Source organism: Amblyomma maculatum, chromosome 1 (genome assembly GCF_055883805.1).
Source record: "Amblyomma maculatum isolate TAMU_Amacu chromosome 1, ASM5588380v1, whole genome shotgun sequence".
Lineage (NCBI taxonomy): Eukaryota > Metazoa > Arthropoda > Arachnida > Ixodida > Ixodidae > Amblyomma > Amblyomma maculatum.
Genome location: NC_139344.1, coordinates 452327511 through 452399599, shown reverse-complemented (window position 1 = coordinate 452399599; position 72089 = coordinate 452327511). Strand labels below are relative to the sequence as shown.

Below are 72089 nucleotides of genomic sequence, written 5' to 3'. Positions count from 1 at the left end.
TGTCGTGTGACTATCATTTTGGCTAACTGCACTGTCAGCATTTTGAACCAGTAATGTACAGATCCTGGCTCTTATGTACAGGTGCCAGGTGAAGTGGGTCCAAGCTCAAAGCCATGAGCATTGCAGCTCACATTTGAATGAACATTGTCAAAAATATACATCTCACAAGATTTTTTTTATAAGACATGTAGTGGGGCTCTTGTAATACTGGAGGAAGCCCTGAAATTTAAGGACGAGAGTTCCCTACATCTATGTGATATCTGGAACTTTGGAGATGCAGAGAAGCCACATTGCATGCCTCAAGAGCATAAGTCCACCAGTTTTTCCAAAAGGCCGTAAATATGACAGACTGATGCTCCTTGCAAACACTGTGAAGCATACTGCTTAGCGATGTAGCTACCCAAATTAAAGAAGCCCGGCAAGACTAGCACTGTACTCCTTCGTGTAGGGCGAAACATAACAATGATTGGGACCTGTTTAGGCTGTGACATTTATTGAAGGGACAGTCGACTGTCGGTAACAGTATGAAAACGTATATATTGTGAGCCTTCTGTGGACCTTCTTTCATTTGTACGTGCCATGATCTTCTTCTTTCATTTGTACATACCATCATCATCGTCCCGCGGCGCCGGCTCCGGCGCGCGCCTGGGTTCGTGATCGGATTAAAAAGCTAGACAAGGCTTCGCTGTCCTTGCCGTCACGACCTCGCCGTCTCGACCTAGCCTTCTTTTACAAGTGGCGGAGGTGAAATTTGATCCCCTTGCTGCCTTGGGCCCTGCCTCTCGCTGGAGCTACGTTCCAGTCGCCGTTTGGCAACTACCACCATCGCTATGTCTACCGACAGTACCCACGAACAAGCCGGACCCTCTACCTCGGCTGCACCACCCCCTCCGACTGTGCCCACACGACAGCGCGACCCGCCGCTGTTCGCTGGTCTTCGCGATGAAGACGTCGATGACTGGCTTGACACCTATGAACGCAGCAGTGCCTACAACCGGTGGGACGATGCTCTGAAATTTCTAAACATCTCTTTCTACCTTATTGAGGTCGCCAGGACTTGGTTCATCAACCGCGAACCCCACACAACTAACTGGACCACGTTCAAGCAGCAGTTCCGACAGTACTTCGCCGACCCGGCAGTTCGGACTGAGATCGCGAAGACCAAGCTCGCTTCACGCCTTCAAGGTCCTGATGAGTCATATGCATCTTACATAGAGGCCACACTTGCACTCTGCCGGCGTATTAGTCCCACCATGGCGGAACATGAACGAGTCCACCACGTCTTGAAAGGAATCAATTCTACGGCGTATAACATCCTAGTTGCTCAGAATCCTTCAACTATTGATTCCATTATTACGACCTGCCAACGCATCGACCAGCTGCAGTCCACCCGATTGCAGCCCGCCAACGCTACTGGCCCGACCTATGCTGATCTCGACCTGCGGGCACTTATTCGAGCCATTATCCGCGAGGAGCTCCAGTCTCTCAAGCCTGTCTTTCGACACGGTTGCGATCACTCTTCCGCAACATCTAACGACGCCGGTCTCCGCAGCATCATCAAAGAAGAGCTGGCAACAATTACCGAACCTATGACATCTGGCCCACCGGCACCCCGCTCAGTACCGACTTACGCGCACGTCGCAGCATTCTCCCCTCCTTTAGTTCCCCCGCCTCGACCGGCACCAACCTACAATCACGTCAATGCAATAGCGACGGCTCAACCTGCACCACCCTATTACGCACCTTGGCGCCCCTCCAGACCAATTTGCTATTACTGTGGCATTAGAGGACATATATCCCGCGTCTGTCGCCGCCGCCTCCAGGACGAGCGCCGTGGTTACGATACCTTTGAAAGTGACATCCCTCCAACATCATATTATCAACGCCGGTTTATTCTAAGCCCACCTCGAAGATCATCCCCACCTCCAGAATCCTCGTCCGAGCCTCGTGGAACCCATGCATCCCGACGTCCGTCCCTATCTCCATACCGCCGCTCAGTTTCCCCTCTCCGACCCGCAACAACTATCCCTGTCCGCCATCCAGAAAACTAAGCATTGCAGTTTCCGGAGGTCAAACTGCACTCTGCGAACTTACCAAAAGTCCTCCAGATCGCCCGTGTAATGTGATTTCTGTTTTCACTGAAGGATTACCGGTCGAAGCATTGATTGATACAGGAGCTGCAATTTCTGTCATTCACGCTGATTTGTGTTACCGTTTGCGAAAAGTGACGACACCATATGTTGGGCCTGAACTCCGTGGAGCCAATAACGTCCCTTTCCGCCCTTTAGCAAAGTGCACCGTACGAATTGTTATTGAAGGCGTCCGCCGTCATGTGCAGTTTGCTGTGCTCTCACCATGTGCGCATCTGATGATTTTAGGATGGGATTATTTGTCAACCGCTTCGGCGTTAATTTCTTGTGGCGACCGTGTTGTCCATATGACAGACAGCGATTTTTCATCTCAAGTTTCTGAACGACATCATCCCCTCGTTGCCGCCGCTGATACTGTTTTGCCTCCTCAGTGCGAAAAACTGCTTACCGTTGTTTCTGACCACATCACTGACGGGGACGTACTCATCGCACCATATTATCGTCATCTTGCACGCGGTATCGCCTTCCCGTCTAGTCTTGTGAGATTCTGCAACGGCTCAGCGACAGCAGCGGCCACTAACACTTCACGTGAATCCCTCGTGCTCCCAAAAGGAACTTCTCTCCCCTGCATGGTGGATGTTCAACCTTTGTCCTTGATGGTGCTCACTGCCCCTCTGCCTCAGCGCCGTGTTTCGCCAGACGTCTCTCTTTCTGTTCTCACAAAGACTATTAATCCTAACCTCACGCCGAATCAACGCCAACAACTGCTGACATTGCTTCCACACCACCAAGCCATTTTTGATGCCACTTCCCCACCACTGGGACGGACTAGTGTTGCGCACCATCGCATCAATACTGAAGGTAACTCTATCGTTCGCCGACGGCCTTATCGGGTTTCCCTCTCTGAACGAAAAGTAATTGAATAAAATGTAAATGACATGCTCCATCCCAATATTATTCGTCCCTCGACAAGCCCATTGTCCTCCCCAGTAGTGTTAGTTAAAATAAAGGACGGCTCGGTGCGCTTTTGTGTTGATTACCGGGCACCCAACAAAATTACCCGCAAAGATGTATACCCAATGCCAAGAATTGATGACGCCCTTGACTCTCTCCAAGGCGCCGAATACTTCTCGACTTTGGACCTCCGCACAGGTTATTGGCAAATACCTATGCACGAGGACGATAAAGAAAAAGCCGCTTTCTCAACTCCCGATGGCCTTTACGAATTTAATGTTATGCCTTTCGGACTTTGTAACGCACCAGCGACATTTGAAAGAATGATCGATACTGTGCTTCGTGGCCTAAAATGGAGAACCTGTTTATGTTACTTGGATGACATTGTCATCTTCTCGTCAACTTTTAACGACCATCTCACGCGCCTGAATGAGGTCCTCACGTGTCTCGCTTCATCGGGCCTTCAGCTCAACACCAAGAAGTGCCACTTTGCACAGAAGGAAATTAAAATATTGGACATCTAGTCAGCCACGACGGCATTCGTCCACACCCTGAAAAAATCATCGCGGTCTTGAACTTTGCTCGTCCACAACGGATTACAGAATTGCGCAGTTTTCTCAGCCTGGCGTCTTATTTCCGGCGTTTTATAAGGCATTTTGCAAGTATTGCTGCTCCACTTCATGAACTACTTAAAACACGCAGCCCTTTCGTGTGGACTGAACAGTGCGAAGCCGCTTTTAATAATCTGAAGCACGCCCTCACATCAGACCCTGTTCTTGGCCACTTCAGTGATAGCGCTCCAACCATCCTGCACACTGATGCCAGTGGTCTCGGTCTTGGAGCTGTACTCCTACAGCGCGATGCAACTTCGCGTGAGAAAGTGATTGCCTTCGCCAGTCGGACTATGACTCCAGCTGAAAAAAACTACACCACTACCGAGCAGGAGTGCCTTGCCGTCTTCTGGGCTGTCCAAAAATTTCGCCCTTACCTATATGGTCGGCATTACACAGTTGTGACCGGTCGCCATGCTCTTTGCTGGTTGTCTTCGCTCAAAAATTTGACAGGCCGACTTGGCCGTTGGATTCTACGCCTGCAAGAATGCAATTTCGACGTCACTTATAAATCGGGTCGCCAACACCAAGACGCCGACGCTCTTTCTCGCTGTCCACTTTCGGAATCGGCTTGCTGTTTTTCTTCTCAATGCATTTCCACCTATGACCACAGCCGACCATCTCTTTCCCCGACGTATATCCCAGCAGTTTCATTTGACGACTCTGAGAACAAACACGATCTCCGCTAACAGCAATTAGCCGATGCCTACTGCCGACCCATCATCGACCGCCTTATTGGCGCTTCGGACCCACCCAATGCTCGGCTTCGCCGACAACGTCGCAATTTTAAGCTCGAAGATGGCATCCTACTCCGCTTCGTATATTGCCCTGATGGAACTCGCTGGATCCCAGTCGTGCAGCGTGTCCTTCGCCCACGTATACTGGCGGCTCTCCACGATGACGCTACTGCAGGTCACCTTGGTGTTGACAAAACCTACGACCGCGTGAAAAAAACGATTCTTTTGGCCTGGCCTATCTTCCTGCGTTGCCAAATACGTCGCATCCTGCCCTCTGTGCCAACGTCGCAAACGGCCGACGTCTTCGCCCGCTGGCCTTCTACAACCTGTTCCCTGTCCCGCCACGCCATTCGACGTAGTCGGCATCGACTTATATGGTCCCCTACCTCTCTCCGATGGGGGTAACCATTGGGTTATAACAGCTGTCGACCACGTACACGCTACGCTGAGACAGCACCTGTACCGACCGGTTCCGCTCAAGAAGTAGCAAAGAAAAATTTCTTTTTGCGATCAATTGTATTGCGTCATGGCGCTCCTCGGGTGCTCCTAAGTGACCGCGGGACGGCCTTCTTATCGGCAGTCGTTGCCGAAGTTCTTCACGCGTCATCCACCCTTCATAAGACAACCTCAAGCTACCATGCCCAGACTAACGGGCTGACTGAGCGATTTCATCGCACCTTATCGGATATGATCTCCATGTACATCACACCGGATCATCGAAATTGGGACACTATTCTACCATTCGTCACTTTCGCCTATAACACAGCAGTACAGCGGACTACCGGTTATTCTCCATTTTTCCTCGTTTATGGCCGTCCTCCCACTACAATTCTCGACGCTTCCTTCTTCTCTACGCTCGACTACTCCACATCAGTACCTACCCAGTTTTTATCTCGTGTGGCCAGATTCCGTCATCTTGCCCGCCTAAACACAGCAGCGTGCCAGGAAGACCGCAAGACCGCAAAAGTCGCTACGATTCTACGCATCGCGTGGTCTCTTATCGTCCCGGTGACGAAGTACTGCTTTATACACCACTGCGCACCCCTGGCCTTAGTGACAAATTCCCCCACCGCTACCTTGGTCCCTACGAGATCATCAGCCAAACTTCTCCAGTTAACTACAAAGTCACGCCTGTTGATACCCCAGCCGATCGACGCCACCGTGGAACTGAAATTGTTCATGTTTCTCGCTTGAAACCGTTTGTGCGCCGCGGTACATCGGTTAATTAGGAGCGGCCAGGCTGGCCGCTTCCGACCCCCCGGGCAGATTGTGTGAGCCTTCTGTGGACCTTCTTTCATTTGTACATGCCATGATCTTCTTCTTTAATTTGTACATACCATCATCATCGTCCCGCGGCGCCGGCTCCGGCGCGCGCCTGGGTTCGTGATCGGATTAAAACGCTAGACAAGGCTTCGCTGTCCTTGCCGTCACGGACCTCGCCGTCTCGACCTAGCCTTCTTTTACAATATTCAGGTTCATACAGGAATGGTAAGAAGACTAGAAGGCCAAAGAATAAAATTATATACTGCAGTTAAATAAAACAAAGAAATGTTAACTCAAGTAGAAGAAACAGTGCAAAACAGTACAAAGTAGATAGCACTTAGATAAAAAGCCAAAGGCAAAAAAACTGCAGTGACAAGGAATGCAACAATGAACAATGCATACTGAATGATTCGATGGTGAACAATAGAAAATGTGCACAAAACAACATAGTAAGAGTGACGTACATGATTTCTATGAGATCTATACTTTACGGCAGAAGTACTGCGGCATATCATTGAAAAAAAAATAATCTAGGCGAGGTTTCATTGCTTTCCACTGGGCATAATCAAAGCGCACCCTCTCAATGATTATCCAGTCCTGAGAAAAAAACGACAAAGTCCCCCCACTCACAGGAGGTCAAAGCCATCTGTCCGGTTAACTGGCAGTAGTACTCATGACCACGTGATAATGTAGGTTCACCATTCTCAAGAAACTGAACATAAAACTCAGAAGCCTTCATTGATTCCACATCTGAATCCTTCAACGAGTATGGACATTTAACTTCAAGGACTCCAAAAGTTCTCTCTTCTGGGTCAAACACCAACCTGTCGGATGATGCCCCCAACCACGGACACGAAGGAGGAACAACAATGCCGCAGTGTTCTACTGTCACATCATGCCCCAGTTTTCTTAGCACTTCCACATAGCACTCGACAGCAATGGCCTCATTTTTTTGCCGTATTGAATAGCTCGCACTCTGGAAAGGTCTTTGGGGTCGAGCAAGTTGCGCAGGCCTTTCTGCGTCCACTCCTTTCTTATCATCACCTTGCCAAAGGCTGAAGCAGTCAGCCTGTGTCGGCGAGCGTCAATCCAAGATTGGCTCCGTGCTTGTTGCCGCGTATTCTTCTCTAGCTCACGGGCGTCTTCAGCCGATATGGATATTTCCTGCAAATAAGTAAAATTTAAAGCTACACTATAAGGCACGAAACTAAAGCGCTGATTGGATTCAATCACGACATGTTGTTATCTATAGAGAGCCAGATACTTCCAGGTTACAACAATTCGGACAAGGAGAGCTATGCTCATTGATTAGTATATGTGAAGAAAAAGAATTCCATAAGCAAATGGGTCACTTGTTTGAATGCCCGTTATTTGAGATGATAGCTGTACAGCCAATGGCATGGTATATAAACCAAGACAAATATTATACAGGTACACTTATTGGCTACGGCTGTAAAACTTAGAGTAACCCTTTGCTTAGCAAGCCCCTAGTTCCCGTCAGCTACCATAATTAATGTATGGGAAGCTGTAGCACTAAATGTAAGGAGATAAGTGCTAAGAAAATAATGCTGTTTAAGCTATAGGATCATGGATACAAAGACCTTGTTAGGCACTAGTGATTTATGCAGCATCTTAGATGGTTTATAGAGTATTAATGTCCTAAAACTGCTCTAGAATGAGGTACGCACAGTGAGGAGCTCCAGATACTTCGACCAACATGGGTTCTTTAATGCGCATTGACAGCACACAGTACACAGGCGCCTTACTTTTTGCATCCATACACAAGTGGCTACCACAACTGAGATGTTGTGTAGCGTGCGCTCACATTAAACAACTATTCTGCACAACTGCTCTGCACCTTGTAGCGTGCAGAGCTCCTTAACATTTTGTAACAGTAATTCAAGATGTAGCAAATAAATGAAGAACTGGTATCACAATTCATTCTGTGCGCCAGCCTCATACCTACTGACACCTTCAAGATGCAATCCTACACTATGTACCACTGCATACAAACCTATCACAGCTGTAAACGGTGTTTTAGGCATTTATGTGTCACATCCTTCAGCAGTGCCATTGTTTTCTTCTTGATATCATCTACAGTCTCGTATTCCGACATACAATCCTGCTTTTTTTCACATATCTGACGACACATTGTCTTAAAAAAGTGCAATGTCTTCTTCAATGACTTAAGTCACGAGTCACGATGCAGTCAAAATGCTCGAGACAACACCCCTTCATTTCGCAAAATAGCAGAACTTCTTAGTTATGGTACTGAGATACTTACATCAAATATAGCCTTTTCTGCACTTGAGCATCGTTCTTCAAAGACATGCTCTTCAACATCGACAAAAAGCTCAATGGTCGGAAAAGTGCATGTCTGATCTGTTCCAGGCAGCAGGTTGCCCAGCAATGTTGCATACCCAGACGGCTGGAGAGACTGGTGGTATGTCGCAGGAGAGCCGGGTGGTGCGAAGCCAGATTTTGTCGGCACTAAAGGTCGCATATTGCTCAGAACGGAAGCAAATGAGGTTTTTCCCAGGGCTCCCAGGGTTTGTCCAAGCTCTTTCACTGAGTTGACAACTTGGCAACTGTCCTCACTTTGGCATTCAGACGTCGAAACTTTCAGTCGCTTGGGCACACTGCATCCACCATCATGCACCCGTCGCCAGTCAATGGTCTGTACACTGGCTGGTATGAGTCCTGTTTGCCGAGGGCGTCTCCACTGCAGGGGTAGCTCAGTGCAGGATAGCGCAGGAGGCGCCTCTTTGTAGCCGCCTTTTTGAAGGAAGGTGAGGAGCTGCAGAAGAGCTAGCACATGGCTGCAGACTCCATTTCCAGCCGGACACTCACAAATGCTGGCAGTTAGTTCATCCGTATCTCTCTTTAGTGTGATTGTCATAGGGTAGGGTGCTCCAGTCTTCTTCTGGCTTCTGTAGCAGATGCCACGGGCAAGAACAACATCGGGGCTGCAGTAGAAAGTGGACGACGCAAGCAATTTACAGATCAAGCATTACATAAACCATTGTGCTGTTATCAAATGCAGTACAGTTCTCTTGGAATATTATCACAAGTGCTCAGCTGGACATCAACCAACCACCAAAAGAGAGCAAGGGTTCTCTAAAACATTACATGCCATCTTTGCAACTAGGTAAAAAAAATAATAACTTGTAGAATGGAATTTAAAAAAAAAAACAGAGAACTGTTGTTTTACCTTCACGGGTGGATTTAACGAACGCGCAGAGTATGTGATGCCGTCAGCAACGCAATACAGGTTGTGGGGCATGGGATATTAAAAGCATAGTGTTTGCCTGTCTAGTTATCGGCCGGCACTCCACCACTCCGCGGCAGGCGAGTAAGCAAAAAACGAAGGACGCGGCATCATTCGAAAAATGTGAGAGCGTTTACGTCGTATCAGCGTACCCAGGTTATCCAAGATAATGAGTTGGCGCCCCCTGAAGAGCCAAGTATCATCCCCGAAGTTTCAATCTTCATTACGGAACAGTTCAAAGGTATCTGAAGCTAACCAGGTCTTCAAGTTTCACACAGCCTTGCTCTATGGGATGTTTTTGCTTTACAGAAACTATGAAAGAACGATGGGACGGCTCGGAAAGCTCGTCCTGCAACTTTTCGCAAAGGACACTATAGCAAAGGCCCAGTTGTACAATCGAGGATCAAGCACTGTTCGTGAGAGCGAAGCCTTGCGTGCTTATTAAGTTCTAAAGTTGACTTCCATACCGCTGTCAGCGGGGAGCTAAACAGCAGCACAACTCTGAAACTGAAGACGAGCAGCAAGCACTACGCATTTGCTCTGGATGGCAAACAATCTATTAGTGAAGGTAATGATTTTGAAGTGCTTACCTCCGCTCTGGCGTGCACGTTGACAAAGAAGAAGGCTCGGCGTACGCCTCAACGGCGAAATTGTATGCCTTCTGCTGCTGCTTGCCGGACGCATCACTGTGCGTGCAAAATGCTGCCAGGGATGCATCGGTTAGCTTCGGAAGCACACTGAGGTCTGGTGACCATTTCAGAACTGACGCTGAAGGCGTATGCTGCATGATGGAAAGCTAAAAGATCTCCCAAGGCGGCACCTGCTGAGCCTTCCACGCACAGCATCCAACGGCAAAAATCCGATCGCGCCCCATATAACATAGCGGTCGCTACCAGTGTTACCAGAACACTTAGCATTTTGAACATCCCCTATTGGCCGGTATACAGCAGCCAGTCTTAATTTACTTATGTCAATTGTTTTCGGAATCAGCACAGTGGGTGACGACCCATATGACGGAGGCCGACCCTCTTTTTTGAAGGCTTCACTAAGATTACAGTCAGGAGAGGGGCTATTTCGTGCTTACATACGTTGTAAAAAATCGCACTGCACCCGTCCGGTCCAGGGGTTTACCGGGTCTTAATGTTTATATTATGTGATCCCCTTTCGATTCATTATGTTAAGCTCTAATCTGTCTTTTGTTTCGTCGTCGAGATGTCGTAGCTCAGCCAGAAACTCATCCTTAAATACAACATGTACCGGGTGCGATGCGATGAGCGCCTGGTAACGCTCAAACCATATCAAGACGGCTCACGCTTGTTACGACCAAGTTTGTTTTGTTTAAACAGCATAGCCTCTTTTTTCGAAGGTTTTTTGAAAACAATCGCCAAGGAACGAAAACAAATAATTGTGCCTATATCATTTAGCCTCTAAGGAGGGTGTTTTAATAACATTTATTATATTTCCGGTCGGCTGGTGAGTACGTATGGAAGCCACGCACGTGTACATGAACCTTGCAAGCTATCTGACAGCTTTGTGGCACTGTGCGTCATACCAAATTCCTCTCCGGCTGCGTACGCAGCTGTAGTGAAATGAAAGCGGTTCAAAAAAAGCGTGGGCAATCGACCTCGGTTGTCTGAGGCACACATTTTATACTGGAAATATCGCATTATTTTTCAGGACTCTCTCTATACAGCCAGCTATCCGTTCCGCTGAGTAGAGGACAATTGCTAGGATATTTTGAAACTCCTGTGAAAAAAGGGGTGCGCTGATTTACTCGCCCGCAACCTGGCAAATTAATGCTGTATTCCTCAACTCTCAGAGAAATGTCAAGCTTTGGATACTTCCCTGCTTGATTCCACTTTCCACTACCATACTCTAAACTAAAAATTATTGTGGGTTTCAGGCCTTAGTAAAAAATTGCTAAGAGCGATGTTTTGAGATAATAGAGCACAATCTGGTATCAACATTACTGCTCCTAAATGGCAAGATCAAAGTATTCCGAATCGTAAATGAAATCAAGCACGTTACGCCAACTGAAACTAAAGGCGTACAAAAGGATTTAGCGTTATGTGGGGGAGATTTTGATAACATATGAGAACATCGCACTAAAAACCTCTTTCAAATTGGAAATTCCGTCGCTTGCCTTACTCTTGAGGAGCGGCGCGAACCTACGACATGGCATTCCAACAAGCTCCCATTACGACACCTTATCAACATAAATACCTGAGCATGAAAAAAAATGTTTCAAGTACTCTGGAGACAGGGCAAAAATTAAGTTCTCTTTTGTGTGCGTCATTCTGCCTGCGCTGCGGTTTTGTGACTCCTGACATGCACTACATGTGTCAGAGCCAGTATGTATCGCTTTGAAGGGCGTATCCACATTGTCCTTGTGAAGTCCATCAAAGCACAGTGAAGCAGTTGGCAGGGAACTCCTTTTGAGATGGCACGCACTGCGTGTTGTCCGCCAGCGTTGGCTGTAGTAATAGTCCTCTCATTGGCGACAGCAGGATTAGGTAACGAAACTGCCCGTCTTTGGCAGGTAAGCTTTTTCGATAAACTTTTCTTCGACTCACACAGTCTAAAATGTCTTCTTGTCTCTGTTCCACTGCAGGCATTACACATTCTTTAGTGTGGTCCACTATCCTGAGCAGCGGTGCGAAAAGAATTCTGAGAACAAGCTGAAAATGTTTCCACCTTTAATTTCTGAATGAGTAATTATTCAAAATCAGCAAACTTTGTAAAAGAATAGAGCAGCACATCGGGCGGACTATTTACTTTTCATTGTAATCTCCGTCATATCGTGGGATGTCATAGCACCGCTAAATAAAAGCATGCATTCCTTTGTTGGACAAGTATATCTCGTTCTGGAGGAGATCAATTAAGGGGAAATGAGGGTGCTCGTTATAATACATGAAGGAAAGAAGCCAACAGTCGGAGAGGCCAAGGAAAGCGTTGGGGATGGTACTTTGTCTTTTTTTTTAATGTTTACTTGGATAATCACAGAAATTAGTCATGTAATCTGTTTAGGGGAATATAATTAAACACAAAGTAGGTGAAAAAACAACGTGCCGATGGTGGGAACCGAACCCACGACCTCCGAATATCGCGTCCGGTGCTCTTCCAACTGAGCTACATCGGCCGCTGTCCCTTCTGCTACTTGCTTGGGTATTTATGTTGTCTGTATACGAACCTTGAGAGTGTTCACCAGCGCCACCGTCAACCATAGCGGTGGACGTGGAACGTCCTTTGTTACCGTCCTTTGATGTAGCTCAGTTGGAAGAGCACCGGACGCGATATTCGGAGGTCGTGGGTTCGGTTCCCACCATCGGCACGTTGTTTTTCATCTACTTTGTGTTTATTTATCTTTCCCCCAAACAGATTACATTACTAATTTCTGTGATTATCCAGGTAAACATTAAAAAAAACGACATGAAGTACCATTCCCAACGCTTTCCTTGGCCTCGCCGACTGTTGGCTTCTTTCCTTCGTTCTTTAGGAGTCACCTCATCGAAGCAGGACTAACACTTTCGTTCTAAAAAGGGGATCAATAAAGCGGATTCATAAATATTTCTGTTACAAAAGACAATTGCAAGGAGGATATTGCACCAAAGTACAGGCAAGCGTTCAGTAGTCCTGATTTGAGGCTAGTTCGGGGTGCCTTTTCCCGCTTCACACCATCCGCATTGCGAAAGCTCTAACTGACAAGGTATGCATTTCCTCGTCCAATCAGAGCCCAGGGTTGTAGAATAAGATGGAGATTACAGAGAAAAGTATTACATATGCGATTGAATTGCGGCTGTGGTATTAGTAATTTTACACGTTTTCAATAAAGAGGTTTTTTTTTAAGTGTGGACCATTACCTTCAATGCAGAAGCATTATTGACCGCAATCTCGCAACATGAGAGAAGTACGATGCTGCACTGACAACTGCATTATTCTAGATTCTTATTATTCGCCGTCCTGGAGCTATGTGCTTTCTTTTTTTTCCCCTGCCTGCCGTTTTTCGTAGGATGTCTATTTTCTTCTTCAATAGGAATACAGAAGGCGCGCTGATCATTCTCCCTTAGTGGTGATGATGCTGTTGTCAACAAATGAGGAAACTTGAACTTCAACTGAATAAATGCTTTATTGGGTTGACGTGCGCCCGCAAAAGAATGAAGCAATCGGCGGCGGTGATAGCACTAATCGTGCTCGGCGGACATCGAACAAAGAATGCCCGTCGCGCACGCCAACGCGCAATTTAAAGGCTGCTAAGAAGCATCTAGATAAAGCCGTAAGTTGTTATTAGCACAACGTAGAACAGTGCAGTAACATACGCGAGTGGTCGGAATCTTCGAAACACATCCCGGCGCATCTTGCGCGACAAATAAACTGATAAAGCTGCACCTCGCGACACTGAGTACGAACAGAGAATATAAAAATAATAAGTGTGCCAGAATCAGTGACAAGGCCACTTTCCAGCGGCTGTCGAAAATAAAGAACAAAAATTTGAATGGTTTGCGGCAATGTACTGTTTATTCATCAGATTCGTCCTGGTCCATTCTCCTACCATTTCTCGCCTCACCTTATTATTATATGTTTCTACTAACAAGCCATTATGATGATCGGCAGAGCTATTTTATTCTGCATATTTGGCACTTTTTACATTGCATTGCAAGGACCAGGCTTCCCTTTTATTTCTTTGGCGTGCGCTCATCGCCTGCCACTACTAACGTCCTGCCTACATGTACGGCCATATATGTAAAAAGCGAAACTCCCTAGCTGACCTTCATGATGTGCAGGTATTGAAAAAACAAAAATGATACGCTGAAGTCACAGATTATAGAAGCCGGGCCCATCAGGATGTATAGGGAGCAATCTGTTGGGCCACCTCTATACCAATTGTGGAAGGGAAGGGACTTGCTATGATGAACGGTCCGCAGATGAAGTGAAGGAAGGAAGGTAATTGCAGGAAGATGAAGTGAAGAGAGAAGGTGCACGCTACTAGAATAATTCAATTTTTTGTGTGGTATAGTGTTGTTGGTATTTCTTCTCTGTCTTTGTCTTGTCCAGTGCTATATTTATGAACTAGCTAAACGAGCCATCTAATTACTATCCACATCCTTGGATTTCGCCGAACGGGCAGTGGAACATTATTCGAGAAGCCGCACGAACAATAAACCTCACCGCCAACAAACCCAGGCTGAGGCAAGAAAGCAGCACCGATGGCCGCTGCCTTTTCCCCTGTCCCGTACCGGCTGGAGCCATGGGCTAAGCGCCTGTTCTAACTCAATGTCCTGAAGAGGTCAACGTTTCTGCCTTTTCCGCCTCCTCTCCACTAAAGAACTTAATTATGTCTCTTTCGCCCTAGAAATCAAAATTGAATAGTGAGCTAGACAGGGCAGGACGTAACAGACTACAGCTAAACCAAGAAATCCTTACCTAAACAAGTTCTAAATACTGCTTTTACATGCATGTCTGTATTTTCCTCTTGTTGTTTTGAGGTTTCTCTAACAGGATTCCACCCTCAAATAAAATACATTGTTTATATCCCATATGGTAGTTTGGACAGGCGCTGCATTAGCAGAGCATCAGTCGTGTTTGGGTGTCGAAGCCCACTGAAACATAAAATCTTTAGTTAATAAATTTGGGTCGTCTGTCACCCTTTCGCCCCGCACATTTCCAGTAATGTAATATAGGTATGTAGTCAAAATAGCAGAAAAAATATGTTTCATCAACGGCAATTTATTGCGGCAGCATAATAATTGTCTATGCTTTCTTTAAAAGCGTATGCATGTCAGATGTTGTTTACAAATTAGCCTTCCTAAATCAGTGAGTATCAAAATGAAAGCCAAGCCCTGATTTTTATCTAGGAGCGTCGTTAAAAATGCTGGCTTCAAGGCATAGAAAACTGAAAACCGCAAAATTGAGGTTCGTATATACTAAATGTACATATTGGCTGAATGCAATCACTTTGCCTCAAAATCACCACTGATTCTATAGCGGAGCGGAACCGGACTTTATTTACATGTGTCGTTAATCACCATTCATTTCAGCCATTGCAACACTGACTCATCCACAGAATACCGGTTACATAATTTGCCGAATTATGCAGCTCATTCGCGGCGATATACGGTACATCGTTTCATGCGATATAAATGGGGCGCAGTTTGTAGACGTGCAAAAAAAATTTCATACAGCCGGCTATGCAGGCTTACTTATTTATTTTTTCTCATGGGTTCCTGGCCTAAGCCGGACGTTACACGATGGTCAAGGCACGTGAAAAAAAGGCAACCAACATTATACATGACTAGGTGATGGGTGAATTTTTTAAACAGGTCAGCGGCCTTTGTCAGTTGCACATATTTAGAGTATAGTGTTGGTAACCGTCGGAATTTGCCATTTCAATTTACGGCCGTCTTCATAAACATCGTTGCTGTATTATAGTGGTATGAATGCACTCAGGGTTAACCGTATTCAGATGATTATGGCAGCTCTGCTTCAGCGGTATAAAAAAGGTTATAAATACACAATTACCTGCTTTCTACAAAGCGAAGTACTGTCGGTAGAGCTAATCAAATTTGAAGGCCTTAAATGCTTGTACGAACGGAGTAGTCAGATAAAATATACCTGGCGGCTTGGTTTTCATCTGACTGAGTGGCGTTAATCAGGATAGGATCTGATACAGAATTTGATTATTCTAGCTTTGGCCAAACGAAGCCTATAAAAGGAAGGGGTATAATACTACTGGGTGCCAAAAGTGAGGACCCTTGACGAAAGAGACGTCTTTCAGGACCTAGGTAGTAAGGTGTCAAGATGAATCCTGGTTAGATCCGGAACAATATGGACTGGAAAAAACTTTTGCGAATCGATGGCGGAAACTGTATGGGTAATATCACTGTAATAAGGGGAGTTAAATTCGGAGCAAAGCGTTACCCCTTTGCGGCGCTTGTGGCTCAGCGCAGCCTAACGTTTTTGATATGGGGCGAATTCTAAAGCATTCACCAGAAATGAGTCAGATTTTAGAAGAAACTTTGACTGGAATATCATTATTGTATGCTAGAAAAGGAATGGGACCTAGTGAAGGGCCTCAGAAAGCTTAGTAGGGTAGGCTCGCACCATTGTCCTCTAACAGAGACCTAAGAGCCTTTTTTTTTGTAACCTTTTTGGGACTCACCAGCTTTAAATGGTTATCATCCCGCAGAAAGCATGCATCATTTTTCGCCACACTCATTCTCGTCTGGCAATATTGCTGCTTATCAGCTGCCCAGAATCTTAGTTAGTCTCAGAAAATGTCATAGTTTAACACTAGGATTGTATAGCCGCCACAATTGTTTAGCCGCTTATTTGCTACAAGTTTGCTCTTGGGTGCATGTTTGAACGTCGGCATTTAGAGAGCGACTCGACATTTGTTAACACGGGATGGGAATATTCCTGCAGAAACATGAGTTTTCCGATGTAGCAGTAAATTTCGAAAAAGTAAAAAAGTTGACATAATTGCGTGTTTTGTTTAAATGTTTGTTTTTGGTGGTGAGCTCTGCATCAAGCAAATGCTACAATTTATTCAAGGATGCAGAAGCATGGGAGACCGTGCTTTGTAGCGAAGACTTGGCAACACAGAACAACAATATATAGGTACATCTGGCAGCCGAAGCGGCAAACCGCTTCGTCTGCTAGCCCCTGCCCCTTAGGGTGACATCGGGCTGCCTGGACGCCTGCGACCGGTGCGGGAACTCCGGTGTTACCCATTCCGGATAATACAAGTTTTCACCATCACCTAAGCTGCAGAGGCGCACGATTTTCAGCCTAATCTGAAAGGTAAGGTGCTGAGAAGTAGATAAAAAGCGCGAAAGAAATAACACGTTAGCACAAAGACAGCATCTGCAACTTGTCCCACTTCGGCACTATTTTCTTCAGTGTGCCGTCTGCCTTGCGCAAAGTTTTCCTATAAGAGAATACAATGGAAAAGGACCTTAAAACGCAGCCCCCGTAGGCTGCCGTCCACGTAACCAGCTACTTGTTGGCCGCAGTATCGGAGCAAAACACCACCTTTGACGGCTAGCGTGTTGCAGAGTTCCGAATTCCATTCCTGAATTAAAGGGGAGGGAATGAAGTTCGAGGGTAAAAGGCACAACAACTGGCCTAATAGCTTGCGCTATATGGCGAAAGCCAAGAAAGGCTCCGCCGGAATGGGGATACAACTTCGAAAACCATGCGGGCGGCAACCGTAGAATGAGCAATTGTGCAGAGGTCGCGGGGAAAAGGGGTCAAGGCAATTTTTTGTCGCCTGTTGTGTGAGAAAATTTTGGGGTACCCTTAGCTCCGCTTTAACGGTACGTCGAGATAGCGGATAGCTATCAGCCCACATATGGAGCCCCGCTTTAACCGAGCCATATGTACAGCCTATGTCAAAAGCATAGAGCCCAAGGGGTTCGCTTCTGAGCCGCGTAGTGGCGCTGATTTAGCATTACTTGATATTCATCCCATTGAATTGCGAAGGACAAATAATCTTTTCACCATCAAGAGATTCCGAACACTGCAAATGTATTGCAATCCGCACGAAGTGGCTCCGAAGCAGACCGCCTGGGCTCTACAATTTTTGACAAAGACTAAGTGCCTGCGTGTCCTAGGCCCACTGTCCACCCTCCGGTCGAAAATATTTTCTTCCCCGGTGACTGTGAGACTTCGCCCCCAGAACGCAAGGCCGCAAAATGTTTTTGAAAAGAGTAACTAATAACGCAGTTACAGCCACCCCAATCACCCGATTCTGTCGTGTTTCCTCCCGTTCCCTCGCAAAGGTTTTTCACTTTCCTGCCCGAGTTCATCTAGCCTCCGCAAGAAAAATTCTCCTTCCTCCTCCGCATTTGACGAGAGGTGGGTCGTGGCACTCCGCGTGCGCAAAAAAAAAAAGAAAAAAAAAGGAGGCGAGGGAGCGCGCGCCGCTGGATTCAGTCCGGCCGTGGCGAGGGAAAAGCGCGCAGCGAGCGATAGACACCCATCCTTCACCCTCAGACAGCGAGACCGACCAATGGACGTCGTTTTCGACTAATACGTCATTGCTGCGGCTCGACGGGCCAGCGCATGGAACGGGGAAGCTGGCTTCCCGAAGGAGAGCATGAGAGAGCTTTGAATTGTATTTTCGTTGCTTTGCGGCGCGCGTGTCACTGTAGAATTGTGCACAATCTCCGGTGCCTGATCGAAACACTGGGCTCCTTTGCTTAAAAGGTCCTTCCCTGGACAGTGGCCCTTTAACGTAAATGCAATAGTTCTGGCAGGCTGATTCTGATGTCACTCTCCGATATGAAAAGAAAGACCCGAGTCGGCACCTCCCGACAAACATTATGCCAAGTAACCGTAGGTGCAATCACTGCGCGGCCGTGTCCACTGCCAGCTACCACCGGCCAGCGGCATAGTCGCGGGTTTGAAGCGAAAGAATCCTTACGCCATGTGTCAGTCAAGGTCACCCCGTCCGGTGGTTTAACCTTCAACGAGTCACAGGACCGAGTAGGAATATAGCTTACCCATGCTACTAACAGTGGTGCACGACCAGTTGACCTATGGCCCTGCCATTTTATCTTGACATTTCACGGCAGATGCAGCAACAAGTTCTCTCTCTTGCAGTTAGCGACGCCCTTGAGTCTCTGCAGTTTAATCGCAACAAAAACGTCTACACGTGTGTTATTCCTAAACCTAACCAAAAAAACACCAAGAGAAACAATGCTATCGCTTCACATAAATGTACTTAGGAGGTTAAATCTAAGCATTTTTTCGATCTCAACGCTGACGCCGACACCACCGACGAAGGATGGTTTAGTGAAGAGGTCATTTAACACTATCCCGTTAATAAATGAGCGAAACTGAGGCCCCCATTCAGCCAAACACCCGACATGGTGCAGTAGTAAGCGATGTGATCACGAAATAGCACGATGCCTGTGCCATGTCAGAGTAGGCAGTACACAAATATTCTAGGCGTGGAGGTGGTATGGTTTTCTACCTGGGTTAACAGCAATGAAAGTCGAACACTAGGCCTTTTGATACCCAGCCAGAAACGCACCCCCAAAGCGTGCCAGCAGCTTCGCACGGCTTCTGCAGAGCAAGGCATCTATCTACGCTCAAGTAATGTTTGGTGCGGACATAACATAATATGCGGTACATTATAAATAAACACAAAAAGCGTTCCTATAGTCAGAACACCGTACCAGGGACCTCCTGAAATAATTTTAATAAGTTTGCAAAGGCAGCAGTGGTAACAACTCCACAAAGTAAAATATAGAATCTTACATCAAATGTAACGCCAAAGCCTAGGATAAACGAACTATGGCGAAATCACAGAATAACCGACATAGAAGTAACAGAACAAGTAGTATCAAGGCGAAAAACAAAGAAGCAATAGCAATAGCAATGTCTAAAGTAATTGTAGGCAGTACACAGATATTAAACCTAAATTTTAAAAATAACCTTTTTACAACGTATTTCTTATATGTAATATACAAATAATAATGAAGACAGGTGAACACGTGCCAAAAACTAAATTTTGAAAGTAACCTTTTTAGAAAGTATGTTTTCTAAGTATTTAGGATATGAGCCCTTAAACAAATGTAGAGAAGGTCTTGATTTGATAACCCGAGCTATATGTTGTTCAATGCCTTGAAGAATCAGAATCCAACTGTTCTGTTGTCATTCACGTAATTTAGCAACGCACAACTTCACACACAACAAACAAAAAAAACAGAAACAATCCGAGGGCTGGAATCACAGTGATAAGGCCGCATGCCGGAGGCTGTCTAAGAATAAATAAAATTAGAATAGTTCGCAGCAATACGGATAAAGTGTATGCTTAAGGCTGGGTCTGTGAGAATATTAGAGTAGGCTTTAACAGCACATTTATAAAAACATGTGTTTATCAAACAATGTACGCGCGTGTACCTCGAGAGATAAGCTCATATTTTGCATTACCGAGTATCGCGATCGTCAGCCATTTTGTTTCACCAACTATGCTTGCACATCTTGGAAACAAAATCCAGCACTAACATACGCAGAGCACAAACTACACTCTCCCTTGCATCTTCCGTATCATTCACTACGCCCCACTCCATTCTAAAAACTAAACACTCCTTTCCACATGTCACCTTCAGCTTAAAACTACATAATCAAATCCATGTTTTAACCCCTACAGAATAACCGAACAGGTTCCCGAACGTTATACGTTTTAAAATCAGAAAAACCCATCCGAGTTTTCTACGACGTCTGCGTGAAAGCAGGCCTATATTTACAAAACAACTTTGCCTATATTTCACTCTTCCTCGAGTTGACCTCAAAAATATTCACATCTAGGGTTACAATACTAGATAGAGAGAAATTTAGGCGTGACTCTACACTATACAAGACCTGTCATTTGCTCTATCAGGAGCAATAGCAAGATCTATGCATACTTTCTGACAACAGTCCAGAGTGGTTCCGGTTGAGCAGCATCACAAAGAGGCCAGTCGGAGAAGTTTTGTGAAGACAAAATACAGCGCAGTTCTCGCGCTTAAAATTGAGCAGTGACAGCTATAAGCAAACTAGACAAGTAAATCGGAAAATTGGAGAAATTGGAAACGGTTCAGATTACGTTTAACAACCTCTACGTGAAAAAACAATGGCGAAAATTTTTTTTCTTATGTATTTAGTTTGATGTATCAATAACATCATTGAATAAATCACTTTAAATGTTTGGTGTTTCCTTCTTTGCCTACTTCAAATGCATGTCATTATGTCCCCTCTGTTTGTTAGTATTGAGAGCGAAGTATTGTTTTATTCCATTGTCTGTATGCTCTATGTATGCATCCATTGCTTGGGCCTGAGCGCTGCCACGCGATATTTTAGAGTAAATAAAATAAAACGTAGCAGAGGTTTATCATAATTAAAGTCTGGTATTCGGGAAAGGTTCACAACATTGTTACGCTTGGTAGAACCCTTTATTCCGAAATGGACAAGGTGGGTTTGCACTACGTGCTCAATATCCGAACCGCAGCTGATGTTATGGCTGCTTCCATCACGCGATGGTGCGATGTGACATCAGACACGTGGCCAGTCACATGTCTCTGCCCCATTGATCGCTCTCGCACACCCTATTCGAAAACTTACTAAAGAGCAGAGGTCAAAGGTCAAAATATGGTCAAATTGAGGTTGTGACCTCGTGGTGTGACCCCAAAGTGGTTCACAAAGTTCGGCTGAAACACTTCGCTGTAGTGAGGCATAACCATGCATGACCTCTGCCTCGGTAAAGGTGAAACTGTAAGTCACAAGGAGCATGTCTCCTTGCGTAGTAAAGGTTCGATTCAATAATGTAGATATGCGGCGGGACTTTACAAGAGTTCGCTTGAAGAAGCTGCGGTTGTCAGCACACTACCATTGAGCCAGCGAAAAGTACGACAGCACCAGGAGGGAGAGATTCCAAAAACAAAAAAGGCATGGATTGTGCGGGAACACCTTGAGGCAATTGGCCCTCTGCTTGAATTCGACCCTTGGCACAGAGAGCGCCTCTGACCCCGCCTTTTGTGCCTCGTACGTTTCTACGCAGGAAGCTGCAAGAGGGTCGCGCAATCCACCGGCAGCCATAACTGACCACCAGGAGTATAAGCTGGAGGCGCTCGGGCTATAGCAGAGAATGTGAGGCTAGAAGCCTGTGGATGTGCACATACTCGACAGGAAATGAATTCTCAAACTGATAAGAACGCGATGATCATGGATAAGGTTGAAAGGGATGATATCTTAAACCTAGCGCGTAAATACTTTGCGAAGCATGATGAACTATATGAAAAGATGTGGCACCTGAATATGCGCCTTGTACAATTGTAATCATGGCTTCCCTTATTTAAATAACTCGAAATAGGTCAATGGTGCCTACAGTGTCCTACGTTACTCATCAACATTTTGCTCTTGAAGAATGGCCATCGGGCATCGACTGCGCTCAATAAATAGCAAACCTGCACGTTTTGAAACAAACTCTTCAGCTACTTGGCTCATAAGTATGTTTACATTTATTTCTCAAATGTTAATGGGTGACATACGAGAAAACATGGCGCTGAACAACCCATTCGCTTTGTTTATTCCTCAGAATTTACAGATATTGTATTTTCGCTACACGTTCTGCAGACAAATGCAAGTCTTGCAGATTAAAGGGCGTCATAGTAAGCGAGAATTTTTGCGCTTACTTTTTGTTCGGACAAAGTGCAGCGCAAGTAGCCCTAATTGGACATGTAGCATGAAGTTGAGTAGGCGTCTTCGAGGGTGTACTTGTTCGGTACATGGTTGTAAAAAGGCCTTGTTGTGACTTTTGCGACCTGGTATACTTGTACAATGTTCGTTAGTGCGCTTGTGGAAGTTTAGGGAATGCAGAGCCTTGCATCAAATTTGTCATTACATCGTTCCTGTGTAGTGCGTGCTTTTTTAATAGAGCCCACGCATAGCGTCGTGACAATCATCAAAGTGAGAGGTCTTTTCTGTCTAACGAATACATTTTTGTAAACAAATACATATGCCGGACCATACTGGTAAACAAAAAAAAACAGGGTGTCGTGGTATTATTTCCCAGATGTTAGCAAGCCTCCCACATACAGCCGGAGTGTACACTTCCATAGAGGACCCGACGCTGCCATGCGTGACTGCGCTCAGGACGAACATGGATCTGCAGAAAAAAACGGCAACCTACCTCGTACACTTGAAAGGATTTAACGGAACCGAAGAGTAAGATACGAAAAGAACATTCTGCAATTGCCCTCCAACATCACAACGTTAGCTGCTGTTAAGTGTACACTGTGCTCTGAATTAGAGAATCTAAGCATGAGTAACAGTCTACTTGTTTTATCACTGTCGCACAGCAACGTAGTGAAGGCATCAGTCACTTGATGACCCCATAACAACATGGTCAGTACCGTTTTCATGACCAACCAGAATAACAGTCATTGAAGTGAATGGCCGCCGGGATAATTCCAACTCGAAAATGCGATTTTAATATAGGACTAATTGAGGACTACCAAGGTACAAATTAGGTAAATACTTCATTTCATTATCGTGTCCTCCGAATAATATTTGTTTATCCTATTTACTTCACTTACAGTTTCAAAGATAAGCATCACTACTATGCGTACTCCGCTAGATCACAGCTACAATATTTAGTGCAGTTTCGCTGTATTCACTCGAAGGGAATAAAAGGAACGAACTTCTACATGGCCATCTTCTGTGCAGGCAATTCCTCCCATACGATTACACAATGGCTACACCTGATGTTCCTAATAAGGCTACCCTTGTGGTGGACAAAGGTAAGCCAAACTGGCGCAATGTCTTCGTTGGGCGCTTTCAATGCGTGGCATTGGGGGAAGTTTCCTACTTTGGAAAACGTGCACCTTTTTGATTCCGTCAATTTACTGAAATTCTTTATTCTTAATTGTTTTCACACCCATATTGAGGTTAATAGTTTCGTTGTTGTAGATATTGTAGGTCTTGTTATTCCACGAAGCAATAATAATAATCAATGAATCCAGTAGAGAATATTTGGAAATGACCGAAATAAATAACTGACATAAGTGTAGTTAAAGCACTCGCCGTTCATGACCTACAAGCATCAAGCAATGGCCGTACGCGTTTCAATTTCTCGGTATAAATTGCACTGTGTGTTCACACGCGCACATTTAACACTATGAAACTATGATGGGGAGAAAGTGATGATTCAAAATTGTATCAAAGTCAACATTGTTATCCTATTACATTAAGAAACTACGTAGATTTTTTTTCTGATGTGATCTTTGTTATACGTGAAAAAAGTCCATACTATATTAAAAGGTTCCCAAAAACTCAAAGGAAAGTATGTTGCGAGAAGCAGCTTACTGGCACAATAAGCTCCCACGACGTTATTGTGGTTTCTTTTTCTTGCCGTCATACAATCATCATCAGGAACGGTAAGTTCGAGTTCTCTTTTTTGAGCTCCGGAGCTGTAGCGAAACATTGCTTGTTTCAGGTGGCAGCCGATTGCTTATCAAAGCAGGTTTTCCTTTTATTATTCATTCATTCATTTGTTAATACTGTCGGCCTATGCAGGCTATTACAGGAGTGGAAATAAACAAAATTATTAGTGTTGCAGCTCGTTTTTTTAAAAAGGAAAAATTATTTTTCGCCATGTTTTCGAATGTTCGGAATGACAACAGAACTGAGACACTATATTGCCCTTAGCCGCTTTTTCCTTCAAAACGTCAATTTACGAACCTCGAAAAACATTTTCCTCGAGGTGATCGGGTCTCTGTGGATGCTGCCCACTTTCAATGCTCGTCCTCGTGAAAAGGTTTCCCTGTCTTTATGCTTTTGGTTATTTGCTATCTTGTGAGGTGCTAAACTGTCTTTTCCACCACTTCGCCATATTGCCTGACATATATATTTGAGCAGTTAATTGAACAGATGACTTCCCTGTAGATTTTCAGTTTCATTCCACAGTTTTTTATAATTTTGTTATTTATTTACAATAAAAATAACCCATTGGTATGACGTTGATGTTTTTTCTGCCTCTAATAAGCTCAATAAAATTTGTTCAGTGGTAGAAAATAAGTCCCGCAATCCTAATCAATCTGTAGTGTCTTGTGCTGTTAAACACGATAGACGATTTGTGCCGTGCTCCAAAGGGGTAGTTTATATAATTCCCTTGTCCTGCGGTCAGATATACATTCGGCAAACGGGACGATGTATTAACACACGTCTCAGAGAACATATCAACTCATTAGAATCTAATCGCTCCACTAATCTAGTTGATCATTGCCGTGAGTGTCAATCCTGTTTTCTGTCTTTGCATTTTACTGACATTTTGTACAAACACCCCGACCAGTTGACCAGGGAAATCATCGAGGCGTATAATATGGCTAAGAAAGATTGTGTATCAGCAAACCTTCCTTGCTCCTGCGTGCCTGCGGCGTTGCATATCTGGACATCACATGGACACGTGCGATCTGGGTTTGGTGTTTTATTGTTTCTGTACCTTTATAAATGTGTTTTCTGAGATTAAACTTTAGTTGAGAGTCAGCGCTTGTTCCTGTTGTTTCTTCCGGTCGTCTCCGTTTGTTCACGCTGTTTTTTGTTTTAAATAGGTCTTTGCGTTGCTCGGTTCAGAAATTTCGGAGATCGGGGAAGGTTTGTTAAATTGGAGCTAAATATTTATCGAAGTATCTACGTCGTCATGAGTCGTTTGAAGTGGCAAACACGAAATACAATCAGTTTTATGGCGGCTTTTATGCACCAGAGTAAAATTAAACTCTTGTAGGCGTAAAGCCCATAGAGCAAGCCGCCCACACCGGTCACGAAGGCTCACCAGCAAGCAAAGGGAATAGTGGTCACCCACGATGGCGAAAACATTCCCGTACAGGTAGGAACGAAAGCGCTGTACAGCGAAAACAACGGCGAGACATTCTTGCTCCGTAACCGTGTAATTTCTTTCGCATTTACTCAACAAGCGGCTGGCATATGCAATCACGTGCTGATCGCGTCCATGGCGTTGTATAAGTACAGCGCCGATAGCGATATCGCTTGCGTCAGCGTGTACCTAAATCGGAGCTGATGGGAAAAAGCGGCGGAGGATGGGGCCGAGGTGAAAAGAAATATCATATGACGAAAAGCTGACCCACATTCCCTGGTCCAATTGAATGGTGCATTTTTATGCAGTACACTCGTAAGTGGGTAAGCGATGTCTGCAAACCTCGGCATAAAGCATCAAATGTTCGAGCACAGCCCCAAAAAGCTATGCAACTCTTTTAATGATTTGGGCACGGTAAAACTTTTGACAGCTTGGGATCTGGTCGAACACCTTCTTTATGTGACTTAAGTGATCGAGGACAATTGTTTCACAATCACTAAAACGACATTTCTTTGCATTCAGTACAAGACCAGCTCGTTCCATGCAATGAAGTACGATATCCAGACGGCTGTTGTGCTCACTAAATGTTTTGCCAAAAATTACAACGTTGTCCAAATACCATAAACAAATATGCCACTTTAGTCCACAGAGGATTGTATCCATGAAGCACTCGAATGTGGCAGGCGCATTACCTAATCCAAAAGGCATAACGTTAAATTTATAAGGTCCTTCTGGCGTTACGAATGCCGTTTTTTCTTTTTCTGCAATTTGAATGGGAATTTGCCAGTAGCCGGGTCTCACGTCGTTGGAAGAAAAGTATGAAGCTGAGTGTAGGGAGTCAGTTGCGTTATGTATACGTGGAAGCGGGTAGACATCTTCCTTCGTGATTGTATTTAAGCGGCAGTAGTCAACACAATACCTAAACGTACCATCTTTCATTCTAACAAGGATAACTAGAGCTGCCCAAAGACTACAGGACTCTCGAATACCGCGCTTTAGCATGTCAGTTGTTGACTCGATAGGGCTTCGGATGTATTGGACGTGCAGACCAGTTGTTCTTGTCATAAATACGACTGGTAAGCAGTGGCGTTGAGTCGTCCTTGGCAAAGTCGAGCACTTTCACGTGTTTCAAAGCAGTTCCACTAGAATGCAGCTCTGGGTTATAGAAAGAGACGTATTAATCATAGCCGTAACTTAGGTCTCCATACCTGGTTGCACATGCTGCTCAGTGACAGAGCTGTTTAACGCCGCGACAGAACCTGATACGCCTTCTTCGAAACGGCCGAGTTTTAGACCCCGAGGCAACACAATTGGCTCTTCAAAGGGGTTCACTGTCCACAGCTCAGTGCGACCTCTAGTCACGGGAACGACGCAACGAGGCACAAGGATATATTTGATAGAGCAGGTGAGTCTCGTAGGCTCTATTATAGCTTCACAAGATTCGCACTGATTGCGAATAGAGAAAACCCGCACGAATGCTGCATATAACGCCGGCACAATTGTGACGTCTTCCACAGCAAATGCTCCAAAATCGGGTATCGAGTCATCCACAAGAGCCGAAAGTAGTCAAGGATTCAAAGCAATCTCTCCCGTACCACTGTCTAAAGTTGCACCACGCTCTTGCAGAAAATCAATCCCAAGAATCCCATCATGCGTTGATCTACGCAGCACTGCAAATTCTACTCTAAAGTTGAGGCCAACAATGACAACATCCGAAGCCCACCCACTAAGAGGAACTAAAGGTTCACCACCGACACCACGTAATAACACTACACGGTCACCACTGAGCATTACTTTCCTACCTAAACGATTGTTAAAACTCAAACTCATAAATGATTCTGTAGTACCAGTGTCCACAAGAGCTTGTGTTATCACACCATCAACAAACCTTTTCAATTTGATTTTTAACATCAACACGGGAAGAGGTAGACTCGCTGGCGACATCACCTCCATCGGCCGCGCATCCTAGTTTCCCTGAGGCGGAGAGGTAGAACGACGTCGAGGGGAAGGTGACCTGCGCTGTTGCTGGGGTGGCGGCGTCACACTACGACCAGATGCAGCAGATGAAATATGTCGAATGGTATGAGTCCCAAGTGGACATAGTCAGGGATCGCTGCTTTTCAGTGTGCAGCCGTCCATGAATGTTCGCGGGCAATCGGTAGTTTTGGACAGTTGAAAAACAGCGGTGCAGTATCTAGCGATATGCCTCGCAATGCCACACCTATAGCACACAGGTTGAGGGCACCAGCAACCAGCATAAGAATCCTTACTACCATGTCGCGATGTTGGTTGTAGTCAGGCTCTCGCTGCTGACGAACTATGTTTCCAGAGTAGGCGGGCCTCCGTACCGTCGGCTGGTGGTCATAACGTTCAGTAGAGTAGCACCGATCGCCCATATCGAAGCGCCGCTAGGTTGAACCCCCGGAGTGGACAGGGTGGCAACACTTGTCTGCGGTGCACAACTCTGCCGCACAGATTCTTCACCACAGATGGTGTCAATGGATCTTGACAATTTCTCGCGTACAATTACTCGTATCATATTAGCCATTGAAACTGAAGGACCGGCTTCAACACTTGCTACGCAGGTGATATTGGCCAGCCTTCCGAGTTAATGTGTAATTCGTCGCAACTTGAGAGCCTCATATGTTCTGCAATGCTTTATAACTTCAGCGGAGGTGCTCAGGCTATTCTTGCTAATAAGAAACCTATTGTTGTAGAAGACCTTGCACAGGGCGATACGTCGTCAACAGTCAATAGAACGTTCTGCGATCAGTCGTGAGACGTGTCAGCACACGTACGAGCGTCGAAGCGAGCTTCTTTGTCGTTTTCCCGCCTGCCCGTCACGCGCGTTGAACATGCTTGTCGTCGTTCTCTTCAGCAATAGGCGCTAAACATATCAGAGCCCAAAACCTGTTTTACAACTTCCCCCGGGCGAAAAGACGCCATCCTGGCGGCTCATGGCGATGTGACGATGGCCGGATCATAGTAAGGTTTCAGGCGGTTACTGTGTACTATTTCACGATTTCGGCGACGTTGGTCAGTGGATGGTGTAAGGGGTTCGATGAGGTAGTTGACGGGGGATGTTTGCTTGACAATACGGTAGGGGCCCTGATACTTGCTCAGAAGTTTGGATGAAAGGCCGGGACTGGAGGAAGGCACCCATAGCCAGACCAAAGAGTCTGTACGGTAAGTAGGAAGAAGTGCAGATTGATCTCAGGTGGTTTTCTGCTGTTGCTGGGCGTGAGAAGTGAAGGACCGGGCAAGCTGGCGGCATTCTTCGGCATAAGTTGCAGCTTGTGAAACAGTCGTGAATTCGGAAGAATCCGGTCGGTAAGGGAGAATGGTGTCCATAGTACAAGAGGGCTCACGACCGTACAGGAGGAAGTATGGTGAGAAACCGGTGGTTGCTTGTGTGGCAGAGTTATAAGCGAATGTGACGAATGGAAGAACGCGGTCCCAGTTGGAGTGGTCGGAAGCGACATACATTGCTAGCATGTCGCCCATGGTGCGGTTAAAACGCTCAACCATTCCATTTGTTTGCGGATGGTACGCGGAGGTGGCGCGGTGAACGATTTTGCATTCTCTTAGAACAGCTTCGACAACTTCAGAAAGGAAAGCGGGACCTCTGTCACTCAGCAATTCTTTGGGAGCCCCGTGGAGAAGAATTATGTGATGGAGGATGAAGGAGGCAATGTCTTGGGCTGTAGCAGATGTCAAAGGCGCCGTTTCGGCATAGCGTGTGAGATGATCGATTGCAACGATGATCCAGCGATTGCCTGTTGATGTGCTAGGAAGCGGGCCGTATAGGTCTATTCCAACACGCTCAAAGGGCGGAGCTGGGCAGGTCAGCGGCTTCATAGGAGCGGTGGGTTGCCGAGGTGGGTGTTTTCGGCGCTGACACTCTTGGCAGGACTGGACGAACCGACGAACATAACGGTACATCCCACGCCAGTAGTACCGCTGTCGCAGGCGAGTGAAGGTTTTCAATAAGCCGGCGTGGGCACATTGGGGATCGTCGTGGTAATGGGAGCAAATCTAGGAGCATAGATGGGTCGGAATTACAAGCAGCCACATTCTACCGTCTGGAAGGTAATTCCTACGGTAGAGGAGCTCGTCTCTGATGGCGAAATGGTGAGACTGGCGACGGAGAGTGCGGCAAGGAGGTCGTGAAGCGCGGCCAGATACAAAATCAAGGAGTGAGGCGATCCATGCGTCTTTGCGTTGCTCGAAGTCATATCGGTGGGCATGTCGGTGGGATGTAGAACGGATATAGCAGGAGTGGCTTCAGACGGCAAGGGAGAACGTGAGAGAGCATCAGCATCAGCATGTTTACGGCCACAGCGATAGATGACGTTAATGTCGTATTCTTAGAGCCTCAGAGCCCAACGGGTCAGTCGACCAGAAGGATCTTTCAAAGAAGACAGCCAGCAAAGGGAGTGATGATAGGTGACGACATCAAAAGAACGGCCATACAAGTAGGGGCGAGATTTTGCTATTGCCCAAAGAATAGCGAGACACTCTTTCTCGGTGACGGAATAGTTTCCTTCAGCTTTTGTTAGGGTCCGACTTGCGTAAGCGACAACGTACTCATCAAAGCCAGACTTCCGCTGAGCGAGTACTGCGCCGAGGCCACGCCGCTGGCATCAGTGTGGATTTCTGTGGGAGAAGAAGGGTCGAAATGACGCAGGATTGGCGGAGTCGTCAGAAGGTGGCGGAGTGTCGCGAAGGCATCATCACAGTGCGGAGACCAGGCTGAGAGATCGTGGCTGGACAGAAGCTTGGTGAGAGGGTTGATGATTGTGGCGAAGTTGCGAACGAAGCAGCGGAAGTACGAGCAGAGGCCGACGAAGCTGCGGAGTTCTTTTACATTAGTTGGCTTGGAAAATCCTGCCACAGCGCGTAATTTTGCCGGATCGAGAAGAACGCCATCCTTGGAGATGACATGTCCGAGTATGGTTAGCTGCCGTGCTCCGAAACGGCACTTCATTAAATTTAATTGGAGGCCAGCGTCGGTCAGGCATCGCAGAACTGTCTCAAGGCGCTGGAGGTGAGATGGAAAATCTGGGAAAAAGATGACAACGTCGTCAAGGTAACAAAGGCAAGTGTGCCATTTGAGCCCTCTGAGTAGGTTGTCCATCATGCGTTCGAATGTGGCAGGGGCATTGCACTGTCCGAATGGCATAACATTAAACTCATAGAGCCCATCGGGTGTGACGAAAGCGGTTTTTGGGCGATCGGCCTCTGCCATCGGCACCTGCCAGTAGCCGGAACGCAGGTCTATTGAAGAAAAGAACTCAGCTCCCTGCAGGCAGTCAAGGGCGTCGTCGATACGAGGTAGAGGATAAACGTCCTTGCGCGTGATCTTGTTCAGTCGGCGGTAATCTATACAGAATCGGATGGAACCGTCTTTTGTCTTGACCAGGACGACCGGAGACGCCCAAGGGCTGTGCGACGGTTGGATTACGTTGCGCTGGAGCATGTCGGTCACCTGTTCGTCAATAATGCGGCGCTCGGTGGCTGAAATACGGTACGGACGCTGGCGCAAAGGGGAATTGGTGCCGGTATCAATACGGTGAGTAACGGTTTTTGTGCGCCCCAACGAATGTTGCTGGGAGTCGAACGAAGCCGCGAAACGTTGTAGGATGGCGACAAGCTGGGCTCGTTGTAAGGGCGTCAGGCCAGCGTCGATGGACTGGTGGAAAACTTCGAGAGATGGAGTGGCGACAGGAATAGGTGTTATGGCGCTGATGTGAAGGCTGGCGATGGTATCGCCAAAGGGACAGGTGAGCGTGGAATCGAGCAAAGCAACACTACCCAGTGACTGGCCACGAAGTAAAGTGGTAGGGCAGGGGCACGGGTTACAAACAAAAATAGCACTTGAGTTGCGAAACATTGTCAGCACAGCATGGGGCAGCAATACGGATTTTTGGTCAGCGCATCGTAACGAAGGTGTGTAGATAACAGTGGCGTCGGAAAGAGCAGCACAATAAAGAGGCACAAGCAATGAGGAGAAAGGCGGAAAGAAGAAGAAGACGTGTCGCTGAGCACCGTGGCTACATCGTGTCCAGTAAGATTTCGAACTACGTCTGCAGTCCGCGCCCACACAGCGGCCATCAAACTCTTGAGGAAGAGCATAAAGGCCAAACAACCCGTGCGTGGCAAGAAGATCGTCAAGGACACAGCCCTCCAGGTAGGAGCTGCAGAATGCCGACGCGGCCTTGCTGCTAGGCCTACTGGGGCTCCGCGGAGCCGCAGCTCTGATAATATGGCAAGAATGGGGACGCCAATGGACCCTCCGGTAGTCGCTGTGACTTCTGCAAGCACAACGGCAGGCTGCGGTAACGAGCCTTTACCTGGAGCTAGCACTTGGCCACAGGGCAATGTAGACATTACTTCGAATACGAGGACAACGCTCGGGCCGCTACCCGAGCTAAACGATACACATCAGGCTATGGATGTGCAACAGGAAGTCGTCACTAACGCTTCTCAATGGACACTCCGGCTGGTCAAACTACCTGGGCCACCAGTCAACACACCACCGGCAAAGAAGGTAAGGGCCGCCCCTTATAAGCTAGCATCTGCTTATCCAACACCAGCCTTGCAGAAATCCTTCAGAGTGCATATCAGACCTGCAGTGCAGTTTGATATCACTAAGATACCCACCAGAACAATGCAGAGAGTAATAGACGCAGCGCTTGGTACCTCAGGTTACCAGGGGTTTGTAAGCCACAGGGCATCTAATACTGTCACAGTACATTTAGCCACCATTGAGGATGCACGCAAAATGACCACAGTAACACAGATTCCAATCACGACAGAGGAGTATCTTCCTGTCCAGACGTATTTTGCGTCAGGTCCAAATACTCAGCGATGTGTCCCCTATGACCTAGACCTACAAGATTCCCCGGAGACGGTGGCCAGAGACCTAATATCAGGAACACATACTGTGTTAGCCGCACGTCGTATAGGGAACAGAGGCACTTTTCTCATCACATTACAGGGACCAGATACTCTTCCGGACAGATTTTACTACAACGGCCGCATAGTGCGACCCAAAACGTACAAACCTAGACCGGTTCACTGTTACAGGTGCTACAGAGAAGGCCATATGCAGAAATTTTGTCCATATCGAGTTAGCCCCGAATACATAACTGAATCTGGAGAAGCGAAATTCAAATGCGGCCTATGCAAATCTGATGATCACGATATCACTTCACCTTAGTGTCCGACAAAAAAGCGAAAGCTCGAGTTAGCAAGGGCTGGACGACATAAACACTATGCACCGTTAATGGTTAAAAACAGATTTGCAACTCTGGCCGAAGAGCTGTTTGATGACCCGTTAGAAGAAGAAGAGTCTGTTGAGGTGGTTGCACAGAACAGTGCATCTTTTGCTTCTACGCTAAAACATGGACGACGCACAAAACGGAGCACAGTGGCATTCACTGCTGATGATTTTCCGGACCTTAAAGACTGCACAAGCCAGCAGGATGCAATAGAAAAAGAAATTGCGATGCTTTCAGCACAAATTGCACAGCTGCGACAAAAGAAAGCACATATAGCCCAACGACGAAAGGAGAGCTCAGAAAAACAAAGAAACGCTTGCAGGCAGTACGACAGCAAGGTTAGTGGATGCTCCGAATTGTAAACCTACCGATAACATACCTATTTGGAAGGCGGTACTGGACACACTTACGCAACTGACACACCTCATTCAGAGCAGCTTACATCATGGATAGAAGTAGCCGAAACAAGTGGCAACAGATTACACAATGGAACTGCAGAGGGCTCTGTAATAAAGTTGGGGAAATAAATACAAAATTATTGTACGGCAAGCTACATTCATGGGCGTTCTTGATACAGGTGAACAATAGGTTATATTCAATAACAGTATAAATAGGGTACCAGTGTCCTTCTATCCCTGATAAACGAGCAAGAGCAGAGGCCGAAACACCAGGAAAAGCTGCCGTTTATATTAGGGCCAACATTCCCCAAACGCCACTTGACTTGAGCAAGTGGTGCAACACTCAGCAGGAAGTAGTTGCTGTACTCACGCGCCCGAACAAAACGCCCCTTATATTAGTGTCCGTGTACGCTCGGCCAAGAAACACAGTACTTAATCTTGGATGGGTTAAGCATATTCGCTATTCATACCCTGGAATTGCGATACTAATCGGTGGAGATTTTAACGCACCGCACACCGTATGGGGATATGATTATGATTCTAAAAGGGGCGATCAAGTTCATACTGCCTTCACAGAAATAGAATTTACACTGCTAAATCATCCAGGAGTCGCAACACTACTTGCAACACAAACACGCTCACCAGACTTGACGTGGTGGAAGGGCCCTGGTGCACCACAATGGCAGGCGGAATTAGATGCGTGGGGTAGTGACCATGTCCCCATTAGTATTGGTCTTAATTTGGGACATATGAAGAAAATTCGAAAGAAAGCGTCTGTTACACATTGGGATGGTGTACGGCAGGATACTCGAACGCATTCAGTTAGCCCGAATACTCTCGTTACCACCCTTCAAACGGTACTCAAGGATCACACCATTACAACTACAGTGATCGAAGATCAGCCAACTCCCGACCTGCACCTACTAAAACTTTGGGCACGCCGAAAGCGGGCCGAGATACAGGCTGGTCGCCATCCTGAAGACGTGCAAAGAAGAATTGAGGTAAACAGAGTGACGGCACAGGCACACCGATATGAAAAACAGCTGGCTCATAGGAGATGGGATGAGTGGTGCAGTCGGTTGGGCTCAGGAACGACTAACAAGGCCCTCTGGAGGACTTTCCATGGCATGGAAAAGAGGCGGCAAGTTAAAGATCATGCAGAAAGTATTAGACTCGCATTACAGCTTACACCAGAGGAGTTTGCAGATCAGGCTGCTGCCCTTTTCTTCCCGAACCGCGCACATTACCCGACGTATTCACCGACAGTGGATGAGGTTGATAAAACAGGAATAACATTACCATTTACCAAATTGGAGTTATTGGCTGCTATAGAAGAAGCGAATGGTAAAACTGCGCCTGGACATGACGATATTCCTTATGAAGTATTCAAGAATTTAGAAGGAGCCGCAGTTGACGGCTTGTTGGATGTGGTAAATGAGATATGGCAAGGAGGAGACATTCCACTCGGCTGGAAACACTCGGTGGTGGTAACAATACCAAAGGCTGGGAAACCTCCCACAAGTCTAGAATCTTTGCGGCCTATCTCGCTAACACCCACAATTTGCAAAATCTATGAAAAGATGATAGCCACCCGCCTGTCATGGTGGCTGGAAAGTAATACAAAATACCATGCTCGACAAATTGGGTTCCGAACAAACCTTGGGACAGAAAATGGACAAGATGTGCTCGCTGAAGAGGTCATACACGTGTCGCCTTATAGCCACCTAGTGCGCACTGTAGTGGTTACCGACATGGCGAAGCCATACGACAACGTGTTACATGCCAAGATTCTTAGCAACATGGAATGTATGGGCATTCCCTTGCAGGTCATAAAAGCAGTACAAATCTGCTTAAGGACAGGACGTTTTCTATCCGGATAAACGGAAAACAAATTGGCAATTACACCTCGAACACAGGCGTGCTACAAGGGTCAGTGTTAGCACCTTTATTATTTAATATCGCACTGATCCCATTGGCGTGTAAATTAGCTAAAATACCAGAAGTGGGGTTCATGATATACGCAGATGATGTCACGATTTGGTCTCTTCATAAACAAATTGAGAGACAGAATCGGCATCTGCAAGAGGCTTTAAATACCATAGTTGAGTACGTGCAAAGTGCAGGCCTGGAATTATCACCTCAAAAGTCCAGTTACATTCATGTTGCCAACAACAATGGAAGGAAACAATTGGCAACGCAAAGAGTCTCCCTAAAGGTTGGAAATCAGGCATTGGAAGAGGTGGACGAGTTGAGAGTTCTTGGCCTAGAAATTCACAAATCCGGCAAAGGAACACAATGGCTTCATAAGGTGAAAAAAGTAGCTGCGACTTCCTTAAACTTGATAAAACGCATTTCGTCTAGGGGAGGAGGAGCTCGAGCGGACAATGCAAGACGTCGTGTACAATCAGTGTTACAGCCGAGGATACTATACCAGGCCCAATTCCAAAGACTCACGAGGCGGCAATGGGCGAAATTGAAAACAATAAATAGAAACGCAATGCGCACTATGACGGCCTTACCGAAACTTACCCCTATCCCTATTCTCCAAGAGTTTGCACAGATAAATACGTTGACAGAATTAATTGAACAACGAGAGGCAACAAGGGATATGAAGCGAAAGTACGTTACGCCCATAGCATCCTTGTACAACGAAGTGGCAGTTCGAACACCACCAATGGCTGACCCCCCTCCGTGGGAATTCACTACTATCACGACAAACAAGACCACTCGGCTTCGTCGCAAAGAAAAGCTCGCATCTCGACCTCTGGTTGATGCACTTCCAGGTAAATTAATTGCATAACGGACGCATCAATTATAGAAAATGGCGGTAGAACAGCAGCTACTAGTCCAACACACAGCGAACTAAAGGTACATAAAGAATATCTTTTAGAATACCCGGACCCGCTTGTGATGGAACTCTATGCAATCCGCGATGCTATGGAGGCCATAAATAAACTAGATTCGATAACAGAAGCCCACATCTATACAGACTCCTCAGCCGCCATAAAACAACTGAAGAAAGTGACGAAGACGCTATGTGTTACCCAGGAAATCCACGCACTCAATAAAAAAACAAAGATAAGCATCCAGATACATTGAACACAAGACAATGCTGAGAACGCTGAGCAGAGAAAAGTTGACCACCTCACACACGAAGTTTCACACACTAATGCGCCCCCCACCAGGCTCCCTTTCGATGCCCGCTCCGCTGTTTCCATTTTAGCATCCTCTTTAAGGAAAAGTACACGTGCCCTCATTCCCCCGTGTAAATTCCCACTCCCTCGTAACTTAACGAGATTGGAGGAGGTTTCCCTTAGAAAGATAAGAGCTGGGGCGGCCCTTACCCCGTCGGTAAAATGCCGATGGGAATCGCAAGCTGATATCGGACCAACCACATGCCCAAAGTGTTCCACACCAGCTGCAGAAGTGGATGTTCGCCACCTGCTATGGACTTGTGCAGGGACAAGGGAATCAAGGACACAGATTCTGCGCGAAGTGGGTCTAACCACAACAAGGGAAGACGACTTTTCAAAATGTCTCACCGACAACGCTAAGAGCGGGAGCCTGCTCCGGTTCCTCACGGAAAACCATTTACATGAGTTTATATAATATGCCTTATGGCGAGTTTGCGTACAAAAAAAAAGAAAAAAAAAGAAAGGCGGAACGTCGGTGTCCTCTGCGACGTGCACGGTAGCTGCAGCAGCGGCGGGTGTGTCGAAAAAAGTGTCATGGAGGGGTGATGACTCAAGTTGAGCACGGGCGCAGTCTATTATGGCGTTATGATTGGAGAGGAAGTCCCAACCAAGGATAACGTCGTGTGATGAGCGGGCGAGGACGAGGAATTCTATTGTGTATTGAACGTCGTCGATAACAAGGCGGGTGGTGCAGGCGGCTAATGGTCGAATATCCTGAGCGCTGGCTGTGCGAAGAGAAATTGCAGGAAGCGGCGTCATCACCTTTTTGAGTTTGCGACAGATGGCGTAATTAAGAACAGAAACGGCTGCGCCAGTGTCTACAAGTGCTTCGACAGGAACTCCTTCGATGAATATGGTAATAATGTTGGTTGGTACGTGAACAGGTCTTGAGTTGGTCCCTGATGGCGCAGTTCTTGCCTCCGCAACTGCGGCCGTTAGTTTTCCGTGTTAACGGCTGGTTGGCGGCGGAGCATCGGAGCACGGGAACGACGGCCAGGAGAAGGCGAGCGATGGGAGCGGCGATCGTAACTTGAAGAGGACTGCGGAGGAGGCTCAGGGAACACAGGCGAGGGGGACGGAGGAAGGTTGTACATCGGCTCACGTGTATAGTCGTAGGGACGAGGGCCGGTGACTCGACAGGCATAGCAGATGGGTCGGTTGTCTTGTGTGAGCCAGGGGTTGGAACAGCGTGGCTGTGGTCGACGGCGGAGAACTGGACGATAAGGTAGGACTGTAGGTTGCTCATTTTGCTGGCGTCCCTGAGGCTCGTATAGGAGGGGAGGCCGGCTGTACACAGGAGCGACAGGGGGTGGTGGCAGCACCAAAACATCAGCGTACGTGAGAGGAGCCGCCACCAACGGCTGCTGAGGAGGTGAAGGCAGAACCTCAGCGACCTGCTCTTGTATGACATGCTGAAGAGTGGGAGTGAGCGGCGGCGCAGGCGCAGGTGCTGGCGGGCAAGTGAAGGTGGACAAGGAAAGCTGGCGTGCGACCTCCTCGCGAACAAATTGTTGAATGTGCTGAATTAGCGACTGCTGGTCCTGGGCACCGTCCCCGGAGAGAGCCAAGCTGGAAAGAGTGGCCTGCTGAAGGCCAGCACGTCGTGTGGAAAGCCGCCTCTTGCGCAGCTCATCGAATCTTTGGCAGAAGTTTATAACGTCGGACACAGTTTGGAGGTTTTTGGCGACGAGCATCTGGAAGGCGTCATCGTCAATGCCTTCCATATTGTCTCCGATCTTCTTGGCGTCGCTTATGGTAGGGTTTACGCGCTTACAGAGGTCTACGACATCTTCGATGAAAGTGGTGAAGTTTTCGCCGGTTTGTTGTGCCCGACTTGCAAGCGTTGCTCGGCGCGAAGCTTACGTATAGCGGGACGGCCAAAAACTTCGGTCAGGCTGGTCTTGAGAGCCGTCCAGGTAGAAATGTCACTCTCATGGTTGCGAAACCATAGATTGGCAACGTCGCTCAAATATAAAATGACGTTTGTGAGCTTCACGGTGTCGTCCCACTTGTTGTACGCACTTACGCGTTCATACGACGCCAACCAGTCTTCTACATCCGTGTCATCGGTGCCGCTGAAGATGGCTGGGTCGCGCTGACGCGCTGCACCGGGACAGATGACAGGCGATGGGGTTGGCGGTTGGCTGGCGGTCTCAGGCATCGCGGAAGTGGTAGGCAAAGCTCGGCTGCGAAGCTCCAGGTTGAGGGGATTGCTGGCACCTCCACCACTTGTTGTAAAAGACCTTGCACAGGGCGATACGTCGTGAAAAGTCAATAGAACGTTCTGAGATCAGTCGTGAGACGTGTCAGCACACGTACGAGCGCCGAAGCGAGCTTCGTTGTCGTTTTCCTTCCTGCCCGTCACGCGCGTTGAACATGCTTGTCGCTTAACATATCAGACCCCAATACCTGTTTTACACTATACACATCTTCCGCTACTCCTTTCAGGAGGTGGCCGTCGTTGTCTTCTTCAAGCATAGTTGGACTGACCAGCTTGCATAGCTTTAGGATGGCTTCGGTATATGCAGCACAAGTTTCTCCTTACACTTGCGCCCAGTGAAGCAGTATGTTCAGTGCGCTTCTTCTTTGCAGATTCATCCCAAAATATTTCTTGATCCCGCCCTTAAAAATAACCCATGTGCTTAATGAGTCCTCCTGATTATCGAACCAGTCGAAGGCACTGGCGGCAAGGAAGAACAATATACGTTAGACAGCTTAGTAGCGGCGTTCCAGCGATTGTGTTTACTCACTATTTCTAGTGTATCAGCCATTGATCAACGTTCTCGTCAGGTTTTCCAGATAATGTCCGCGGTTCTCGATAATGGAGCCAGTGTTCGCCGTGGATGATTCTGGCTGCTCAGTACTACCGTCTTCAGTCATATCCGATGGCATTAGTGATAAGCCAGCGAGTCTACGGCTTCTTCGGTGGATGGAACGCTCTCTGGTCGCTACCTAAGCACCTCTCAACAATAAGTTATGTGCTTTATATGCACTGGGGTGGGGGGGGGGGGGGTATTTAGAAGGATCGGTCTAAACGGGATTGCGGCGAAGCGTACAAATGTCCCTCTGCTCTTGCTCTTCTTTTTTCTTCACGGATCTACCCAACCGTTCTTCATCTGCAATCGGCGTTCTGAGAAGGCGCGTGGCAATATAATTTCTGAGAGTTCAGACGCCATAAAGTCTTCTTTTTTGGACCCTCATTTGCTTAGAAGCACTGCAGCCTAGAACAAAACTGCTGCAAGCGCCATTCACTCAACTGTGCAGCACGGGACATATCATATATATCCCTTTCCTAATTTTCTTAGCAATAACTTGGGCATCCTACCGTGCTGCTTTTATCAAAGAGGCATGCGTTGTTGAAGCCTTCATTCAAAAACTAAATCATGCTTATTCATATTTGCAAATGCGGAAAGCGAAAAGATACTTTAAAGAATACGACCAACTTTCAGTCTTCGTCCTTCTCTTTCCAGATTACGACAATTCCCTAACCATCACAGTAGCATACACGGACTACCAGACCTGCTTTGTGGGTGTAATACCCTTTGGAAATGAAGCAAATCGTAAGAACCACCACAGAGACATACTGATCTGATTTTTATAATTCGGCAGGCATTTTAATAATAGTAGCATGCCAAAAAACGCTGGCCTTAGACACACCAATTGATGCGTTCTTGATAGAATGAAAACCGCACTATTATAACACTCCTAATTCCGCGTTCACGGAAGGCAGTCCTTGAGCCCATATTTTGTCTAAAGATATTTGAGTTTTTGGAATGGCCAATTTGCATACCACATATGAATATAGCTGTGATACGAGTAACGCCTAGGGTAGAGGTACCTATTTTTGAGAGATTGTTGCGCCACAAATTATTGCGTGTTGGTTAGGTTCTCGATGCGCACCAGGATAGCAAGATAGCCACAATTGAAGGGTGCCTGGAACTGCCTTATTTTAAGTGACCTACTGGGCCCTACATTCACGTTTGCTTCACTTATCCGTATACAACCATTACTTCGTGTGTCCGAGACTGCACAAATCACATACCCACTATTGGGAGTGCTTCTCTGGTTTTACATACGACCAGTATAACGTGAACACATTGTAGTACTAGGTCAATATCTAATGCTGCCAGCTGGAACGAGAAATAATATTGGAGGTGTCTCTGAGGATTGTCCTTCGAACCCGTTGTCAGTCCGAGGAATCAGACAACACGCGCGAGCTAAGGGTCGCTCTGAGGCGTCGCAGTTTGCAGAATAGATCTGAAAAACTGCCCTGTTCTTGGTTTTGTTTCAGAGTGCATGCTGTGGGTGGAAATAGAATACGTTGAATGATATCCTGAGAGCTGCAACGAAGCTTTCACAAACTTCTGTGGCACTGCGATTCCTATTTATAGCAAGGAAATGTGCCATTTTTAACCTGCAGAAAATGTACAGGGGAAAACCGTAATCCCGCAAGAATGGGCTGTCATGCAATTTCTGTTGTTCTTTCAATGTAATATCCGTAACACAAGATCAATAAAAAATGTCGACACTTCAGCTCTTGCGGAAATTAATAAGCGTAGTCTAGCTTCGTGTGCGTATTGTAAAACCTAGAACTCTAGAAAAATTGATTTTTGTCCGCGGCACTTGTGTCTCGTTAGCTCCGCTGGTTCTCTCGAAGCTGTTCACACTTATATTAGAGTGTATTGTTCCAGACAATCATTCATGCGCCGGTAATTACAGGCATAATTATGTTTTGTCTTAAATTTACTGTAATGCTTTAATTGCATTTATTAAGATTTTGTTAAGTTTGGGAAGACTACTTGATACTTAATGGCTGACAAAATCAATCACATTTTACGTCCTCTATCACGCAGAGGCGAAAGAACGAAGTAAAAGCAAATTCGAGGCATATGAGGTTTACTAGCAGCCTAACGTCATGGACAAATTCGGGGTCTTTGCAGCTTCAAAGCGGGCCAATACAGAACAGCATTCTTGCGAAAGCTAATGCCATGAGCAGGTTCTGTATTTCATCTCGTAGAATGAGCTTCTCAGAAGTTTAATTCTTCCTTGAGAATTAGTCATAGGGCATAAATTCATATTCGCAGTAGGACGACATACAGCAAAATGCAGCACTTGCAGTTGCTATATTGTAACAACGCACGACAATAAGCAAGGCTGCTTTCCCCTTGCGCTATTATAATGCACCAAGGAATGCACATGACGATAGAAGGAAACCTTTGAGCAGACATTCACCACAAAATGCCTTGATAGCGTCAAAGTAAAGGTTATATTCTGACCTGTACAACAAAAAACGGAAAACTTAAGCTGTGAAACTCGTATTCGGTTACTTTCTAAATACGCACACGGTATTTAGCCCACAATCACAAGATACCACTTCGCATAAGAGGCCCAAAGAGTATATAACACTTGTAGGTTTTCTTATTCCGTACAAGCTTATCTTTCTGAACGACCGTACATAAAAACGTTCCTTTCCGTAAACAGCATATCGGCCGTTTGGGATGCTTTCCTACATCGCGAAATACTACTGATTCTTAAAAGACATCTCACCTAGATTTGTGCCAACAATGGCGTGCTTAGTATAGTTTTCTACAGATTGACGTACAAGAGGCCCCAAAAGGCATTTTCCTAATGGTATTTTATTTATTTATTTACAATATACTGCAGGCCCTTTGGTGGGCCCAAGCAGGAGTGGCAACAATAATATTATTACATTATATATAAAGAAAACATTATACACAGCTAGAACACAATAATCATGGCAGCCAGGGGTAGAAAACTTGAACATTTTGTACAATAACCAAATGAAAAATGTCTGTGAAATCGGGAGTAGAAGGGAAAAAAATTTCTTTTTGTTATTTAAAACACACACAAATATTTAAAGCAGCAACACAATACCAGGTTAGTCAAGGTAGTCAAGACTCAATTAGGTCAATCGAGTCGATGCTATTTAGTAGGTGAGGTGGCAGTCGCACCAGTAATGGGTATCATTTCAGTCTTCTCAGAAACGTGGTTTTAGCTAGCTTTATTAGCACCTAACGTATCGGCGATTGAAAATGACGCTCCTCCTCTCCCGCCTCGACTTAGAGCACGCCGGTGAACAAGACGTAAGGACGAAAACAAGACTGGATGACGCCTCACCACGCGCCGTCCATCCCGCGTCACTTTGGAGAGACCAATGAGTCAGCGCACCCAGCCAGCCCCAATGACGTGATCGGGGAAACGCATGCAGAGAACTGTCACCCTAATCATTTTCAAGCGGCTGACAGGAGCACGTTTTACAAAAGTTTTGAAAATGATGGTCTGGACCCAAGAGCTTTACATTTTACTGTAATAGTAACAGACCGCATCTACTCAATTCTTGCATTAAAAAGTTACTATACATATAATGCCGTTTTATGGACCCTTTAGGCGTCGCCCTATTACACTCGCGACATTATTCTCAAAACTAGTCTCGAGGGTTACCTGCAAGTGCAGTAATTCTAAGAAAACTCTTATTGAGAAAGAAACGAGGCAAGTTAAATCCAAACTGATTTGAAGTCAATGTTCCATGAGCATTGAATCGCATTGCAGAAACCTTGAATCTCGTCTTCAAACTGTGGTGTATGACAAGTAGCAGATTAAGACTCTGCACAAAAGCACTCCTCTGAAGCATTTTGCGGAAGAGCGAATGTTTCTTGGTGGTTGGTGATGATCAAGTGATGTGTATTCCTTCCCCGTGGTTCCACTCAGTCCATCCGCTGTCGCAACCTCACCCCTCCTGCTAATGATACGAGCTGATTACAAATTATTTCGTTTCTGCTGATAGTCGAGTGTGACTCAGCGATGGCTGGCATTACTTTATTACTAACACCGATATGGCTTTGAACACAGTATATTTTAGGAATGTAACGTTATTGTTAGCCACTGAAGAGGCTTCAAGGAGTAGTAGAGGCGGGTTCTATGCCTGGAAGAAACACCGGTAAATTCTGCCCTGTTGTATTGTCACTTTGCAAAGAGGATGAGTGGCGTATTATGTGCTCTGACCTCGGAATTTCAAGAGTACAGAAAAAAAAGGGGTTTGTTTTGTACTCTAGAGCAGAGCCAGATTTTTCTTGCTCATTGGTTGAGCATTCTTATCCAGCTTGAAAACTCCTACGACTAGAAAGAAGACTTCAATTTGTCGTGTGATAATAAGGGAGTGCAATGTTAATAACTGACATCAAGAAGGAAAGAAGCCAACAGTCGTTGAGACCAAGAAAAGCATTGGGGACAGTACTTTATGTCTTTTTTTTAATTTTTACTTCGGTAATGACATAAATTAGTAACGTAATCTGTTTAGGGAAAAGATAAACACAAACTAGATGGAAAAACAACGTGCCGATGGTGGGAACAGAACCCACGATCTCCGAATATCGCGTTCGGTGCTCTTTCAACTGAGTTACATCGGCTGCTGTCGCCCTGCTACTTTCTTGGGTATTGATGTTGACTGTATGCGAACCGTGAGAGTGTTCACCAGCGCCACCCTCAACCATAGCGCGGACGTGGAACGTCCTGTGTTACCACCAGCATCACGTAGAACGTGATCAAGAGCGAAGACGAAAGCTGTGCTAGAACCCTCTTACGCTACCTACGGCTTCAAGACTGCCAGAACCGAGACCCCGTAAGCTACAAGCAGATAAATGAAGAGGAAATGAGGGGGCTTGTTATAATAAATAAAGGAACAAAGCGAACAGTCGTCGAGGCCAAGGAAAGCATTGGGAACTGTACTTTATGTCGTTTTTTTTATTTTTACTTCGGTAATGACATAAATTAGTAACGTAATCTGTTTACGGGAAAGTTGAACACAAAGTAGAAGGAAAAACAAAGTGCCGATGGTGGGAGCCGAACCCACGACCTGCGAATATCGCGTTCGGATATTCGGAGGTCGTGGGTTCGGTTCCCACCATTGGCACCATCGGTTTCGCTTCGCTGCATGTCGCTGCGGCCGCGTCTGCGGTAGCACATGACGGTGTCAAATCGTAACACCGGCCTGGAAATGCCGACTGTTTGTTTTACTAGTAGTGTTTCTGCCACTGAGACCAAAGGTTCATTCGGATATTCGGCTTCGTGCAATCGCTTGACTGGTCTGTGGAAACTGCAGTTCGCTTTGTGCTCACAAGACTTGAATGCAGGTTTACGCTGCTTTTTACAATGTTTCCGTTTGCCAGTTTCAAATGCGATGCAATACGCAGAAGCAGAGGTGTGTATTATCGAAGGGCATAGCCCAGCATGTGCGTTCTCCTTCTAATGTTAGAAGGATATCAGGGAAGCAAATTTCCTTGTTTTTGGCATTGTCACCTTGAGTGAGTGGAGATCAATATTTAAAATAGCTATCGCATATGAGCATGCTCCCTGAAAGCCGTTCTCGGTAGTTTTAACAATTGTCAAAAAGTCATGCATGTATCTGAAAATTATTTTTACCTTTGAGAACATTAGCCGCATCTAGAACTTCCTGTCAACTTGCGAAAGGTGCAGACGTCTTAGTACAGGTGCCAAACACTATCCAATTTAGGGTTTTCTTCTAGGGTTTTCTGAAGGTAGGGTTTTCTTTGCGTTTGATGAACGTAAAGCTTTTCCCGTCGAAACAAGTGAATCACGACAGGAGCTACCGTGCCTGGTCCCGGTTTACTCCCCCAGAACAAGCGGACCGCGGCGTTGCGAAGGAATTGAAGTCCTGGCCACTTGTAACCAGTCAGTACCACAGGTTTCTGAACCTGAAATTGCTAGCTACGTAGTGGTGCATTTCTTAGGCGTGTTGGAAGCTGACAAGGAGGGCCGCTTTGCCATTCTTCCAAAGGATAGATGCTAAGCAAAATGCGTATCAAGCCAGTTCAAAGCTATAACACGTGATTGTCTAGACTAAAAACACTATTCAAAAAGCTGTTCAAGCAGTGCCATCTCGCTGGTGTTTTTATGTGTATAAAATGTAGGCAAAACCAGTTAGAGGCATGTTTTAGCGCAAAAATGCACAAGCCTGACGTTCCGGCTACGATAATGACCTGAACTCTTGACTCTCAAGGATCCGTTCCTTGTAAATAAATAGGAACATGCATTAAAGTTCTTACGATCACACCTTGACAGGCTTTCTCAATTGACATAACGACCTTGAGTGCTCAATACCCCATTCAAGCTTGATAAAGTCGGTGGAAGATAAAATTGACGATTTGGAGCAATTAGGTTCCAGAACGTTATAGGTGTGACGGTGCAAAGTTTTTTAGTTATTTTGTTTTTTACCTACGCTGCACATTCATTAACTGGCCAAGAAAGTCTCCTTCACAAGGAGGGTGTATGAATTGGCTCATATTTGGCTCCTCTACAAAGTAATCTGTATACCTTTCACAAGTTGACAGGAAGCTCAAAGAGCGGCTAAGTGCTAAAATGTAAAATTATCTTGAGATGCATGGACGAATATTTGATCATTGTTAACACAACCGATAGCGGCGGTCGGGGAGAGTGCTCAGATCCAATAGCCGTTTTCAAGGAATGTCACCATCCACTGTAGGTGACAAAACAAAACGTCAAAAGCAAAGAAATTCGCGTCCTTGAAATCACCATAATAATACAAGAACGCACATGATAATGCCCCTCAGGAAGTAAACCTCTTCTTCTGTATTGCAATCGAAACTCAAATCGAACAATCGTAAAGAGGTATGCCTCTTCATGGATCACTGCCTTGTCGTGGCGGAGGGGCTTGCGAAACTCTATGAAGTCGTGAGCTCTGCTGTGTAGGGCCACCCAAGATAGACAGGTCACGGCAGAGAGTTCTGACAAAATGTGATTCACTGGAGAAGGTAATGGCAACCCACTCCAGTATTTCTTGCCAAGAAAACCCTATGTCCAGTCACAATACCATTAATGATATGGCGCCGGAAGATGAGCCCCCCAGGTTGGAAGGCGTCCCACATGTTACTGGGGATGAACAAAGGGCGATTCCTAGTAGCTCCAGGACGAATGAAGCGGCTGGGCTAAAGCCAAAAGGACGCTAAGTTGTGGATGTGTCGGGAAGCGACCGGAATGTCCGATGTTGCAAGGAGATATATCACATAGCAACATGGAATGTAAGATCTATGACTCAAGGTAAACTGGATGTCGTCAAGCGAGAAATGGACAGATTGAGCATTGATCTCTTGGGTATCAGCGAGCTCAAGTGGACCGGAATGGGAGAATTTAACTCCGGCGACCATTATGTCTTTTTTTGTGGGCACGAATCCAAGAGAAGGAATGGGGTCGCACTCATAGCAAACAGAAGAATGGGCAAAGCAGTGCTAGGGTACAACCCCCAAAACGACCGAATGATTTCACTTCGGATCCAAGGTCAGCCTTTCAACATAACAGCTATCCAAGTCTATGCACCGACCACTGCTGCTGAAGAAGCTGACGTTGAGAGATTTTATGCGGACCTACAATGCCTTTTAGACCGCACCCCATCATCAGACGTCGTTTTTCTCATAGTAGACTGGAATGCTAAGATCGGGAGTGAAGAAATATCCGGAATTATAGGCAAGTTCGGTCTTGGCGAGCCAAATGAAGCTGGGCGGAGGCTAGTAGAGTTTTGTCAAGAAAACAACCTGACCATAGCGAATACTCATTTTCAACAGCCCAAGAGGCGCCTGTACACATGGACTTCACCGGACGGTCTGTACAGGAATCAGATCGATTATATTCTTTGCCGGCAGAGATGGAGAAGCGCTATACAAGCAGTAAAAACAAGGCCTGGGGCCGATTGTGGCACTGATCATCAGCTTCTTGTTGCCAAAATTAAGCTTCGATTGAGGAAAACGCAGAAAACTAGAAGGACTTTCAGGTATGATCTGGATCAAATTCCATTAGAATATGCTGTGGAAGTGAGGAATCGATTTCAAGAATTAGATCTGGACGACAGAGAACCCGAAGAGATGTGGACTGATGTTCGTGATATAATACAAGAAGTTTCTACTAAGGTAGTTCCAAAGCAAAAGAAATGCAAGAAAGCAAACTGGTTATCTGAAGAGGCTTTGCAAATAGCTGAGGAAAGGAGGATGGCAAAAGTTATGGGGGAAAGAGAAAGATACAAGGTTCTCAATGCGGATTTTCATAAAATAGCAAGGAGAGATAAGAATGCCTTCCTGAACATACAGTGCCAAGCAGTTGAGGACAACAGCCAATTAGAGACACTGGAGCTCTGTATAAGACAATCAAAGATATCAAAGGAAGCTTCTGTGCTAAGCTGGGCGTGATAAAGGACAAACAAGGCAAGGACCTCACTGAAGCCTCAGAGATAAAGAAGAGGTGGCAGGAATACACAGAAGAACTGTACAAGAAGGACCCGAATGTGCAAACCCAACATAAGACGGTTGTGATTACTGATCTTGAGCCGGGCATCCTGAAGAGTGAAGTTGAATGGGCCTTAGCCAGCCTTGCTAAGAACCAAGCTAGCGGAATTGATGGCATTCCAGCTGAGTTGCTTCAAAACCTCAACCATGACGCTGTTAACATTCTGCATACATTATGTCAGAAGATTTGGACAACCCTGCAGTGGCCACAGGATTGGAGGAGGCCAGTTTATATCCCCATTCCAAAGAAAGGCAGTGCCAAAGATTGTTCTAACTACCGCACGATCGCGCTTATTTCGCATGCTAGCAAGGTGATGTTGAAAATCCTCCAAGGTAGGCTGCAGCAGTATGTGGATCGGGAGCTTCCGGACGTGCAAGCTGGGTTTCGCAAGGGCAGAGGAACTAGAGACCAAATTGCTAACCTTCGCTGGATCATGGAAAAAGCAAGAGAGTTCCAGAAACCCATCTACTTCTGCTTTATTGATTATGCGAAAGCGTTTGACTGCGTAGGTCACAGCAGATTGTGGCAAGCTCTCCAAGAGATGGGAGTTCCAATTCACCTCATCTGTCTCCTCAGGAACCTGTATGAAGGGCAAGAGGCCACAGTCAGAACTGGGCATGGTCTTACTGATTGGTTTCCGATCGAGAAAGGAGTGAGGCAAGGCTGCATACTGTCGCCCTGCCTATTTAACCTATATGCAGAGTGCATCATGAGGAAGGCCGGTCTGGACGAGTCTTCAGCTGGAGTGAAGATTGCTGGAAAACGTATCAACAACCTTAGATATCCGGATGATACCACTTTAATGGCAGAAAGTGAAGTGGAACTCAAGAGACTTCTGATCCGCGTACAAGAAGAGAGTGAGAAGTTTGGGCTTAAACTGAACATTAAAAAGACAAAGATCATGGCGTCTTGCCCTATCAAGTCCTGGAGCATCAATGGACAAGAAGTGGAAGCTGTGACAGATTTTCTGTTCTTGGGCTCCAAGATTACCTCGGAAGGAGACTGCAGCCATGAAATTAGGAGACGCCTGCTTCTGGGAAAGAGAGCAATGGTTAGCCTTGACCGCCTAGTAAAGAGCAGAGACATTAGTCTGCCAACCAAGATTCGTATAACTCGTGCTATGGTCTTTCTAGTTGTGATGTATGGATGCGAGAGTTGGACTGTGAAAAAGGCTGACCGCCGAAGAATTGACGCGTTTGAATTGTGGTGCTGGCGAAGACTCTTGAGAGTTCCTTGGACGGCCAGAAGATCAAATCAGTCGATATTGTCGACCATAAACCCTGACTGCTCATTGGAGGGTCAAATTTTAAAGTTAAAGCTCAGCTACTTTGGTCATCTGATGAGAAGAGAGGAGTCGCTGGAGAAAGATTTGATGTTGGGAAAGGTTGAGGGTCGTCAGAGAAGGGGTAGGCAGCGAACGCGTTGGTTAGATGGCATCCTCGAGGCACTGCAGATGAAGTTATGTGATGTTAGGAAGATAGTGAGAGACCGGAAAGCGTGGCGTGACATGGTCCATAGGGTCACGAAGAGTCGGACACGACTGGACGACTAAACTGAAACTGAAAGAGGTATGTGTTACAAGCATTGCCCATGTCAAGGGTTGGCGTTTAAAAGTTTCACAGATTGCTAGCGATTTTCGTCTGGGGTTCAGTTTGGAAGAGAACAAGCCGTACACATTTGTTTCGCTCGGTAAAAATTGAAGGACTTGGTTTGGCCCATTTGTTTTTACGACAAATAGTATCCAGGTTTATGTTCTCGTGTAACCAAACCAACCTTTTACTGCATACGGTTTTTCAGATTAGACTGAGCCCTACCCGAATTTTTGGGGTCCATAGCAAACTCAAACGCAGAAGACAGTGCTTTTTTTTTGGGGGGGGGGACGTTGTGGTTTCCTTTAATATTTTAGAAGTGAGATTCTCATTGGAATACCTAGGCGCTGTAACCCAAACTCAACTGTATAAAGACCTGCTTGACGTAATGATGTCAGTGCCGTTGTATCGATCATTACACTTTGGAGGGGAAGGTAAGGATGTCTTAAAAGGGTTAATAAGATGCCAGTACGGTCGTAAGCAAAAAACTTTTTTTTTCCTCTTACACAGCGGTACTTTACCTGCTAAACCGTAGGTGAGGGAAATATGTGTCTTTGTCCCGTGGTCGGTGAACTGCTTGATTTATCATAAGCCGGAAACCATAGACCATATTTTTCTTGATTGCTGGGATGCAGTCTTTCCGTGGGATATCCTGCATAAGACTTTAAAAAAGCACTTGCCAATTGCGCCATATGGTATACGGTTCCTGCCGATTCGTAATCAAGGGGGTGTGCCATACGACGTATTCATGTTGCTTAGCCTCCACAGTGTACGAAAATTTAGAATGGCTGCGAGACATGCGGACGTGGATTCTCGCTCTGCGAGGGAGTTTTTCATTGAAATTGTCAACCACCTGACCGCCATCTATAATACCCAAAGTGAGAAACCTGAATGAATGTCATTTTTGAGCGAGCTGGCTAACCTAAAGCGTTTTTGAAACTTTGTGAAGTCCTACTTTTGCTGGAACTCTTCGGGGTATTGTACTTTGAATATCATTGTTAACAGGAAATAGGAAAAAAAAGGGGGCGGTGCAAAGCGGTAAAGTGCTCGGCTGGGGATCCAATGGATGGAGGTTCGATTTCCGGATGGAGAGTAATTTTTTTTTCTACTGAGGAGGACTCGCATACCTCTTAAGCGTTGCTAGGCAACGCCGGCAGAGCTTGGCGAGGCGGCTGCGCAGCTGGCCTCGGTTTCGCGCATGCGCAGAATATGGCTTTTGCAGCATACGGCCCACGCGAAGCTTGGCTCCGACCCTCCTAGTGAAGCTTTTCGCTTCAAAACCTGTATAGTGTGCGGAGGACGTTAGGTATGTCCTATCATTGACTTGTAGCAGCCTCTACGTAGGGCAGACCGGGAAGGTCCTAAACGACAGACGCCTGAGAAAACGAGAACTGAGAACAACAAAGGTTATATTGCCGAGCACGGTTTAAAATGCGAGCCATATGAATGTCATCCCTTTTTCAAGGACTGCCAACTTATTAGAAAAAATAAAAACAGCTGAAACGCGAGATTGGAGAAGTCTGAAAAATAAAAGAACAGAAAGAAGAACGTGTAAGCGATCCTTATCCCTCTCGTCGAAGGTGATAGAGGTCTTATGAATCTGGAAACAGATGCTAAGTTTTACGATATGTAGTACGTGCACCACGAAAGCCTGCTGGTTTCATGTTTTGTCTATGCCCCTAAAGAGTATTGTCACGGTGTTGGCGACTGGAGCTAGATTAACAGAGCCGGTACAGGTAGAATCACACGGTCCAAGGCTTAGATACGTCCTGCGAGTCCGGAGCCGATTCACTTCAACGTCGTCTTTCACTCTGAGCGCCCCCAGGCATTCCTCCCTCCTTAAGCGTAACGCACACAGTTACACGTGCACACAAGCGTACAAAAGCAACCTCCCCCCCTCAACAAAAAAAAGTTTGTAGATGTAGTTTGTCAGTCACCGTGCAAAGTACGGCTTCAGTCGCAAGACATGAACTGTCTCTGGACGAGGTAGCCGACGGCCTGTGTGCTCTGATCCATCCGGAAGCACCTCGTAATTGACGTTACTGATGCGTCGCACGATTTTATACGGTCCGAAGTAGCGGCAAATTAGCTTGTCTGAAAGGCCGCGGCGTCGAACAGGAGTCCACACCCATACCTGGTCCCCGGTGTTGTAGGAAGCTTGTCTGTGGCGGAGGTTGTACCGGCGTGAATCCCTGTCCTGTTGCTGGGTGATGTGGACGCGTGCTAGTTGGCGTGCTTGCTCAGCATCTTGGGCAAACTGCTCGGCGTCAGAATAAAGTTCGGTATCTGTTTGGTAAGGGAGCATTGCGTCCAGCATCGTCCGAACCTCCCTGCCGTAAACGAGGCGAAACGGCGTGAAACGTGTAGTCTCTTGGACTGCCGTATTGTATGCGAACGTCACATATGGTACGATCGCATCCCAAGTCTTGTGCTGGGCGTCGACGTACATCGCCAGCATATCCGCGATGGTCTTATTAAGCCTTTCCGTCAGCCCATTGGTCTGCGGATGGTAAGCAGTAGCTTTTCGATGCGCCGTACCACTGAGATGAAAGACTTCGGCCATCATTTTTGAAGTAAAGGCAGCCCCTCTATCAGTAATAATACAGGTAGGAGCACCGTGCCGTAGTATGATCTGGTGTACAAAGAAATGGGCCACTTCAGACGCTGTACCACTAGGTAACGCTTTGGTCTCGGCATAGCGAGTCAGATAGTCTGTGGCGATGATTATCCAACGGTTGCCACCAGAAGAACGAGGGAAAGGACCGAGAAGGTCCATGCCGACTTGATCAAATGGTGCTCGTGGTGGTATTATGGGCATGAGGAGGCCCGCAGGCTTTGATTGCGGAACCTTCCGACGCTGACATTGCCGACAGCTCTTGACATAGCGCTTAACAACAGTGGCAAGGTTGGGCCAGTAGAATGTCTGTCGTATCCTAGCAAGTGTGCGAGAATAGCCCAAGTGGCCAGATGTTGGTTCATCGTGGCACGCGGAAAGGATTTCCTCTCTCAGAGCTGTGGGTACCACGAGGAGGTAGGTTCTTGACTCGGATCTAGAGTTCTGCTTATAAAGCACACCACCTCTCAGGCAGAAAGTTGAGAGGCTCCGAGAAAAGCACTTAGGTATGCTGGCTGGCTGACCTTCTAAATAATCAATCAGTGCTCGTAAATCTGGATCTGCACGCTGCTGATGTGACATACCCCTGTGAAAACCCTGTTGTGCATTGAATAAAAATGAATTGAAAGTTGGCATGTGATATTTTGCTTTTGTCTTCAAAGCGCTTTATTTCCATTATCGTCTCTGCTGTTTTGGCTCACTTTGGTTGTGAATTACACAAAATATAATAAATGTAAGGAGTGAAAAATTATCTTACTAAATATATACATGTTTTGTGAGGGTATTCAGTTGCTTATGTCTTTTCTGTGTAGTCGATGGTCTTTAATAAAATTTACAGAATTTGACCTAATAAACGTAATTTTTTCCTGATTATCGGGCCTTTGTCTCATGTTTGTGGCAGAGTGGCAATAATTCCACGTAATATCTCAGCATACTGGTCTACAAAATTTTTAAAGCTTATGATTATTTAACGTTTCAATACAGACATACGCTCGTGTTGATTTAAAAAAAACGACTGAAAAAATTTCTGAAGTTAAAGAAAAAGTCATTTTCGATACTTCATAAAATTTGTAGAACTATTCTCCTCTTCTTAAGTTTTCAAAATCATTAAAGAGATATTTCAGAATATTGATACAGTACCAGTTACGGCCCCTGGAATAAGAGCCTTATGCAAGGATTGGCAGCTGCCGAGATCCGACTTTGCACCAGCTAAGTTTATGAAACGCAAGCAAGATTGGACTTGAAGTTAAAAAAAAAAGCCCAGCAGTACCGTAAACACCTCGGTGGCAATAAGGACATTCATATAGAAACGATTTCGTCCCCTGAGCGGCTCTGAGCGCGTAGGAGCTCGCCAACCCCAAATTCCCGTTTTAAATGAGGGCGCAGTGAGAGCTCTTTTTCGCGTGCATGGCAGATAAAGTTCGAAACAGGGGCACCTCTCGGGTAGCTGTTGAACACACGTGCACTAGGTCTTCGCTATTCTATCCCCCTTTCGTTCGCACCACAATCCGATGCCGATAACATGGCGGTGAAGGAGGCGAGATCAAAGCGTTATCAGTAAGCTATGAGCGCCCGCTTCACCTGCGCGGGCGACAGCCGCTGATGCGTGAGAAGCTGTGCTGCGCCAGATGCCATCGGTTGAAAGCATAAACGTGGCTCTGCAGTGGTAAAGCGTGGTATCGAGCAAAAACAACAAAAAAAGCTCAACTATCGGTAACCGGACGCGCTAGCCCTCCTCAGTTATTACGGCCCCCAGACGGCTTTCATGAACTGGATCTTATGCCGCGCGCTCGACCCGCTGTTCACACTTCATGCCGGCACGCATAGCCGCGACTTTATCGGCAGACCTACTGGTGTGTGCAGGAATGAATGCGATGGGCGCTGTCGAATCATTCGGATAAACGATTGCAGCCCAGAAATATTGTTTTAATGATCAGTTCTCCATGGCTTTCACAGTCTTTCCATTTCACAAAATACTATTTGAGATGCGGTGCTTGATCATTGCAATTTATGTTATTTTTGTGTAATCCGCGTTTTGGTGAAGGTAGAATGCGAAAAACGTCTCTGTGCTGGCGAATCCAGTGCATCGAGAACACCAAGCATACAAAACTGATTTGAGCGACATCGTAGTTAACTACGGTGTCGCTCAAACAATTTCAACGTCGAGGAAGTAGGTACCTATAGATGCAATAATATGCCAAAATCTAAAAATCCCAAGAGATTCATAAACCTTGTAGAATCGTCAGACGTGCTTGGTGTATTATCTGGCTGTTGTTACTACTGCACAGAAATTATGCAATATGTTATATGTTTTTAATGTTTTTGAAAGCTGAAGTAGAGGACAATAGATGGACAAAGCTCAAGATATATAATTTTTTTTTTTAATTCTGTTCAAAAGGTTTTATCATTAGCTATTTCCTTGAAATTAGCACGATCGAATCTCTATATTGCAATGATGTAAATATAAGCTTTAGCAGTTTCATAATCAGGTATGCTGGGAACATAGTGCGGAATTATTGCCCCTCTGACTATACCGTTTTATTGAGATAAAGGCCTGCAAATTAGGTAAAACTGTTTTTCTTTGCCCGAATTTGCGAAATTTTATGATAATATCTACAATATCCAGAAAAGACAAAATCGACCTAATACAAATAAAAACATACATGTATTTAGTCAGACAATTTTCAGCTACCTCTATATTATCGCTTGCGCATTCATAACAAAATTTGGCCAAACCAGAAGAGAAGATATGCGCGGCCTTCCACCTCTGCAATATTAGTTGGCTATGTGCCGAAAACAATCTTCTCAGGAAACCGAAAAGCAGATCTCTTCTTTCCGGCTATCAAGCCGTCGTATATAGTATTTTGAAGTGAATATAAGCGGTCGACCGACCACCCTTTGTTTGATCTGCCATGGCATCACCCTCTAGTCAAGTAAACGTTTTTTTACAGTATTTACTACGTCAGGCACATCAGCATTCTTGTGTTACGCTGGAATTTTCATTTAGTATAGTACGCCAGAGCCGCCATGACAACACAGCCACTATTCAAAGTTGCACCCGGGCCATGGATGAGCAAACTCACTCTGCTTGTCAGCGTGGCTGTGTTAGGAAAACAATTTACTTCTAAATCAACCCTGCGAGGGATGTACAAATTGTACGATATACTCGTTCCGCTTCTCAAGCCGCAAGGGGCCTATTCGTAACAATCATCTCCAAGTCGAGCGCAGCTTGATTACAGAACTCCAAACTGCGAACAAAGAGTTGCGCTTCTATCACATTAGCAAGAACGCGAGGACACGTAGACTGCCCGCACCTTGTGCAATAGCGCGCAGCCACTTTCACCACCATAGATATTTTGTGCTCTCCGCTTTCGACAAATAGATTTCGTATTTATTGTTTATTCACACTGAGCACGGCTGGAGCCAATATATTTAGGTTTCACATACGGGAACTTCGCCGTTTCATTTAGCGGATGGTTTTTCAAAAGAAAACGCATTACAATAATGAAAGGGGATAGCTTTTCAGAAAAACACGTCCTATATTTTAGTAAGGTATGAATACCGTAAGAAGCCAACATTTGAAAGGCGCCTGGCAAAGTCAGCAGTTATACGCTCCCTCTGCCACTTGTACGGAACGCTCAGTTATCGTAGCAACAGTGGACGAAAGGCGCGTTCAAATCTGGCGAGCACCGAGGGATAAACATGTGGCATGACCCTGGAACGAAAACGAGTTGTTGAACTGCAGTCGTTCGCTGCTACTTTCATGTGGCTATTTTTACTCTAACGAATGTTTGCGCGTGAGATAGTCAGTGCGCCTTTCGCTGACGTGCGTGCTTGCGAGCGAGCAAAAACGGACTGGCTTTGTTGGAGTGCAGCCTCTGCCTGCAATGACACGGACAGATGCATGTGGACCAGCCTTGGCTTCGCTGCTAGTCGCCTTCCTAGTGGGAGGTGTCGCAGGAAGCCAACCATATTCATTCTGGCAGGTGAGGGCCTTTTTAGACAGTATGCACAAGTTTAGGCGCCAAAGGAATCGTTTTGTTTTTTTGGTAATTGTTGAAAGTCGTCTCGTGGTTCTTAAAAGCACAAGAACTAGTATAAAAGGCACAGATAGGCTGCCCTCATTATTCTGACTATCACTATAAAGTAAATGAAAACGTTTTTTTTTTTTACGGTGTTTGCTTCTGTGAGAGATAAGAATACTATAATTACGCCAGACTGAATCAATATATTTTATTTATGATCAATGCTGCGATCTTAAATTGTAGCAGATATGAACACAGGTCTCTTAAAATGAAGGACAATTGTTCAGAAGCATTCATAGACACAGGCTCACCAATTAGTATAATATAATAAGGTGATAGCAAAAAACTTATGTGCTCTTGAAATAACTTCTATGAACTCTTCATCACAAACTGTACGAAACATTTAGGCAATGGGGACTGTATGGCAGCGGTGCTCCTTTTAAAAAATGTCCGGCGCACCTGTAATTGAAAACTGTGCAGATGGAAAAATCGAGAGGACACAGCGGGTCCCGTCTAAGACTATGCGGACGGCCGATAAGGCCTCGCTTCTTCTCTCCACTGATTGAAAAACGGCCCAACTGATGCGCTCTAGCATTGGAAATCACAGTGAAACCAAAGGGTGGCTTTGATTGAGCGAACGTATGAAGAAAGAAAATCATTTGGCGGAGTTGACAGAAGTACAGCATAGGCACATGGTACAAGATAGGTTAATGAACGCCCATCATTTGTAGGCATTTATATTCGGTAGCTTGTTATTGCTACGTAACAACAACAAAAATAACGGTTCTTTTATTGTGTCTTTATGTACTGCTGAACCTCGCTGTAATTAAAACTGAATTTCTTTCGTGAAAATCAGTCACAAACCATGGTCAGATTGGACTACAAATTTGAAAATCCTCATTTGTTTCAAAATAAGCAAGTCAGCTAGCTTCTTTTCCTAACAGAAGCTCGTCCTGTCAGCATCTTTTCTGTGTACTGTCTTCTATGCAGTTTTATGTCTTCAGTATAATATCTTGCCAACTAGCCCTGCATCACGCACTCCTCGTAGTCAGCTGATTCAGTTTTTGTTTTTGGAAGTGAGCTCCAGCGTGCTACTCTCACTCTAGTTGGAGATAGAAAAGCAAGTCATTTGCTGGGGGCACCAATTAATCTGCCGACCGCATTAAATGCGATCATCCGTTTTAGTGCTGCTGATGTGGTTACAAGATAAGGGTGGCGTGCCGCTCTAGCTCAGACGAGAATGGAGCCTAAACATATGGCTTGTCCAAAAGAAGCCACCAAACAGTGATCCCCACCAAGCATTGGCTGTCTTCACGCTTTTGTCAATGGTAAAGTGCACTACAAATATAATCAGAATCTATTTCCGGTTCACTGAAGTGCAGTGGTGGCTCAGAGGAGATAGTATCGATTACCGCGAAAGATATTAGTGAAACAAAATAGCTAGCCCATATGAGAGTGCATAGATGAGTGCCGATGTGCTCACTGCACCGTCAAATAAAATTTTAGAGCCAGCTCCGCTTTTCTAAAATTTAGTTTCAGCGGGAACTCACTCCAAAATTGATTTGTTCTGGCGAAAACTTCGTTGTATTGCTTCCAATGGAGAGTTGAGCTTATGCAGTCTTCAAATACATCCTATGAATTCAACACAAACTTTGTACGCACCTTTTAGCCGACGGTGACGGTAAGGCCGCGGTGTGCCTTTACGAAAATTTCCGGCGCCCCTTTAATTGAAGAAGGCGTAGATGGAGAAACCGAGAGGATATAGTTGGCCCCGTCTACGCCTCTGATAATGCTTTGTTTCTTCTTTCCGCTGGTTGACAACGGTCCACGCGATTTGCTCTAGTAATGGACGTTGCAGTGACATCAAGGCATGGTAACATAATTGATCAAGAATAGGTCCGTAGTGAACTCCAAAATCGAACGAAACATGATCAGAGTAGTTTGTATATCGTGTGGCAAATGAGCGCTTAATATAGAGGCATTATCAGTTCCACAGCCGTTAGGACTTATATCGGAAAGCTAACCTGTATAGTTTTCCGAGCATTTTCGAGTATAAATTCGAACTTGCATTTCATGCCGTCATAGGAAACCGGCATTTGTTAAGTGAGCCTTCCGAAACCGTTTATTTAGCTTTTATATCGACCAATCGACGTGACTTCCGAAACGCATATTCTGCTCTATTCTGCGTTTGGAGGCATCAGAGTCATCTGGTGTTCACAGACAAGGACTCTGCTGGTATCCATCACCAGCAAAATGCGCTGCCAAATAGCGCAGCCAAGGATTGCTGAAAAGCGGTTTTGTAGAATTGCAGAAATTTATTTTACTTTCCTGCCTATAGCGGAGGCGGTGCAGTGGTAAGACGCCCGCCTACACGGCCGGAGTTACTGGGTTCAATCCCGACCACTGGCGGCTGCGTTTCTGTGGAGGCAAAACGAAGAGGCGTCCGTGTGGTGTGTGGTGTTGTTGCGACTAGCGGAAGAGGGAAAAAAAGTCCACGGGCCTGCTACTGGCTCTGCAGCTACGAGGGACAGGGAGAAAGGGTGGCTGCTCCTGGCCCTATGGGGCTGGGACTGGTAGGTCATCGCCGCTTATTTGCGGCGGGGGCTTGCCTGCCACCGAAATTGTATCTGTTGTAGGCCGTCATTGCCCTCGCCACCGCTTCTATTTTGGACGACGGCTGTTGCTACGTGCGTCTTTCTCTCCTTTTTCTGTCTTCTATAGTTTTCTTTCTGTCTGCATGAGGCAGCAGAGGAGATAAAAGATTCCATTATAAATTTCCTGAATGGTATATGCCGATATGTAAATACTGCAGTATCCCAGAAGACCTCCTTTCATATGGTCTGGACGTCTCGACGACAACACACACCAACACCCCCACAACATACTTAATAGGCTCGTCTACGCAGCTCTACCCTGGACGACCAACGAGTGCTCATCGGTCTCGCTCTAGAGGCTACTAGATTCCAAGGACTCCTGGCCGACTCCTAGATCTGGACCTTCGGCCCCTTGACTGCTTTTTTTTTTTAAATAAATGTTTGCCAAAATGGCTCAGCAGCAGAGCCAGTAATAGGCCCGTACATTTTCTTTTTCTTCTTCCTCTAGTCGCAGCAACAACAGAGCTGAAATTAGAAAGAAAAAAAGAAAGAGGGAGAGACAGGGAAAGACGCGCGTCGCAACGGACGTCATCCGCCACCGAAGCGATGGTGAGTTCAATAACGGCGTACGATAGATACAATCACTGGTAATAGGCTATCCCCACCGCAAGTGGCTGTGATCTACCGGTATGAATCCCGTAGGGCCAAGCGCAACCAGCCTACTTCAACCCCCGATGTCAGCGCACGTTAAATTAGCTATTCAGACCTACTAAACCTATATAAGGGGCTGAGGTTCCACTACCCCCCGCCACACAAACAACTAACCAAGGAAGAAGCCACGGGATGGAGGAGACTACAAACGGGCTCCTTCCCAAACCTACACATACTAAACAAGATTTTTCCAACACAATATAGCGCCAGCTGCCCATGGTGCGGATCAAAGCCAACACTATATCACATCACGTGGGAATGCGAGAGAAATCATGCATTTCACAAACAGAAAACACCATGTGCGGAGCAATGGGAGAGCCGGCTCACCAGCTGCGAGCTAGAGGCCCAGAGAGCACTCATAGCACACGCAAGCGAGGTGGCCCGACTCAGTGGAGCCTTGGACTAGGGGCCCAACCACGGCCAGGGAGGTGACGGACTTCCAGAAGAAGCCTCGACCTCCACCGCTAACAAACTTCCAAAAGACAAGTGAAGTTTTCAATCAATCAATCCCCAGGTGGTCTAAATTACTCTGCAGGCCTCCATCCCGGCTCCTCTTTCTCTCTATCTACTTTCACTCCCTCCTTCCTTCATTCTCTTACTGCGCGGCTCAGGTGTCCGCGGAACGAGTGTGACAGATACCCCGCCTTTCCTTTCTGGTGAGCCAATCATTATTATTATTATTCCTACTTTATTTCACATAACTCATCTGGCCTATTGTCGTCAAAGCGGTCGTCAGCATGAGGCAATAGATGCACGAGAGGAAAGATTTTGATGCTGAATAAAACCGCAAAACAGAAAAAGCACATAAAATTGGCTGTGATTTGACCAGTGGCCATCCCCAGTAGCCTTGCGGAAGCGAACGCGGTGGGGGCGGCACTTCTTAGTAACCGAGCCGCGGAGGAGTCGGCGGTAGCCCCAACACGATTCATCATCATCATCATCATCATCAAAACGTTTTATTTCTGCCGAAATGAGACTGCTTTTTGGCCCCGGCACGCAGGCCTAAGGGGGCCCTACTCAGGAGCCTCGCAAACTAAGGTCTGGTGAAGACACAATGTTGGTTCACGTCGTCAGCCGCGAGGCGGATGGCTTGTTGCTGTTGAGCGCGGTTCTTGCTCCGCAGCAAGGTCTCCCAGGCTTCTCTATCTATATTTTGCTCGGCGACCGGGCTGCCAGCAGATTCCCAAATTATGTGGTCTGGGGCGCCCCTCTCCCTGCATGTTATGCAACACTGATCTTTCTCCTCTTTAGAAATTGTCACGTATACCGAGAAGGGGCTTTATATGATTTCCCCCTTGCAATCTTCTCCACGCAATTGCCTCCTCGTTTCGGAGGGAACAGTCGGGCAGCGGATATACCGTCCTGCTCAGCTTATAACGTTCCGTAATCTCTTTGTATGAAATCAAGCTATCTTTCATGTCTATGCGAGAGGGCTGCTCTACGGGCGCCCGGTGATAGAGAGCTCGGGCAAGCTCCCAAGCCTCATTCTAAGGCACCCTGATCTAGCTTCAAACAGAAGGGCACTGTCTCCTGAGTTATCAAAGAAAGCTTCCTTCCTGATCTGCCTTTTCCACTTTCAGTATAAATCCACCCTCTGTTTCTTTTCCGTCGAAGTTATCCAATTTTTACCTTCTGTGTTTTTCACCGGTTGCTTAATGCTCTTCATTTCTTCGTTCTTGTGAACAGCATACTTACTGGTGAGTTTCCTAGTTCTTTTCCTCCATTGTGAGTCAACGCTTTTTAGGTATAGGTATTTAAATACTTTGGCTGCCAATCTGTTACTGTCCAATTTCCTCAGGCGTTCCTCATATAATATTTTACTTTGAGCTACCCGTACTTCGAAAGATGCCCAGCCCATATCTACCTGTACAGCCTCATTTGTGGTTTTGCTATGGGAACCTAGTGCTAATCGTCCGACAGCTCTCAGATTTATTTCTAATGCCGACTGTACCTCTGATTTTAGGCAGAAAACCGCATTTCTGAAAGTAAGCCCGGGCATCATAATTCCTTTCTAAATACACCTCAAAACCTCTTACCTGTTGTATCCTCCCAATTCACTATGCTTTATCATTACGGCATTTCTTCGCCCTTTGGCCTTAAGTGATTGTTCATGATTTCCAATGTAGGCCAATCCTTCGTTAGCCTATACCCCGAGATATTTATATTCTACTACACTGGGTATTTCATGCCCTTGTATTTTAAGACCCTGTTCGGTTGAGCCGTTGAAAATCATCAGACCCGACTTAACTGAGCTAAAACTGAAGCCTAGATCGTCCCCTTTGTCTCCGCACACTTAACTATACTCCGCGACAACATTTTTTGCCACCGCTAGCGAAGCTACGGGGGAGGAGCATCTGTAAATGTGTCCCTCCGCCATGTAGTTCGGAGGGTCGGCCTCCACGGAGCCTCTCACTGCAGTTTCAGTTTCGTTTCCGCGGCCAGAGAGAAGCGCTTTCCGCAGCTTACTTGTTGGAGTCCGATATCTTTTTTTAATAGGTTCACGCGCGCTTTTTAGCCACCATTAATGACGAGGAGCCAGACGAGAACGCACAGACATTGCTGTTTTCTTTTATACGTGCAATCAACAGTGCGCAGCAACTTTCAGTAAGGCATTATAACTCTTGGCTCGCACATTTTTCACTGACGAAGTAAAATAGATAGCTTACCTATTTTTTGGCACTAGAAGCCAACACTAACGTGCGGTAATGCGCGATATATTGTTACGTTTCCGTGAGAAATAAAAAGTAAATTGCGAAGAAGGGACAGCGCCTAAAATTATCTTTGCTAATGCTCGTAGAAACTGTATATCTGTTGTATGTTTGTCTAAGTAAGCATTCAATAAATGCTTGCACCAGCAGATCCCACCACATATTTTTATATAGCACAGAAAGCTACAGCAGGTAGGTTTTCTGCGTAAACACAGAACTGTAGTCGAATAAATTAACAAAAATATATGGATGCTCCACAGCACTGTCATCACACAACGTGACAATAGTTTTCAGCGGAAATAATAAGAAATTCCTCTGAATCAGCAATCTTGATGCACCATTCCAATTCTTCCACGCCACTCATTTCGCTGCTTTCGCTGGATGAGCTAGATTCCGAGTCCAGAGAAATTATAATGGCATCGAGCTGCGTGTCAATTACTCCATCACGTTCCCATGCTTGTTCTTTAAGGCGTACAACATGGGCACAGTCCCGTGACCAATTATCTCTAGTAACGCGGGAGACCCCTTCGATCACGAGTTTTTCTACTGCGGACAGACTGAACGTAGTGTTGTTGGCAGCGACGTAGCCTTTCACTTGACTCCACACCAGCTCTACTGGATTAAATTCACAACGATAAGGAGGCAGCCGGACTACGTCGTGGCCAGCACTCTTTGCCAGAGCATCAATGCGGTACCCAGAATATCGATGTTTGTGTTGGTTTACAACCTGCAACAGTTCCGCCTTTAGCTGGTCGCCCGAAAACGGAATGTTTTTTTTGTCAACAAGATTCAATGTCGCTTTTTGGAGTACGCGAAGTTGGTACTTTTTCCAGTTGCACACTATGGTACGGAGCGTTATCCATCACTATTACACTGTTTTGATCAATGTTCGGCGCTAATTGTTCCATGAACCACTTTTCGAATCTAACACCGCCCATTTCGGTGTGGTAATCGGCATTTCCTTTTGTAGCGCGAAAGATCAGGCACGCGTTTTCGACGAATCCATTCTCACTGCCGGCGTGAACCACGATCAATCTGCCGCCTTTGCCGCTTGGCGCACGAAGTCCAGTTGTTAGGCCTTGGCGAAAGGCATCTTCCCTTGACGCCACTGTGGTGTCTGTCCAAACTTTAACGTGGCCTGCATTAACCCAGGACTGATCAAGGTAGTAAACAGTCCTGCAAAAGGAAGTGAATTTATGTGGCACGCGGTTTTCTGCTTCCATTGCTAGTTGAAAGCTAAATACTACTACTACTACTACTACTACTACTACTACTACTACTACTACTACTACTACTACTACTACTACTACTACTACTACTAATAATAATAATAATAATAATAATAATAATAATAATAATAATAATAATAATAATAATAGACAACGAGCCCAAAGTGAGTTTGACGCAATCTTCGATTTAGGACGGACAGAGGTTTAAAAAAAAAGCATACATACTCATACATGCAGCCCCGAAGCGGCCCCGTCGCTATAAGTGATCGCACGGTACGTGAGACGATGCACCTGGACGGTTTTCATCGCGATCACATGACACGAGGAAGCCGGCAGCGCAAGGCACTCAACTTACGTATGACCGTATCACATCGTCTATTACGCGCCTGCCTCTCCAGGTTCATCCGAACCGCTTCCGACACTGCACTGCGCTTTTCCATTGTAATTGTCTTATAGCTCTGCAATTACAAAACAATACATGTTTCATCCTTGCCTTCTCACATAATGCATGCAGTTACATGTCCAAAAATACCTAACAAAAAGCGTACTTGCCTCTGCTTCTTTCTCTTTTGCGGATCGTCCGGAGGTACTTTCGTCGCCACACGACGATGTCGTCTCTTTCCAGATGGGAAGAGTTCCGCTTGCGCTTCCGGAACGCAAACCCGATATCGTTTAGTATCCTCTGCAACGTACGGACACTTATATTCGGCATATCCATATCCTTATCATTTACTACGTCCTCCCGTAGCTTTGCGGCAGTCGGCACTTCGTTGCGCATATAATACTGATGCACTTTACGCCTCAGAGCAGCGAGAGTGAAAGTTTCGTACCTTTCAAGCCGCGTCTTCCCGGTTTTTTTTTTTATTTTTAAACAAGCCCAGGTGACGACTTCAGCCTTCTTCGCTTTGGAGATTTAAGAGTGCCAGAGAGGGCCTCCGCTTTAATATCGGAGACGGCACGCTCACTCACACCGGTGAGCTCGCTGACTTTGCGGCGCACGGATGATGTAGAAAGCTAAGGCTGACTGCTCCTTACACCAGCGTACACGTTGCACACCATCTCTTTTGCCTGCTTGGACAACCATCGGTTTTTCAGTCTCACTTGCATCTTCTTTGGCGAAAGAAGAGGTATAGTTTCGGAAGAACCCGACGCGGCGCAAAGAGCAGACGCCATCCTCTTTCAGCGCGCTAGGTGTTTTGAAGACCCGCGACGGAACTCAAGCGAACCCAGAAAACCCGGAAAAGAAAACAAAACGCTTCGCAGTCACCTTCCAACGCTAGCGAATCGTAGTTATGTTAGAAGTGTGCCTAAAATGCATGTTTTATGATTTCTATTTTCTTCAAGGCAAAACACTAATTTTAACTTGCGAACTATATTCACCCGCGCAGGGAGACAATGCGTTTCGGCCCCGCAGCGTTCCCAGCGGTGCCATGAAAAGTGGACGCGGAGTTTAGAGTTTGCAATTCTTCCAGACTCTCAGCTAGCACCACAATATCGTCTGCATACATCAAACCGGGGAGGCGCTGCTCTACCGCCTTTCCACCTAATCTATATGACAGGTTAAAACCTAGGTTACTGTCTTGTATCCTCCGTTCAAGGTTTATCGTATAAAGCATGAACAGCGGCTGTGATCGAGGACAACCTTGTCTTAATCCTTTGCATACCTTGACAGCTTCCGTACTTCTTGTCCCTTCCCATGTAATTTCTACTTTGTCATAGCGGTATATTTCCTGTAGGAACTCTGTTATCTCATGACCGATACCTTCTTCTTTTAATATCTTCCGCAGGAGTTCCCTGCTTACGTTGTCGTACGCCCCGTTTATGTCCAGGAAGGCCAAATACAAAGGTCTATTTTCCACTCTAGATATTTCGATGCATTGGGTAAGAACGAACAGGCTATCATCTAGGCGCCTATCATTTCTAAAGCCGTTCTGAAGTTCTCCGAGTATCTTGTTACTTTCTACCCATGCTTGCACCTTTAATTTCACCTCCTGAATGGCCAACCTGTACATAACAGATGTTATGGTAATCGATCTGCAGGATGTTATGTTCATCCTTTCTCCTTTCCCTTTATAAATCAAATTCATTTTACTCTGCCGCCAGTTGTCTGGAATTTGCTTATTCGATGTGACTGTTTCCAAAGCTTTTAACAACGTTTCCTTACTTCTTGGACCGAGTTCATTATTCAGCTTGATCGGAACTTCATCTATTCCTGTAGGTGTGTCTTTAGGAATATTTTTTCTGCCTTTTTCTAGTTTAGATTGGTCAGTTCTAAGCTGCTTCTTATTCTGCTGTGTTGCGTTGTTTCCTGATTTGCGGAGATTACCCTATCGTCGCTCTTAAATGACTCGGCTATTACTGATGTAATGTAAATCACCGCGTTGTCTCCCTTTAAACAATTTCCCTCGTTATCTTGAATCCGGTCCTGCTTTCTTTGATTCTTTTTACCTAGCCAGCTTATATGGTTCCAGAACTTTCTTGGCTCCCCTCTAGAGGCATCGTGTAAGTCAGCCATCCAGCGATCGGTGGACTGCTTTATTTTACTTTGGACGAGGGCACACTACGCCGTCTAAAGTGTAGCTGAGTAACTGAAGCTTAGATTTTATTGCTGTGTAATTTTTTCCCCCTAGGTAGCTATTTTTGCACGCGCTCCGAGCACGCGGCAGCGTCGGAGTCGCATGCGAGAATGGCTGCATCCGCATCGACGAGGCGCGCTTCAATACATCGCAAATCTGATGGTTCCGCACTGTCTGCGACCGCTTTTATCAACGACACAAGCAGCAGTGGCTCAGAAGATGCTGCCTTAGCTTCACAATTCAGTTCCGACCCCAATAGAAGAAGTGGAGGTTTCTGAACGCTTGAAGCTAGAGCTCTTCCATTTTTCTGGATTTTTTATCGCTGTGAGCTATTTGTGATCTCGTCATCCTTCGGGATGGCGGGCGCACGACCCCTACGCCCACCCGCCACCATCGAATATGCTGCGGCGTACTCAACGGGTCATCTCAACGTCGCGGACGTGGAGCTTCCAGACTCGGCAGATGACTCCACAGTGACTGAGATGGATTCTGACAGCATCTACACGCCTGTACAGTCGCGCCGCCTGAAAAGGAAGCTGCGCCGAATATCAATAATGAGTGAGACACCAAAGAAGAATGCTGAAAAGCAAGCGATATTTTCCATGGCCTTCGTACTAACAACGACAACGGCGAATCTGAATGTTATAAACAGACAGCACCTGACCCAGTTTTTCGACCAGCTGGTTCCCGGTGAAGTTGACGAAGTCAGAATTAATCACTGGAAGAATGTCCTGACCGTGGATATGAAATCCCAGGCTACAGTGGACAAGCTGAAAGGAATTGGTGCGCTTGGCAACATGCCGGTCCGTTCCTTTCTTGCACATGGGAAAAAGACTACTGCCGGTGTAATCACCGACGTTGACCCCGAAATAAGTGAAAGCAATCTCTGAACGCTAATCAAATCTACGGCGCGCATTGTGAATGTTCATCGTTTCGGTCACTCAAAGTGCGTTAAATGAGTCTTTGAAACTGAATCCCTCCCATCCCACGTTAAAGTGGGCTATGTGAGACACCCAGTTCAGATGTATGTTTCAAGACCTGCTCAGTGCCACAAATGCCACAAGATTTGACATGTGAGTGTCGTTTGTCGAAACGAGGTATCCTGCTGTTGATGTCGCGGTACGCATCCTCATGACGCATGCCAGACAGAGACTATCAAGTGTGCGAACTGCTCGGGTTCCCATGAAGCGACGGCTAAGGACTGTTCTAAAATTAGGAACGAAAGATGTATACTAAAGAAAATGGTGCGAGACAAATCGACTCATCAGGAAGCGGCTGCGTCTATTCGTCGTAGCAAACACCGTTCCCGACGCCGACGCAAGGAATCGGAAGGTAAGCCTAGCCTGCATAATTCAACTTCAGAGTTAACGTCATCTCAGGTACCACAATAGATTGAGTCTAATCCCGTTAAGAATACTCTTGCTGTAATGTCACAGGCAATGTCATAGGCCAAGAATCAGACAGAAACTGTTGTATTACCTGCCGCCTCTGATGTTGAGTGGCCGGCTCTACCATCAAAGGCCATCGCCAGGCCTCATCCCAGTTTGGTTGCCACACATGCTGAAAATTCCGACAACCTCGACAGCCAGCAGGTGAAAGAAATGCTGAAACAGCTGGTTCGTTCAATGCGGGTGCTGCTCGCCAGCATCAGCACGCGAACAGCAAAGTTTGCTGTTCAGTTTTTGAACGCATTTGAGCCGCTCTTGGTGGCATTGCAATAATTCATAAAGGCGCACCAAACTAACGCCACCTCTGTGACAATGCACTTGCGCCGCAGTGTAGTGATGCAATGGATGGCCCGAGGCCTACGTGGTCGGCTGAGAGACTTCCGACAGCGGGTACAGAAGTACCGCTTTCCCGTGATTGTGATCTGTGAGCCCAACATGTCGGCTGCTTTCCGCCTTTCTGGATGTGTTCTGCTGTGGTCTCGAGAAGCAGACGAAGCAAGCAAAGTGCTGGTGTGTGTACGCCAAGACACTGCGCACGTCCGCCATGCTCTGCAGCCCCACAGCACGAACCACTACATTTGTTTGACATTAACCCTGAAAGGACGAGTATGTTCTGTAATTGGCGCCTATATTCCACCGAGAGATTGCTTGGACAAGTCATATCTATTTTCAACAATCCAGTGTTGTACAGCTGTGGGGGACATTAATGCTCACTACCCTCAGTGGTGTAGTGCCATAATGAGCAATCGAGGAAGAGACCTGGCAGACTTAATGCATGCGCAAGATCTCGTCAATATAAACAACGGCTCACCGACGTTTCTACGCGGAACAACCTACAGCAGCTGGTTGGATGTGGCGTTTGTTTCCAGAAGCCTCCATCCCTCTGTTTCTTGGTGTAGTGATGTGGAAACACATAGGAGTGATCGCATACCAAGGTACATATGCATCAAGTGGTTTGCACCTGCCACTTCGCCTCGTGTGCAATACACAGACCCGCCTTTAGGGCATCGGTGGAGATTTCCAGCGTGGACCTCCAGTCAACATCTGAAATAGAGGGCCTCATTACTTCCTCTCTAAGTGAGAACACTTGCTATGTTTGTGTGCCGATGTCAGTATCCAGCATCGACGTGGAATTCGAGCGGCTTCGCGCGATCCGTCGGCGAGCTGAAAGGAAGTACAGAAGAACGAAATCCGCGCAAGATCTCGCACTTTCTCGCAAAGCTAAACGACACGTTCTACGCCACCTGGAGAGGTTAGAACGACAACGTTGGAGGCAGTTCTGCTCATCACTGGATCCCCGTAACCCCTGTCGCGTATCTGGCATGTTGCAAGAAGCTTGCGCACACCTCCGCGAGAAAGGTACCCTTTTCGTGCCCTGGCCTTTTATCAACGCCGCAATGAAGTTCACGTAGCTGAAGATTTTTGTAAAATGGTAGTGGGCACAAACCAGGCACAGTTACCAATTCCAGAGGTTTTTGCGCCACCTTCGCCGAATGATCAATACGACGTTCCCTTTACAATAGCTGAATTAGACGCCGCTCTTGCTTCTGGTCGGCATTCATCTGCACCTGGTCCTGACGGGATTACTTATACAACCGTATCAAACCTAGGCAAGGATGGCAGAACTGCACTACTTAATTATTTCAATGATAAATGAGCTTCTAGTAATGTTCCTGAACACTGGAATATCGGCCGCCTGGTTGCTCTTTTGAAGCCTGGAAAGCCTCCTCTCGAACTTACCCTCATAACGGCCAGTTGCCCTAGCAAGCTGTGTTGGAAAAGTTATGGAGCGAATGGTGCTGACAAGATTTGAGTGATATCTAGAGAGTGATGATCCTTATCCGAATATGATGCCTGGATTTCGCCGCGGACGCTGTTCCATTGACAGCGTCATCGACCTTGTGGCAACAGTAGAACACGAAAAGCGTCACCGTCGACTAGTAGATGCCGTCTTTTTAGATATAAAGGGAGCTTACAACAACATCCTACATGACGCTATTCTTGATGCACTTGACGATGTGCGAGTTGGTGGCCGGCTGTATTTGTGGATTCTAAGCTATCTCAGTGGCCGCTCGGTTTACATGACCACGCCTGAAGGAGATACTACCCGCTTTCAGGTCGGTCATGGAGTTCCACAGGGAGGAGTCCTCAGCATAACTTTATTTAACGTTGCGCTAATTGGCCTGGTGAGTGAATGCCAACTAACATCCACATAAGTACATATGCTGACGACATCTGCATCTGGGCCTCTGGTTGGACGTGCCCACAACTACGTGCGAGATTGCAACGAGCTGTGTCATCGACATCGATGTACTTACGGCGTCAAGGTTTATACTTAGCGGCGGAAAAGTGTGCAGTGATTGCGTTTACGTGGAAATGTGTCAGCCGCTACCCGATTACCCTTCATGGAGTCATAATACCATACGTCTCCAGGCACAGATTCTTGGGAGTAATTATTGACCACCGACTATCTTGGTCGAAACATGTTACTATGGTGAAGAAAAGGTTAATTAATTTTTGCCATGTACCTCGTTAAATAGCTGGCGTCAAATGGGGTCCAACTGAGCGCTCCTTAATGCGGCTTTACGAGACTCTGTTTGTTGCCTGCATCCGGTACAGTCTTCCTGTACTCTCTAGTATGAGCGTTTCATGCTTTAGGACTTTAGAGAGCGTACAATCGCAGGCACTGAAAATATGCCTTGGACTGCCTGGATGCACCTCTAACAAAGGTACAATTGAAGAGGCACATGCTCGTCCAATATCCATATACTTGTCACAGGAACCACTTCGTGTATATTTACGAGCACTTACAAGACACATTTTCCCCCTTTGCAAGATTCTGGATGAGAGGCCGGACTGCAGTTTTACAAGTGCACTCCGCTGCCATCAGTCGCAAGTACTGACAGGATATGCCCTCCCATATCGTCCCGCCCAACCACCATGGACGATGGATAAGCCTTTGGTGCACCTTCGTGTTTCCGGAATACTAAAGAAATCAGTGGTGCCAATTAGTGGACTCAAACAACTTACTCTGGCGCACATCTGGTCAGAATATCCTAATTATATTCACGTATACACCGATGGATCTGTGTCAGCACAGGCATCCGCTGCAGCTGTGGTCATACCAACTCAGAAAACGACTCTGCATTTCCTTTTGGGACATACCTCTACATCAACCACTGCTGAACTTGTAGCCATTCGGGAATCTATTCCCTACATATGTGGGGAACCACCTAAAAAATGGTGTATATTCACGGACTCAAAAACTGCATTACAAATTTTTGAAAACTTCTTACGCCACACTGCCTATCAGTCCCTGGCACTAAACATTATGGAGCTCCTCACATCTGCCGAGCTGCACGGACACAGGATAATGTTTCAGTGGATCCCTGCCCACGGCGGGCTCCATGGGAATGAACAGGCCGATGTTGAAGCGAAAAGCGCACTCATCAATGGCCTCCAAACAGCTGTGCGTTTTTCAAGAGCTGACACGACGTGCCTTGTTACGAGTTGTATGAATAATGCTACAGCAGCTTACTGGGCCCAGCCAGACGCCCGACACATTCGCCTAAAAAGGCTCGATCAAACATTAAATTTTTTTGTTCCGCGTGATATTCTGCGTCATCAGGCATGCTTACTACATAGACTTCGTTTAAACGTGGCTTTCACGCTCAAGTACTGACATTTAATTGGACAGATGGACTCGCCGGAATGTTCAACTTGTGGCATCCCAGAGACTGTGGACCATATATTATTGGTGTGCCCAGCGTATGCGCGCGAAAGAAGTGTGCTAGCCGCTTCCTTGAGGCGTTTAGACAAGAGGTCTCTCTCGGAGGAACTGCTGCTGGGCGCTTGGCAGGACAAGGGGAAGGGCGGCCACGCTCTGTTGGTCTATTTGCATGCATCTAGGACCACTCAGGATGGTTTGCTTTTTTTGTGTGTGTTTTTCGTGTCACTCATCTCATTCCCAGGGTGTCATTATCTATTGAATACTATATCTTTCGCCCGCAAAACAGGGAGGGGCGTTCTGCCCAAGAAGGGAACCAGGCACCGTTTCGGCATGGCGCTCTGCAGCGGCCCTCGTTGATTGCCCATCATGCATCAAGAACACTATTCAATACTAAACTTTTATTTTTTCACAGGGAGTGGCAAATATAATGCTCTGCATTTTGTAGGTCTCGCAAAATTATTTACAGTTTTCTTGCTTCATTTACAAGTACATTTCGTCAAGTTCTGTCAATTTTTGTTCCTAAAATATTATATTTGGGAACTTGTACTGTGTTTTTAAACCCGAAACTTTGTATTCAAAACTATATGCGTAAAAAGCAAATCTATTTAGCTTTATTTGCGTGTGTTGTATAAAACTTTCGACATGATAGCTTTTACAGAAAAAAAAATCGACTGAAACCTACAGAAAACAGCCATTTTCCCGTGGTAGGGAAAGAGTTTTAATAATTAATTAATTAATCTCCAATGCAACCGCGCTGGCATGACAATAGACAAGAACTGCCCGGCGTGGCTGTCAGGATAATTGATAGCTATAGTAGGACAGGACAGGACACCGGTCGCCAGTTGCCGCATAAGCCATTAAAGGCTTCCGCCTTAATGCAACGTTTTTGTTCCTAATGCAGGATGTCTAAGAGTGCCTGTTAGTGCAGGCGCTCTCGGAATCTCATCTGTTAGTAATTATAGGTTAACGCAGCGCCACTACCGGTGCGCACACTCCTAGACACCCTTAGATTGTGTGGGAGCATTCCGGTCTGAAAGGAGATCGCCTCGTCTTGCTTGGCAATCTCAGTCAGAACTCAGCTACCTGTAGTGATAGAAGGGGCTGCCCGATTTGCCCCCAGCATTGGCCGGTTCAAGGCAGAGTAAAGCTCGTAGTCAGAATAACAAAAAAAAAAAACAAGTTTATACTGCAAGAGACGATACACAAGAATTCACACTAACACAAAATACGCAGGCAAGAGGTTCGAGGAAAGTCAATGCAAAGCGCGCTACAGAAGAGGCTTTCAATAAATGCGGAGGCTTTGCAACACTAAACAATATACGAGAGAGTCAGAACAAATACACACCAAATTGTTTACCCTGCACTGTCGCAGACCGACGTCT

At 46.2% G+C, this 72089-nt stretch overlaps 1 pseudogene; it reads right to left on the bottom strand.

Moving 5' to 3' along the window:
• Positions 1 to 61992: 61992 nt before the first annotated feature.
• On the bottom strand, positions 61993 to 64229 carry LOC146209664 (uncharacterized; annotated as a pseudogene).
• Positions 64230 to 72089: the final 7860 nt, after the last annotated feature.